Source organism: Protopterus annectens, chromosome 5.part0 (assembly GCF_019279795.1).
Source record: "Protopterus annectens isolate FY-2018-M chromosome 5.part0, PAN1.0, whole genome shotgun sequence".
NCBI classification, from domain to species: Eukaryota; Metazoa; Chordata; order Ceratodontiformes; family Protopteridae; genus Protopterus; species Protopterus annectens.
In genome coordinates, this window is record NC_056735.1 from 1,150,850,104 (window position 1) to 1,150,922,192 (window position 72,089).

Sequence of the window (72,089 nt, forward strand, 5' to 3'; positions counted from 1 at the left end):
AGTCATGCCTGATGTTGAAATACTTGTGCATCCAGAGCTTTGTCCAGATTTCTTGTGCTAAAAGGTTAAAAGGTATGTAAGATCCGTTCAACTCCACACACACACACACACACACACACTTGTATGCACGTGTGTGTTTATCGTCCATCAGCAAACAAACAGCGCAACCAGCTGTCACTTTGCAATATCCATCATACCAGCTTCTGTTTGCCTTTTTCATGCCAAAGGTGATCTCAATTGTGTAGTCTGTGCCAGTTATCAGATAATCGCTCCCTTCGTCAGCTTCAACAGGAAACCCAAGAAGCACTACATCACACTTACTGCTGCTGGACGCGTGAAACGTCGGATGGATGCAGTTGATTCGACCTCTTTAAAAATGCTACACCTGAAGTCTACAAATAAACAATTACTATAAAAATAAATGAACACATTAACTGTCGGCGGGAGGCTGCCTGCTGCACACCTGGCTGCTCAATTAGGAAGTGCCATTGAATAGCCTGTGTGAGAGCTTCTGCCTACCGCAGAGTCAACAAGCAAACAGGTAAGTGGAAGGACATAGTTTCAAGTGCAGTAAATCTTACACAACTAGGCTGAGGTTAAAGATAAATTGCAGTAGCTAGAACTGTGTGTTTTCCTTTTGTTTTAAAACTGGGTGCCACCAGGACAGCAGCCATTAACCATTCAATACTTTTAAAGCAACAATTGAAAGGTCCTGAGATATGTTCCTTTCAGCCGCATTTTCCCTTTATTTCAATGGAAAATTAAACAATTTGACTCCAACCTAAAGTGTAGAAATGCTGGTTTCTATCATAAGAGACACAAACGTTTTGTCGTTGTAATTGCTTAACAGACTGCATCGGCTTATTTCTCAATTTCTTAGGGTTAGACGTAACAATCATCTGGTTGCTGGCCCTTAAACGAGTGTAATACTCCGTCGTCTATACACGCACAATATTTTAGTTGTTACAGGTTAACAAAAAGTCAGAAATTTTATAGAGTATGCACACAACAATATCATAAGTCCACACACACACACACACACACACACACACACACACACACACACTGATTTATTCTGCAATCTGCTTCCTTCCTACATCCCGTGCTTTTTTCATTTCATAATTCTTTGTTTTCCAGAGGATCCATGATTTACAAAAATTAGTTTCTAAAGCCTAAGCCTGTGAGGACACAATGATTCCCATTGTTGTATTTCCATTGCACAATTTTAGTTATGTATTACGACATGACTGATTTCATTTGTTAACCAGGCAACGGAACGGAACTTGTCTTTCTTGAACCCTTTAAGTATATCTCTGTGTATCCCACATTTTTTAGAGGAGAGTGCTGGAAAGAAGCCTGGGCACCAGACCCCACCCCACCCCCATCCAAAAAAAAAAAAAAAACTCCTAGTCACGGGGAGAGCTTACAATCGTCACACAGACAGTGACCCAGTAATCGGATGTCAGTTTTAAACTCTGGATTCATTAGTCGGTTAGATTTGTGACAATAGTTAACTCCGTTTGTGCGGTAGATGTCCCTACCTCTCAACTGTCCACATTTTCGCGGAATGTCCAGATTTTTGCCACATATTTTTGGTCTGTTTCTCATAAAATCTGTGATTTTCTGGCAAATCACTAGGATGATCTGAGGATTGAAATCCCAAAATAATGACATTACATTTGAGTTTCAGACTTCATATTCTGCAGAAAAAATGTATGCAAAAACAAATCCTGTTATTCTATCAATTTTCTAAGAGCAAAATTTTAAAATTGTCACTATTTTTGGGCCTTTGTCCCTCCATTAAGTCAGGCTTTGTCCTGATTTCTTGCACTAAGAGGTTAACAGGTGTGCAGATGTTAGGAAGTGGACTCATCCTTCCTCCCTTCCTTCCTTCATTCCTTCCTCCCTCCCTCCCTGCTTGCCTTCCTTCCTTCCCTCCATCCATCGCCTTTTATTTTATTTACAATACTTATGTGTAGCACTGGGTATGTGCCCACCAGATCTGAATCATAGACATTATCATACCCACAGCCATTAGTGCCGCTAACAATAAAGGAAACAGCTGCTTGGATAAGAGCAGTCATTATAAATACAAAAAAGGGGACAACATTCAATGTATTCAGCTCATTGCATTATATCCACCTTTCACCTTATTTGTTTAATTATTAAGTCAATTATTATTCAGTCTGCAACTGTAGGTGGATTGACACAGATTACACATTCTCACCTACAAGCTACAGCAAAACAACAGGTATACATCAGTATATGAGTAATATCATATATTGTCACATACATAACCATCACTTAATCAAAAGTACAAGGCAAACAGGGTAGCAAAACAGCAGCATATAAACACAATACTTTACACTGTGCAGTCAGTGATAACCTGATATCAAATCATATGGCAGCAGGATAGTATTACACAAGTTATACATAAAAAAAGATTCAGGGTTGAGTAGAAGTTGTGACAATAATCAGGTAGCATGCATGGAATAACAAGCCAGTGCATTGACTCCTAAGGTTTTTGTACTCTGTAGAGACAAAACAAGTTAGGACATTGCTCTGTATCAGAAGAGCAGATTCAACAAAGAGTGCTTCATGGGTTCACCTTTGGTGCAGAAGGTTGTGGGTTCTATTACCGCACTGGGTAGTTGGATTAATTTTTCAACATTTACACGGCGATACAGCACAACAGAGGTGCTATACTCTTGAGTTTGCAGTCCCTCAGATGAGGCATTAAACAGAGGTCTCATCGGCCTCATTTGGTGGTAGCTCATGTGGATGTAAAAGATTCCATGGTACTTATGGAAAACACTTGGGGAAGTCCCTGGCACCCTAGCCAAATTTCCCCTAGTCAATATGAATGTCACATAAGGTCTCCCCTGAAAAGAGATCATTGGTTCAGTGGGACTAACTCGGTCAACTAAGTGTAAAATAAATAAAATGGAATCCATGATATTTTAGCAACTAGCCAGAAAACACGGGTATGAAAGGCATTTCTAAGTAATATAGTACTGTAATAAAGTGATTACAAATGCTAGATAAAACCAAGCAGTCCCTCGAGAAACCATGGCAGATAAATTATGTAAAGTGTGGTCCATCTGTGAAAGGAACTCTGAGCAGGTTCCATTTACAAACCTGCTAGAAACTTTAAGTATGACTGGAAGAAGAACGTTATAGTTCAAATAGTTCTACAGGATGTTAGAGTTGAGGGGGCCAACTATACAGATGTGTGATAATGAAGTGTGAGCAGTTACTGTGTCTGTTTTACCATAAGGTCCTCCTAAGAGGAAGTAGACTTCTGGCTAACATCAAAGATTGAAACAATATTAATTTCATGAACTTTAATCATACTTTGACTTAGGGATGGGGTCCATTCCCATCATTGTATTAGAAGCCCAAAAGACTTGGAGAAATTAAAAAAAGGGGAAAGCAATGTTAGCATATATCACTTCTCAATGATCTTTTTTTTAGAACTTTCTGGCAACTGTCCCATTTCTGCCAGAGGTAAGAGCAACAAAATGGAACACATCTTAAGAAATGACCTCATGAAGAATCTAAGTGCAGTTATTATGTCTGTCTGCATTATATCTGTCTGCATTCATAAATACCCATATCAGTGCACCAGATCAAGCCATGTGACTTATCACGTGTCTGATACTATTTCAGACAAATTGGGAGTCTCAGCTGACAATGTTTACTTGAAACCATGCAGCTGGCTTTCAGCTGTTCTTATTTTAACTCCTCTGATTCACTTCAGATCGTCTCCTGTCTATCTTTCAGGGAGTTACCTAGTGACTTGATACATGGCTGCATTCATTCCCTGGATTTGCCTGCACCGACATCTAGATACACATAGCAGAACATTATATTGACCCCAAGCAAATAGTAATCAAAACACAATCAGTCAATAAATAAATAAATGGAAGGAGGATGGGAGGGAGAGGAAGGAAGGAAGGTAAGAATTCTTTTGTCACTTACTGAAAGAGAAAGAAAACTGTCACAGCAGTATTAAAGAGCCTTCACAATGTGTCTTTTTTACATGCAGTATAAGACATCAGCTTCTCTTTCATTAGTGACTCTGTTTATTTGCTTTCAAAAATACAAATCACAGGTCAGTAGATCTATTTTTATCTCCCCCACAACACATATTCTCATGTGTACACACACACACACACACACACACACACACACACACACACACACACACACACACACACACACACACACACACACACACACACACACACACACACACACACACACACACACACACACACACACACACACACTCACACAGTCACCGTTACTGATTATTATTATATGTGTAGTTTTCTGGTTAACATTGTGCTTAAGCATTTAAAAATATACTATACATAAATGGACTGTAATTTCATGAATCTATGTATGTTAAATTATGTGGCATACTTAAAAAAATATATACAAAACAACTTCAATGGTATCATACTAGGTAGCATGCAATGTCATATGCAATAGCATTTTGTTTCAGCTTTCAAGTAACAGTTCCCATTAAAATAAATAAATTCAATTGTAAAGAGCTACTATCCTAGTTACATTACAATATGGCATGCCTTCTAAAAGCTAAATTAACTAGCATCTGCTGAAATTAGGACTCTTAAAATTAAATGAGGGCCATTTCAACTTAATGCACTATGTCAGCATGATAAAAAAGGAGACAAGATAATCACATGACAAGTTGTACTGCTGCCTCTTTTTTCAAAATTAGGTAGCCAGCTTACACATACACACACACACACACACACACACACGCACACACACGCACACACACGCACACACACACGCATGCGCACACATATGTACTCATGCATGCACACATATCCAGGCACATGCACAAGTACACACGGATCGACTTTTATTACTGGAACGGCCATATCACTGAATTCCATTTTTGTGAGATGAAAATTGAGAAAATTAAATACCCAACTGGTGAATTTTTCCCAGGGCAAGTAAACACTTGACCAAACTTCAACGAAACACACACTGGAGTAAATAACCCCACCCCCACTATATATACCAACTCTGGGATCACACCACAGTGTATTAAAGAGTATGATGGGCAAGTGTTTACTTGGCCTTGGGAAAATTTCCCCATTTGGGTATTTTGTTTTTGCAGTTTTTGTCTCGCAAAAATGAAATTCAGTGATATGACCATTTGAGTATCAAAAGGGGATCCATACACACATAGGCACATATGCATATATCATTAAAAATTAGAATTCAAAACATAAAATCACATCCTCCGATTACGTCATCTCACTTCCTTAATGCATTTTCCTAACCTATTGGTTTTCTTTGCTGCACCTGATATGCCTCTGCTCTCCTACAACCTGCACTTTAGCCCCTCTCTGTAGCATCTCCTTCTTCTATCAACAAATTCCTAGCATCATAGCCGGCCTTAGGCATAGGCCAACTAGATGGCCGCCTAGGGTGCCGCTTTAGTAGGGGAACTTTTCCAGTATTTATTTGGTGTAGGTAGACCAGGATGGGGGCACTGGGTGGTGTGGTGGGGGGTGCTGTGGTGCCCTTTTGCCTAGGGCACCAGTTGACCTAAGGCCGCTCCTGCTAGCATGACCTAATTCCCTGCCTAGCAAGCAAAACAAGCATTCTAGTACGATTATTGTGTTCTGTTAGAGTGATTACTAGCTTGCAGCCATTACTCTATGTTTTTGCTTAGTCATCACCCAGCCCTCTATGAACATGCATAAATTCTGAATTAGTAGCTGTACTTAGTTACTTCTGTAATAACTACCTATACACATGACCAGCATCTAGTGATTAAGGAATTCTGTACTGGTAATGGTGCTGTCTTTATAACATAACTCTCAACCTCTTAGTGCAAGAATCAGGGAGAAATCCAAAAAATAATGAAGAAGGAAAAGGTCCCAAATCAAAGCTGGGTTGGTGGTGCTGCGGTAGCATTGTCGCCTCACAGTAAGACGTTGTCCTGTTCGATTCTCAGCTAGAACGTCTTCTGTGTGGAGACATGCGTGAATGGGCATACCTTCGTTGAAGGTTGTGCGTCAGGGCCGGCAACTCGGCACGTAAAAATCTACTGCCAATCATTAGCGGACCGGAGTTCTGCTGTGGCGACCCCTAACTGGGAAAAGCCGAAAGACGCAACAAGTTTCTAAAAAAAAGGTTTGCATTGACATGCATTTACTGAAGGATATAAAGTCTAAAACTGAAATGTCTGTCATTACCTAGTGACAGCAATCCTCTACAGTTTGCCAATAACCATACATTTTATGAGGAACAGAACAAAACTTGAAGAACAAAACAAAAGTACAGGACAGAATCATGGACATTCTGAAAATTAGGGATGTTTAGTTTTGCTTTATACACATATTCAACTTTTGATGTATTTTTTACATCATGAATAACATCAGTTCAGTGTTTGCATAGAAATTATAAACTTAACTTTAAATATAAAATCTTAGTGGGCTGTTTTCCTCTCCTGGAATGTTCTGTGCCTTATACCATCTGCTTGTTAAGGCAGGCTGTGGCTCCCCTGCAGTCCTGAATAGGATAAAATGGTTAGTGAAAAATTAATAAAATAAAGTAATAATTCCATGTTGAAGTATACAATGCAAGTGCCTTTGTTAGTGTGATAAGGCCCTGTATGTGGAATGTTGGAAAACTGGGGCCAAAATGTTAAAAAATGGCAGTTTCAACAGTGAATAAAGCTAATGTCCATCTTCCAATGAATCTACTTTTTTCACAGATTGCAAAGGATGAAATCTTGTGAAATAAGAATCTATCACAGTTACTAGTGCTCATATGCTTATTTATTTTGTTATTAGTTTTGTATGTGCATGCTTCATTTTGTACCACTTTGAAGAGATGCTATTTAATTTTTGTTGAAATGCTCATATAAACTAACCAACTTGCATAACTGTTTTAAACAAGTGCTTATTTCAGTTTGATATCACTTCCCTAGGAATGAACATGGGTCTCCATTTCAGAGAATCTATGGGTCCTGTAACTCCATATGATAAGTACTGGTGGGGGGTTGACAGACAAACAGCATTTAAAAAAAAACATAGACATTTTCCTTTATTCAGAGGATCACATACCAGTGGATACATGCATACAGTTAATACATACATATATATAAATATTTCAGACACAGGCAGTAATGCCCTTCTAGCCTGCCAGTGTACCAAAACAGCTATTCCCATAATAAGTGTTCAAGTCGTTCTTAAAAATATCTGAACTAGTGCTTGCACTAATATAATTTGGTAGTCGATTTCTTGCATCAGCCACATTCTCAGAGAACCAATTAGTGCATCTCTCTTTTCTATATAATTTTCTTCATAGGTTGTCTGATGATTCTTTGCTACTTTGTGATAGCCCCAAGCATTCCCACAGATAGTTTTCTGTAATTGCCATATATAACTGAATAAGGTCTTCTCTTAAATATATATATGAGACATTGTATACATTCACATATTTAAATTTTTCATAATAACTTAAATTTTCACATCCATGGATGCCCTTGATATATTTCTGTTGTACTCTTTCCAATGTATTCATGCTTGTTTTCTTATAAGGTTTCTGTATTGTTATTCCACACTCCAGTTTGGGTCTAATGCAACCTGAAAGCAATGATTCATCATTTCTGATTTCCAAGATTTTACAAATCTTTTTATACAACGTATAGTTCCATAACTATCATTAAAATCTCATATCTGGAACTACCCATATACATGGGTATTTCAAAGAATTTACGGTTTCAATCACTGTGTGCTATATTTAATATTCATCTGTTTATGTCTCCCAAATTTCACATGCTTAGTTTTTGACGTATTTGTTAGTATATTATTCTTCTGTTCTCAAATGGTTGATTAGTCAAGTTGTTTTGTATACATCCCCCTGTCTTTAACACATGTAATCAGTTCAACCATTTCAAGTCATCTGCATACAGTTACAATTTCATTATATTGGGTTTTACAAAAAAAATGTTGTCCGATACTATGGATTCATTGATGATTTAATATTTTTAAGTGATGGGGGTGTTACTGTTAATGATTTTTTAGGTGATTTACATAAAAATCAGTTTGATTTACATTTTGATGGAGTACAAAGAGGTAGGAAAGTTATCTTCTTAGACTTAGAATTGGAAGGTGTTGTAAATGTGGGGGTGAAAACCAGAATGCATAGGAAATTTGAGGATGGCAACTATTTCTTGCATGGTAGGAGCTGTCACCCCCCACTTGATGTGATCCTTGCCTTATGGAGAATTACTCAGTATAAAAAGACTTTGCAATGAACAAAAAGTTCTTGAGGCCGAGTTTAAAAAGACGTGTGATCAATTTAAACAACAGGGCTATGATAGCTCCTGTATTCAGGATGCATATCGTAAAGCCTCTATTAATCACTTAGCTCAGGACGATAGACATGAGAACATATGGCCAGAAATAATAACTGGTATAATAATATTAGAGATGGAGCCGGAAATAAAGGGAATAAAATTATGTTTTTTGTTACAAAGTATACTATTTTTGTTGACATTATTTCTAATATTGTGAAATATTATTTTGATTTTTTTATTTAAAGATAAGAGTTTAGTCGGGTTACTCCCTGACAATTTATGTTTTTCTTATAAGAAGGGCCTCAATGTGAAGGATTTGTTGGTTCATAATTACTATACCACCCAGGTTCTATACAGGAACATGGGTGTGGGAGAAGTTGGTACTATTCTTTACAAGCATTGTTCTGGCTGCATACATGTAACTCAATGTTTTGACAGAATTAATAATGTGATTTATACACCTAAGGAGCTGTATAGTTGTAGTACAGAAGGGGTAGTATATGCCCTGAAGTGCCTATGTAATCTTTTTTACATAGGAGAAACAAAAAGCGCATTTAGAACTAGGCTTCTAGAACATTTGAGAGACATAAGAAACCAAAGGGTGGAAAATTCAGTTGCCATGCACTTTTCTTTGTGCCATAATGGGAATGAAAAACTACTTCATGGTACCATATTAGAAAAGGTAAACATTTTTATGGATAGTGATCTAAAATAGAAGTTACTTTTCAAAGAGAGTTTATTTATTCTGAAATATGGTACTCTGACTCCTAATGGCCTAAATATAGAATGCAATGGGAAAGTGCTTTTATAAAGTATATGGATCTTGAATTTAATTGTTTTATTTGATCTTTTTTAATTAGTTAATTAAATTACTATTTTTATTGGTTGATTTTTAATGTAGTGATGTATTTAATTGTTTCTTGGTGTTGTCTTTTTGACTCCTGAAAGGCCTTTTGGCCGAGGTACTGGAGCTTGCATTGGTTTTTGCATATTTTGTATTAAAGTTTGTGTCTTTTCTACTGGCCTTGGTCATTATTTGATATAATCTAGACTTTTACCTGACCAGTTTCTGTATGGTTCTTGCCATGTCCTATTTGTAAGTCATATAGCTATCCACCTTGTGACGATTACATTAATACTTAATTGTTTTAATTTATTGATTAGTATTTTATGTATGACTCTGTGAAATGTTGAAGTTAAGTCTATATAAATTACAACACATCACATCCCATCACATGACAATTTTTAATTTACAGCTGTTGTTATATTGTTATAGAACATCATGTTACTGGTGTTTATAGATCAATTTTCAACACATACATGCTGAAATGTAGTTTCCAGTCCCAACCTTTCCAACTCTGACAATATTTTTTCCAAAATAATATTCTTCATTATTTTCCCACAATAAGAAAGTAAGCTTATGGGTCTGCACAACTCCTGGTTTGTCCAGTTCCCTTTTCCTTTAAAGATAGGTTTAAGAAGTGCATGTCTCAATAACATATATCATGGTACTGAAAGTTCATGCTGAAGTCTTCTCAGGTCATTATTGCTAATTCCATCTCTTCCCATGCTTTGTTTGGGTCCAGTTTACATAGTTATTTTTCAATATAATCTAATTTAATTTCAGTATTTGAAGTTACTTGGATGTTACTAGGATAATTTATCACTACCTTTGTGGAGCCGTACTTCTTTGCATAAGATTTTGTTAATATATCTACAATCTGTTGTGCTTGAGAATAAATTTTACAATCTACACACAGTTTATCAAGCTGTATGTATGTCTTTACGCCTTCCTCTCATGCACCCATAAAATGGTTTCCTATTACGCTTAATATCTTTATATATAATTTTTTTTTATTTTTTTTTGAACTTGTGTCACACTATGTTTAATTTGTCTGTCTGGCTTGTTTATTTCTGATTTCAAAGTTATGGTTCAACCTTTTTTTCATTTAATATATTTTTTGTCTCTCATTTTAATTAAATATACTGATCTTATGTAAATATATCCTCCTGCCCTTGTTTGCATAGAGCCTGATATTAAACACTTGTTTTTTTGTGTGCATTTAAACAATTTCCCTTTCAAAATGTGTTGCATTCCTTCTGCAGTTTTTTGCTGAACACAACACTCCAATTAATTTTACATAGTGACTGTTTTGCTTCCATATAATCTGTTATTAATCTTCTGAGCACTGGTTTAAATTTCATTTTTGCTGAATTATGTAGCAGTAATTTAACCTTTACAACCCCATGATCATCACATAATAATGGCAAAACTTGATATGAAGTAATGGTCATTTCATTAGGAATACCAACAGTGTCCAGTACATTCCATTCCCTGATAGTTTTTTTACAATCTGAAGCAACTGTTGCTCCTTAACATACATTGTAAAGAATTTGCTTACTAATGAAGTTGAATCAATATTATTCCAGTCTGCTCTGATAAATTTAAGTCCCCTGTCACTGTTATTTTTCCCTTCTTTGTTTCATGCAAGAAATATACTTGTTCTTCTAGGTCATCACCACTTTACTTTGATGGTCTATGTGAAGGCTGCCAGCCTAGCTAGATAGAATTTTGTAAAAAATTCTATGTCATTTGTAAATATTAATGTAATCCACAGTATATTTACAAATGTAAGAAAACTGTTATATGTTCTGAGCTTCAAAAAATGTAACCATAGTGCAGCCTGCTGGAAGAAAGCTGATAAGTGAAGCATTGTATGACTGTTTGATCTCAAGCTCGGAGACATGATGTCTGGACTAAATAATTATTTCTATTGCCTTAGGACAAGAGTTAATTACTAGATTTTACATGTAAAATGTCTTTTATTGCTGTGGCTTCCTGCAGCTTCACTGGTGCTAGTGGTGAGGATTGAGGCTCCTTGATTACCAGGCCAGTGCATGGGCATCACAGTCTGCATACTCCCACAATTATTATATGTTCCAACGTTGCCTTTATTGTCACAGTTACACAGTTTACAGTATTGGTATTATCACTGAGCATGTAATAAAGATCTCTTAACAATCTTTAATCCCTGTCATAATACATGTGAAGGCTGCCAGCCCAGCTAGTTAGAATTTTGTAAATAATCCCATGTCATTTGTAAGTATTAATATGATCCACAGGCTTGCCTTGCAAATGTAAGAGAACTATATGTTATGATTAAACTATATGTTATGTGCTGAACTTCAAAAATGTAACCACAGTGTACTCTGATGGAGATGAGCAAAAATGTATATGGACTATATGCCTGTGCAAATGTATGTTTTCATAGCAGAAGTTGGGATATACAGAGTTAACTTGCAAACTCTGAGAAAATAAATAAAGAATTTTATGAGTGTGTTTACCAGAACTAGAAGACAGAATGTCTACAGCTAGAGTTTCTTTCTGTTGTCTTAAGACAGAAATAATTACTAGGTTTAAAATGTAAACATGTTAATTGTTTTACGGCTTCCAGTTGCAGGCAAGCTTCTAAGAGATAAGTGTCAACTTCTAAGAGAGGAATATTTTTCATAGAGAAATGTTAAATTCTGTTTGTATCTGTTTAGCCTGGGAACTAGAAACAAGTGTGAAATAGTGATGTCATCTAGCTAACCCAGCAGTAATGTGTATTATTAATTTAAGAACTATCTCAGAGAGAAAGTCAGTGCATTTTCTATTTTGTTCTGGACATGTAAACATCTCTTCAGCACTTCACATCTTTATCTGCCTGGCTCTGTAAGCAAGACATTTAGGGCATAGTATCTCTTAGAGAGAGATAGATAGGAATATAGCAAGAGTAGTCTAGAGGTTTTCTGAATTTATGTGAGACTGTTCTGCAATGTTGTTTCAAAATATTTAATGTAATTCTGAACTCTATTGTCACTGTGTTGAGTTAATGAGTATTGTCTTGTGCTTTTATTATTTATTATTAAATATTTTTAAAACTTTTAATTGTGGCTGGTTTGTGTAGAGATATTTAAGCTCTTAGAGTACTTGCATGTATTTGGTAACACTGTACAGTCTACTCTGGAATAGCTGTAAAAGTTCTGGTCACACTTACCATTTGGATAACAGTAACATTGCACAGTAGAATTGGTCACCCTTTGTAAGGGCCATGTGATAGCTGATAAGGGTGGTTGGTGGCAGGTGGTACTACTGTATAGTCTGGGGAGAAGAGATCATAGCTAGAGAACCTGTGCCAGCCTTCCCCAGGAGTGTCTCTGTGTTTATATATAAATCAAATCTCAAAGTGTGTGTGCATGTCAGCTACTTGAGCAGGGACACGAAGCACTGGTTGGACAGAAAGGGTGCTGGAGATTTTGGCTTGACCACTTGGCTGAGATCTGAACCCTATAGCTGTGACAGTGGGGAGTCTTATAGGGGATGTGGAGAGAGGGAGAGAAACCAGCCCCAGACTGACTGTGATCTCTGTGTGCTCTTAAGGGAATTGTACTTTACTGTGTGTGTACTTGTCATCCTCCAAATGTGCACGTCCCTCACTGGTGTTACTGGTGAGGATTGAAGCTCCTTGATTACTGGGCCAGTGCATGGGCATCACAATACCTCCACCTGATTTTTACTTTTTTGCTAGACTGCCTGTTACAATAAAAAAAACATTTATAACTTGATAAGGACTGGTTTCCAGTTATTGTTCTTTAACCACACTTCACAAACAATAACAACATCAGTCTTGTGGGAATGCAGCAATGTAGTGGATTGGGTGAGTGCAGCAGTAACCTGACCTGGGAGACTTAAATGCGGCAGGCTGGACAACTCGATTTCACTGTTATAGGCTGATTTTGTGTACTGGATGTCAATAACAGAAACAGACAAGGAAGATTTTTTTTTAAATAAATGAAATGTAGTTTTTCCTTAGATGCTTTATTGTATTTCATTGGCTGCATACTTGAAGCTTCGATACCCACCAGTGTCTAATACTGAGTGAACTTGTCAATTACTACTGGGTATACAGTTGAGGTTTACAGATCATGCACAGAACTGGACTCAATACATTTCAAAAATACATTATTGAAAAAAAAAAAAAAACGCTGTCATCTGATGAGTCAGTGTTTAGAACTACTGGAGTTGAAGTCAATATTGTTCACTGAAGTCTGCATATGAAATATTTTATCACCCTAATCTCATTTACACTGAGAAGTAAGGCAGTGCATGCCTAAAGCATCCAGCTGAAAATTGGAAACCTATTTTAAGGTTTCGGGATTGTTTTCAGTCTCTGGAGCATTCAGTGTAAATATGCAGTTAATTCATTTGTATACTTACTACAGTTTCAAACATGGCAAACAAAATGCAAGTCATCTTAGTGCATGTAGTTGAGAGTCTGAGATTTCAGAGGTGAATAATGTTCCAGAACTTTCTGTTTGTGAATAATCCATCTTTTATACAAATCTCTGAACTTTGAACTGAAGAATCGGGAACAGATATGTACATAATCAAAGACAGCTACAATAAACCAGGGAAAATTTAAAAATATTGATATTATCCATTTAGAAAGTTGATAATAATGGAATTTGTATTACCAAGATTTTTTTGAAGAACAAGAAATCTATAACAATAATCTCTGACATTAATTACCAAGTGCAACTGCGGTGGTGGTGCTGCGGTAACGTTGTCGCTTCACAGTTAGACGTTGCACGTTCGATTCTCAGTTAGAGCGTCTTCTGTTTGGTGACATGCGTGAATGGGCATTCCTTCGTTGAAGGTTAGGCCCGGCAAGTCAACATGTAAAAACCTACTGCCAATCATTAGCGGATCGGAGTTCCGCTGTGGTGACCCCTAACCGCGAAAAGCCGAAAGACACAAATTAATTACCGAGTGCAATCCTCATTCTTCTGTCATAAAGTTATTACTATTTTACAAGTGAAACAGCAAATTTCTGAGGCATAATCAGGGCTGCCATTGAAAATTAGGAACATGTGGAAGATATGCTTCCAGCTCCCATCTAAACGGTATAATCTAGATAATGGAAGTCATCACAGTCGTATCAAGGTGGGACGCGATACTTCACATGACTACTTGAAGTTTTGAACTGTATCCAGAACTTGCTGTATGCAATAATTTTGCTAGTAATGTTTTGCAATGAATGGGTCTCATACAGCCATTGTGAACGTATTTGCATTTCAGAATAAATCAGTTGGGAAATTCTCTTCACTTTTCCAGAATTTCAGAAATAATAACATTTGTCTGATGACATGCTATCTTTTCCATGATAAATGGTGTTATAAAGACAAATACAAGTGAAATATGTATTAATATGCAAGAAGCTGCGATGCCAGGATCATAGAAAAGATTCAGAACATTTAGTAGGTAGTTCCATGGTTCAACCAGACGAAGCTCTGACTATAACCCAGCCAACCAATGGCCATGGTACTAGAAGGGTCATCTGGGAGGGAGATGAGTGGTAATATGCCTGCTCACTTCTCCAAACTTGAAGGCTGAGGGACACATTGCAAGAAGCATCTCCTCCTGGAGTGTAGTCATTTTTCTCCAAGGGACTACTCATAAAGATCTATGTAATTAAATTGCTGTCATCAAGTGTCCCTTTGATGGAGTATTCAGATTTGTTGATCAAGTTTCATTAATCATTGTCATGGAGTAGGTAAAACAGTACTTTGTACAGAAATCAGATTGTTCCACTTTCTCCCTAATAGTGCAGTCTCAAAGTAGTGTGTAACTAGTAGAGGTAACCAGGATGCAGTACCCCATGGGGGGTATTTAGGGTGACTTGCAGCCTGTTGGTGTTTAGCTATCAAGTCAAGGTGTGGTATCTTGATTTGCTGGCTTCTGGTCCACAGTTTGCCTACCAGCAAAATGGACCAGACTCATCCTACTAAAGTATTCCTGACCAGAAATCTAACAAGAACCATCCAGTACAAGAAGGTAAGGTTGCCAGAGGTGGTAATGTGTAGCAGATGGCCCCACTCTGGCTCTGTTGTATGTCCAGCCATGGAGAATGTACATACCACTTAAGGAACACTGGGATTGCATGGGAAAAAATCCCCATTATGGCTGCTTACCTGATGGCTGTGTTACAATCTAATCTCACCTGGAAGAAAACAACTGAGAATGAGTCATGGCAATTGGCCAAATGGTAGCAACTGTGAGATGGTATAAAAAGATCAAACATTCTAACACCTTATCTCATCTGTACTGTGGCATACCAGTCTAGAAAGATAACCTTTATGTGAGTGTTGTACTTCATACAATGTTCTTTTCAGAAACCTACACACGTTTTGGAGCCTTACACACACACCAACAGTTTTATTATCTGTGTAACCCTACACATTGTGCAGTATGTGCATACAAATGCATGAACATAGTAAATGTGACCATACTGTTTTAGAATGTATTTAATAGAGGCATGCTCCATTTCTGGAACATTATATGCTTGATTATTTTATGATTTAGATCTTAACAGTCATTTGCAATGTGGCAATGAAGACACAAGTCAGCAGAATATTGCAGGTTCATGATTACTGAGACTGAAGTAATGTATGACATTTGAGAACTTTCTGTGCATTAATATTTCATCAGACATTTTTGCTAATGACATATAATAAAATAATGAGAATGAATTGTGTGGTACTGGTCATAAGGTAAAAGGTTCGATGCCTCCTGAAATCCTTATACATGTGGTGCCTAGGAAATAATGCATAAGACAGACTGCTTAACATTTCAAACTAGTGTTATACAGAAAATCAATATGGTTACAGAAAGAAGACTGAATATCATATATCTCAATCAACTGCTGCAAGATGCCTTCAGATGCTTCCGAGACTCACACTTATCAAACCATGTCTGCTTGCACCTGTGATATAATGCTTATGCCATGCATTCCATGCATAAGTACACAGGTTGTGCAATGCTAATACTACTCAACACCTGCATGTATCATGCACAGATGATATGAGGCTTATGTCACTTAGCCCATGCATGCATTCACCTGTGATGTGCTACTGATACCACTTATTCCATACATGCAGAGATGGTACAAGGCTCATGTCACTTAGCCCATGCATGCATTCACCTGTGATGTGATACTGATACCACTTATTCCATACATGGACAGATGTACAAGGCTCATGTCACTTAGCCCATGCATGCATTCACCTGTTATGTGATACTGATACCACTTATTCTATATATGCAGAGATGATATGAAGCTCATGTCACTTAGCCCATGCATGCATTCACCTGTGATATGATACTGATACCACTTATTCCATACATGCACAGATGGTACAAGGCTGTCACTTAGCCCATGTGTGCATTCACCTGTGATGTGATACTGACACCACTTATTCCATACATGCACAGATGGCATGAGGCTTATGTCACTTACACATGTATGCAGGCACCTTTGATGTGATACTAATACCACTTATTCCATACATGCAGAGATGATATGAGGCTCATGCCACTTGCCCATGTATGCAGGCACCTGTGATATGGTACTGATACCATTTATTCCATACATACAATAGAGGTGGGATGGTCATTTGTCAAAGTTCATGAGTGCAAATATTGTATGAGATTCATGCTGGCACCTGTGACGTGATACTCATAAGGTGTAAGACTCATCCCATTCAACCCAATCATGGATACACAGGTGGAGCTAACCTTGTGTCATTCTGTCTATGACTGCACAGGTGGTATGGGATTTATATATTTTACTCATGGAAGCAAGCTCAGGAGGTGTGAAGCTGATGCTGCTCAGCCAATGCACACATGCACAACTGATGTGAGACTCAAACAACTCAGCCAGCGCATACACATATGATATGAGGTTCATGGCACTCAACCCAGGCATGTATACATGCACAGGTGGTTTGAGGGTCATTCCACTAAGACAATGCACATATTTACAACTAATGTGAGACTCACACATCACTCAGTGTGTATGCAAAAATGATATGATATGAGGTTCATAACACTTATCCAGGTATGCATACATGCACAGGTGGTGTGAGGGTCAGTCCACTAAGACAATGTACACATTTACAGCTGACGTGAAGCTCACACCACACAGCTAATGCATGCACAAGTGGTGTGAGGCTTACACCATTCAACACATGCATACATACATACATAAATACATAAGTGCACATGTAGTGTGATGATCATTTCACGGTCCATGAATGCAAGCACAGGCGGTTTGAAACCCATGATACTCATTCCCATGTATGATGTATGCACACATGTACAGGTAGTATGAGGCTGATGTCAATAAGGCCATGCATGCATGCACAGGTAGTGTGAAGTTGATGCCAATCAACCCATGCATGAACCCATACATGCACAGAGGATGTGTGGCACATGTCATTCAGCTAACACATGTATATACTGATGTTACAAGGCTCTTAGCACACAGACAGATAAATTATGCTTGTGCAGGTAATGTGAGTGTCATGTCACTTAGCTTGGGCATAAACAGGTGGTGAGATACTCATGCCCCTCAGCCCCATACATGCACATGTGATTCAAAGCCAAAGGATTTTACAGGCAAGCCACTGTGCTAAGGAAGATGAAATGCTATGGTTGCTGCTGCCAAAATAATCCTTTCTGCTTCAGGACTTGCCTGTCTGCATGACAGATGTAGCATGATTCCCATTGTGTACTTTTTACTAAACCTTACAACAATTCTTCGTGTTCATGAAATGCAGATAAACTACCTTTGGAAGGGCTGAATATTCCTGACCTAGTCTGAGCCTTTGAGGTCTGTTGAGGTAGGGACATGAAATTAGGCTCTTGTACAGAACTATGTGGTTGTGTGAACTTTAATGTTTAATTTTTCATCTTGGTGGTATAAAATTAATCCTAACTGAATGCCCAACACATTAGGTGGTCCCAGTAGAGCTGACCAACTCCTATTACATTATTAAGGCCAAAAGAGAGATAAAAAAAGAAAAGAAACGAGAGAATGGCCACCAGTTTCTGTAATTTGTCTAAAAAGCTCCCTTGATGGGGAGTCTTGAAAGAAGTGTGTTGCCTGGATATTGCATCTATAGCAGAAACATTGGTGCACAGAAAAGTAGGAGTAACATATCTGGGTTTAGACTGTACAGCAGAGATACAGAAGGTAAAACTGGAAGAGTGTCCACTCTGTACTTTGGAAAAGCAGTCAACAATAGATGTAAGAAGCACAAGGGGTAGGAATAAGGCACCATGGGCTACCCTAGGGGCTACAGTTTGAACAGAGAGATAATTACACACCCTTTCTTGTGGAGATGAGTAACAAGATAGTGAGGAAAAGAGTACTATACACAGAATTGCAGAAAAAAAGTTGAGATAGTACAGCTGGTGGGATCTGAACATGCACATGTTCACTGGAACACCTGCAGTACAGCTGTACATGGGACCTGGGGCATACTTGGCACACTTCAAAGAATAGTGGCTTAGATGTTTTGTGTTTGAGTCCCCCTGGCAGGGAACCATCTTGTATATGGAAATTTGTAGTGGGATGGAAAGGGTATATTGAATACTGAAGTCATGTGTGCGCGCGCACATGTGTTTGTGTGTGTGTGTGTGTGTGTGTGTGTGTGTGTGTGTGTGTGTGTGTGTGTGTGTGTGTGTGTGATTGTCCTTTCTAATCAGCAATGTCTCAGCATTTCCCCCTACCCTCATTTGATGGCTACAGACCTCTCTGCTATTATGCTTAATATGCTGTCACTATCCAAACACTGTGCCATATCAATGGCAGCATTGGGTATGTCACCACTGCTCACCATCCATCTACACAGTGCTGACAGCACATGCTGTGACATAGGTTCAGGAAGCTTCATATCCCTGTAGCATGTCTTATGCTCTGTATGCATGTCATACATTGTTGCATACACTAGACAGCAGGACAGTACCCAGTTCTGATCTCCCTTTTCCCTGTTATGGCCATCCTATACCAGTCCTGAACTTGAACTCTAATCCCTGTTAGGGTAAGATGTCCTACACCAAGACTGTAACCTATCCTGACCTTGTACGCTCTTCCTTGTCTGAGGGTCCTTGATGTACACTGTACATATGCATGGTCACTGTAAAGCTTCTACCATTCTATGGCCTGACTAATGATACTTTGCATTGTGCAACCATGCTGACCAGTGCCACATGGTGTCCACTACATGTGCCCATGTACACTGGGCTGCCATTTTCTTCTTAGTCTAACCTGAAGAGTGGACATGGCCCCCTCAGGCACTAATATCAGGAGAGTTTCTGTCTGATGCAGCCATTAAACTAAAATATTCCTCCATACATGAGATATAGAGAGCACCTGTTAGGGCAGTATTATGATCTCCTCTAAAAATTATGGCTGGCTCTAACTGGCCAAGGTGTTAAGTAATGCCACTGTTACCACCTGCTCTAATGAAAAATTCAGGAACAAGTATAATGACCTGTGGAGATACCACCCTGATCTGTTCCACTACCGAGAGGCAAAGATTAGGGAGAGTAAGCCAGCATTAAACTGCAAGCATTGTGTGCATGGTCTGGCAATGTACATTCTTCCTGCTACCTGTTGCTGTAATTTCCTTCTGTTGGCAGTGATCTGAAGTACTGATTCCAATCTTGTTTATGTTTTCACAGCAGCAGAGGAGATTAAATTCAATCACATAATCTAAGGAGACACGATAGCTTTACGTGTGACAAGGGACATGTAATTTACAGCTGTTTGTATTATAATATTTGAAAACAAATGGCATGAATCTGTTTTAATTGTCTTTTATTTTCTTTCTCTTTCTACATGATCAGCTGTGGTACAGGCTGAAGTGAGGTGGTGGTCACCTAGCTCTTCACTGGACACTGTGCTTGCTGCTGGGTCCCCAGCAGTTCCCAGGTCTGCATCTCTACAGGGTGATGAAGGTCACCCAGTGGAAGGTGACTCAGAGAGCTCACTGGTAGCTTCCATGGACACCTCATGGGAGAGAGAGAGAGAGGGGAAAAGTCTTCTCCTCTTTGAGGGGTATTGAGGATTTACACTGTGGTATCAGGCAGCAGTTGTGGCAGCTGTTGATAACCTGGGGGATAGCAGCTGGACACCCACATTGGCACTCTGGAGCATCATCTTGAGAAGCAAATGTAGTTGCATGGCTGGTCCAGTCCTTCAGACCCACAGAGGCTGCACCCATTGATGTCAGCCATGAAAGTTACTGATATCTGTGTGAGTTCCCTTCTGGGCTGGTCAGCTAGGCCATCCATACCTCTCCTTATCCATTATCTTGGTCTTCCCCTTCTTATGTGTTACTTCCCATCCCCTAATTGTGGTCCAGTCCTTTCCATCTCCAGACGTCTACTTGTCCACCCTGTGTCAGTCTGCATCTCTCCAGTGTCACCACCTATACCAATACCTCCCCGTGGCTTTTACTTTTGTCATGTGACTGCACAGCCACTCCAGTGATGTGACAACTATCATTATTGATGCTACAGTTGTTTTAATGTGCAGACCCATCCCTGGCATAAAGGCATAATGCCAGAGTATCTGCATATGCAATCAGTACCCGAGCAGCCACCTCTAATCCCCCCTTTTGATTTAGTACAGCTCATTGTATTACATCATCATTTTGTCATATATTTATGAAATATAAATTAAAAAAAATACAAAGTACGCTGTACCAGCAGGAATAGCAGAATTCTTTCAGTAATGAGCAGTTTGTAATTAAGTATAGAGCTTCTCCATCAAGTCATTGAAAATGTACTAAATTGTATGTTTATTTGGATTATACGCAGTCTAATAATAATTGCTGAACAATTACCTGCACAACATTACTTGTGTGCTAATCCTAACCCCACTAAAGCCCTTAACTCCAACCCAACATATTGTCTTAACAACAGCCCTTTCCCTAACAGTATCACAACTCAAACTACATGCATAGACATTGCACATACACCATTACACACACACAAAATCCTAAAACCAACATCTTACCTAGTCTTTACTCTTAACGCGAACCCGCAAACCCACACATGCATGCTCCTATCTCTAATGTTGAAACTTTCGGTACATCTGAAAGCTTTGCATTAGGGTAAAACCCCACTTATCTGCATGCAAACACAGCTCACACATGCCATAAACAGTCAATGAGCCAGTGTTCAATATCTCATGCAATGGACAAGCAAGAATTTAGACCAAAAGTGAAAGCAATGAACTGTCAATAAAATGTGCATTCAACAGAGCATATTGCAATTGTCTAACCTTTAGTTGAAAACCCTATTTCATTGAACATATAAACCAGTTAAAAAAGGAAAACACTTTCCTTTTCCAACCGATTAAAGTAAAAAAAAACACTAAGTAGCAGATATAATTTATCTGAATAGTGATACTGTTAGGCAAATGGTATTTAGTGCTGTAAAGTGTGAGGTTTGCATTAAGGTCAGAGATAGGGCTAGGGTTAGCACACATGAGTTAGGTGGACAGGGGGACTTGGGGGGGACAAAGTCCTCCATACAAAGCAATATCTGATGCATTTTTGTATGTGTGTGTGTGTGTGTGTGTGTGTGTGTGTGTGTGCAAGTTGTGTGGTTTTTGGTTGTGTTATTAGTGCTGTATTGTATGCAAGTGTACTGTTTTACCTGAGTTTAGATTTTAGTTCACAGTTCTGAATGTAAATTCATACTTGATTGTTTGCAATCAGTAACGATCCTGCCTGGGTTTGGAATTTTCAGTGGGTTGGGCAGTCTGAAGGTTTCCACATTAGGGGGTGGGAGTGTTTGTGTGAATGTAGACTGGTTTGGGTTTGGGGTAAAGGCTAAGTAAAGAGATAGCTCTAATGTAGTAAATGTGTGTTGTGCATGTGTGTGTGTGTGTGTGTGTGTGTGTGTGTGTGTGTGTGTGTGTGTGTGTGTGCGCACGTGTGTGTGTGTGTGTGTATGTGTGTGTGTGTGTGCACACGCGTGTGTGTGTGTGTGTATGTGCGTGTGTGTGTGTGCATGTGCAAGCGTGTATGTGTGTGTGCACGCGCGCGCACGTGTGTGGGTGTGTGTGTGTGTGTGTGTGTGTGTGTGTGTGTGTGTGTGTGTGTGTGTGTGTGTGTGTGTGTGTGTGCACGCACACGTCTGAGCTGTCTTATGCAGTGGCGGTGTTATGGAAAGGGTTTTTCTTAAGGTAAGGTGTCGGATAAGCATTAGAGGCAGCCCCCTGCTCATCTTACTTATGCCTGCTAAACCTAATCTTAACCCTGACCCTAACCCTGCACCTTATATAAAAAAAACCTTTCCAAAACACTACTATTCAGACAAATTATATCTGAATGTGTGGTGAGGGCTGAGTGATTGGATTGCAAAAAGAAGACAGTTTCCTTTTGCAAACATTTTGTTCAATATAGTGATTTTTTTTGTTATGTTGATTTTCTAAATGCATTAGTCACGTGAGTGTTTATGCTTATGCTTGCTTATAGATATAGATATATAGATATAGATATAGATATTTATATATTTATATATATAGTTTTGTGTACAGGAAGGCACGTGTACAGTCAGTGGGAACCTTAATATGATTTTCACACATCAGTGATTTTGTTACAAATTTTAAAACATTGTTTAATTTCCAAAAAAAAAATAATGAAGATTAATCATAGTTCTAAAATTGTTTTTAGAATAACACAATATAATTTATTTAATTACATTTGTTTCTTTTTAACCTGCTAGACAGTGAGGACTGTTTCTCTCAGGTAATTTGTTTAGTCTGTCACTGCAGATAAAATCAACATTGCAACCTTCAGAAGTATGTTTCACAGATTACCCATTTGTGCAAAAATTGCTTATATAATTGAAATCCTGCTTGTATGCAAAGGCATTTAGAAATCTGTTGCACTTGGCTTTAGCTTAACATTTTCTGTTAACACAAGACTGTTTAAATAAATAAACCAGCAAATTAATTTTCTGTATAGATAGGTTTATAAATGGTCATGCAATAACACTGAATGTAAAGTTGCTAGGATACAGTTATTCTTCATGCAAAATTAGGCTTATATTATTGGTGTCTCTGGTGCTGACTTTTCTGATAGTACAATACTATTCATCTGTTTTTTTCATGGTGGACGAAGAATATATTTGTTGGCTTTGTCTACGTGAGAGTCATATTATTGGTCAAAATGTGATTAATTGAATTGATTGATTAACTTAAGTTTAGGAGACTAAATATTTGACAACACATTGAATATTGATTAGAGAGTACAGGGACACAGTAGTTAGCGTGGCAGTATTACTGTCTTAGTGCTTGGTTCCTCAGTTCAGTTACCAATATGGGTGTACTTTGTGCACAGTCGGCACATTCTCTTGTACCTGCCTGAGCTTTTACCAGGTGCTCCAGTTTTCCACATCCCAAAGACATACTTTAGGTAAGCTTATGATTCTTCAAACTGCCTGCATGTGGGTGTGCGATTGTGCATGTGTGTGTGTGTGTGTGTGTGTGTGTGTGTGCATGTGTGTGTGCTCATGTGTGGTGTGTGTGTGTGTGTGTGTGTGTGTGTGTGTGTGTGTGTGTGTGCGTGTGTGTGCACGTGTGTGTCTTCACATGTGGTGTGTGTGTGTGTGTGTGTGTGTGTGTGTGTGTGTGTGTGTGTGTGTGTGTATGTGTGTGTGTGTGTGTGTGTGTGTGTGTGTGTGTGTGTGTGTGTGTGTCTTCACATGTGGTGTGTGTGTGTGTGTGTGTGTGTGTGTGTGCATGTGTGTGTGTGTGTGTGTGTGTGTGTGTGTGTGTGTGTGTGTGTGTGTGCATGTGTGTGTGCTCATGTGTGGTGTGTGTGTGTGTGTGTGTGTGTGTGTGTGTGTGTGTGTGTGTGTGTGTGTGTGTGTGTGTGTGTGTGTGTGTGTGTGTGTGTGTGTGTGTGTGTGTGCATGTGTGTGTGCTCATGTGTGTGTGTGTGTGTGTGTGTGTGTGTGTGTGTGTGTGTGTGTGTGTGTGTGTGTGTGTGTGTGTGCATATGTGTGTCTTACAAAGGATTGCCATCTCATCCAAAATTACTTCTTTTGCCTTGTGCTGGCTAAGTGGCATGGGAGGGTTCAGCAACACTGAACTGAATAAAGCTAGTATCAGAGAAAGAATGAATGAATGAAGGCTGAGGTTTGAAAGCTTTAACTCTCATTTCATTGGGTACAGAGTACTGGAAACTGAAACCACCCGCTGCTTAAATACATGATTATCCTCTGTCTGAATTTTCAGGAAAGAACTTATTTCACATTATTTTTTTAATATTTAGTTTAGTTAGCTGTAAGCTGTAGTACATGTTGGCAGCAGCTGTTAGAAGACTGGAGGTGTGCAGTTTAAGTCAGTTCTTCCCCCAAAGCTTTGGTTAGCTGACCAATGAATGGAATATTTTGCCTTTGTCCTGAGCAGCGACTGTGTTTTGTGGGCTGGGGTTTTATACAGTTCAGATGTGGAATAGTGTAAAGAAATTTTTCTTGCCTTTCACAATAAGTATGGCAACTTGGAAAAGGGATAGTTATGTCAGTGGATCATAAGAAACAGGTTTTGGCATGGAAGGTCTGGATGCAGGGCCCGACCAAACTACATGTGTCTTTGGAACTTTGATACATTTTAGGTAGTTCAGGGTATTTGGTGAGTTTCTGTTACTCAGGAAATGTTTGTCTATGGGCTAGTGCCAAGCAATGGTTAGATAACTCACTGCTTCTTTCTACACTTATAATGAGACATAGCTTGATTTCAGGGAAACCCATGCACCAGGTGACACTCTTGTGTCAAGGATACTAGATGTATCACTGAGATCTTTCACCTGCTGGCATGCTTCTTTATATGTCCAGGGGCTTTTGCTCTACAGTACAATATACACACACACACACACACACACACACACACACACACACACACACACACACACACACACACACACACACACACACACACTTTTTCTTAAATTCACAACATTTAAACATTGACATGGGCAGACATATATACACATGATTTTTTTTTTTTACTATAATCAGTTTACTGGCCCCTTCTGGTGGTAGAAGTGTTCCAGGCTAGTTGTTTTGTATTGAACTTTAAATAATCATTAGCAAGTCCACCCAAACATTAGCCTAAAACCAAACTCTAAGCAGTTATAGTTACCCCTGCTCTGATGCTCTCAGACCTATTCCTGTAATATCATGAACCAGTACTTCCCGCATTGTCTCTAGACAGCCTGACTGAGATTTGTGTCTTGGGACAGTGCAAGATTTGTCTCATGCTGTCTGACGATCATCAATTACTGAAACAACATAACACAGTGTGTGAGAGATGTACATATCTAATATCCCTGGAAGCAAAAATCTGACATACAGCAAACTCGGACACCAAAATCATCAGCAGTACACCACACATTACAACTCTTCAAGGCCATTGCAATACATATAATCCATCATATTCTGAAGTTCTATAGGTTAACTTGACTAAACCTCAAAGATCTCCAAAACGCAACACAGACACAAAGCATACTCAGCAAGTTAAGCCTATCTCTTCACATAACACAAGGAGTCCCAAAGTCACAGATGCTGAGCCCATAAAGCAGGCATTGACCCAACCAAACATTTTTGTTATAGATGACCCCAATGAAAGACATACATATATGCATCTTACCAGGTTGAGCAATGAAAGAGTAACAGTTGCTTGTCAGTATCCTTCAGATCACAAATGCACTCAAGTCCTTGCAAAAGTTCCAGTATAACTCTATTGTAACTCATGTTGGTGTCAATGATTTGAAGTGTAACCTCACTGGGCTATATGAAGAGAGACATGATGGAGCTCTCAGACTACGAGTCCAAGGCAGGTATGAACCTAGCATAGAGCAGCATTCTACCTTCTCCAAGGATAATGCTGCACTATGAGTGAAAAAATAATTGACTTCAATAATTGGTTTAGTTTTTGGTGTCATTCAAAGGAGGTCCAATATTTGTCAACTTGAGAGAATGTAATCAACAGACCACATTTCTTCACTGGGGATGGCCTGCATCTGTCCTCTCTCAGATTTCAATTATTGCCAAAGACATTGTCCACCCTCATAGTGCCTTTTTAGGCAATGCCAGTCTGATAAACATACCAACATAATGAAGCAAGCAAAGGAAAATATGAAGGTGTTACTGATCAGTGCTAGGAACCTAAATAGAAAACTCCATTCCCTACAAGCCCTTCTCAGCTGGAGGATGTTGGCATTGGTTTAGTGACTGAGACATGGTTTCAAACAATGGAGAACACTCTGGCTTTGCAGGGCTATAACACTTTCTACATGTTTGGACCAGTTAGTGTGCAGGAGGGGAAAAAGGTGTACGTGTCACAATCTAAATCCAGAAGAGACTTACATCAAGGCTAGTAAAACAGTAGGATGCACTAGAGCATCATCGTGTCCAAATAACCATCAGGAAGGTTCTGTACCATATATTATCTAGCTATAGAACTCCCTCTATGACATAAGAAAGAGTCAACACCTATCTACAGGAACTAGAATAACTTAGTATTAAACCCAATACCATTCTCATAGGTCATCTAAACTATCCAACTATAGACTGGGAAGCCTATACCACCATTAGTGCACAAGCGCAGATATTCACAGACTGAATACAAATGCCATGGAACAATTAGTCAGAGTACTCACAAGGGAGAATAACATCTCAGATCTTATCTTTACTAATATGGGAGCATCCGTCACTGTCCCATGCAAATCTTCATCACTTGTTAGGTCTGAGCATAAAACAGTGAACTTTCATGTAAAATTGAAACCAGAGATCCCTTCCTCTCAAGGTACCTTTAGAAAATTCTCTAAAACAAGCTACCTAGTCCTAAAGGATACATTGGCAAGCTTCAAATCCCCACTAAACCCTGTTAACTCCACTGAATATGCAAAAAGGTACCTCACCACACTATACTATTATATAAACATATGCATAGATGCAGCTGTACTCTGTAAGAACAAGCACAGAACAAAACCCAGAAACATGGTGGAACCATAACATAACAAACTTTATAATAAAAGGGAAAGAAGTTTGACCAGAAGTAAGAAGATTTGTGGCCTGCACTGTGGTGGCAGAACAGGTAGCTTACATCCTTCTAAGTTGGGAACTGCTGATTGAGGGCTCAGTGTCTGTTATTCTAAAAGTGTATTAGTTCTGGTTTAAGCACTTGGGCTTCAGGCCAGTTATTTTACATTAAGAAGGTTTGTGGTCTGCACTCTTGTGGGAGGAGAGGCTGGACTCTGCCCTTCTGAGCTGGGAATTTCTGGTTAAAGGCTTATAGTGCCTGTATATTTGAACTGTTTCTTACTAAATTGGTACACCTTGTTTGCTGTAGCATAGACTAGATCCAGGCCTGCTGAATCTAGCTTTGTTTGTATAACTTGAGCACTAATCCAGGCATTCTTTAAAGTATTCAATTGTATTTATTACTGCTTGGTAGTAACTTGATTAAAGTGTAGCTATCATTCTAAGTCTTTTGGATTAAGCACTTGGGCTCAGACCAGTTGTTTTACATTAGGAAGGTTTGTGGCCTGCACTGTGGTGGCAGGACAGGTAGCTTACATCCTTCTAAGTTGGGAACTGCTGATTGAGGGCTCAGTGTCTGTTATTCTAAAAGTGTATTAGTTCTGGTTTAAGCACTTGGGCTTCAGGCCAGTTATTTTACATTAAGAAGGTTCGTGGTCTGCACTCTTGTGGGAGGAGAGGCTGGACTCTGCCCTTCTGAGCTGGGAATTTCTGGTTAAAGGCTTATAGTGCCTGCATATTTGAACTGTTTCTTACTGAAATTGGAACACCTTGTTTGCTGTAGCATAGACTAGATCCAGGCCTGCTGAATCTAGCTTTGTTTCTATGCTTGTTTGCTTGTTATTTCCCTGAAATGCTAATTCCACCTAAAACGCGGCTTTTCAGCGCTTCTGTGGATCCCTACTGACTTTTGCATTGCTTACTGTACTTATTTCTTTGTTTCACTTGAAAGAAAGTTACTGTTTGTCATTTTTGCATTTAAGTTACCTGTAACACATTGCATTTAAGTTACCTGGCACTTGCTCACTAAAGCAATTATATAAGTCAGCACTAAAAATTAAAAGCACTACACCCTCACAAACTCCCCTTGAGTACCTTGTTCCCCGTTGGCCCTTTTTTTCAATTATAAAGGAATTCCCAATACTATTCTAGCATTTCCAAAGGTCAGTTGTCAATCTCCTCTCTGGTCCAGCTGCTGAATCTGGGAATCATGAGGCAATGTTACAACTGCCTCATGTACACAGACAACCCTCTCCTCCTCCCAACAAATTCCAACACATGTGAGAGATGCAACCATATAGCCAAACTGGAGGCTAAGCTCTCTCAACTCAGTACTAGCGAAACCTGTCAGGAGGAGAAGGAAATCACACTCACTACAATTCCAGTCTCACATAGACCTACCACGACAGCAAACCAAACACATAAACACACAAAAACATACTCGGAGGCTCTAAATAAAAATCTGCCTAAGCAGCAGAGACCTCCAAAGCAGACACCCAAGCAACCGCTACCCCAAAACAAAACACGTGCAACACATAGCTCACAAAGCCAGTGTGCTGAAAAGTCACAGCCCTTAAGGCTAAAAAACACACCTGATACACTTGTAATAGGTGACTCTATCATCAGGCACATTGATGTCCCACTCACCAGGCTGAACAAGGAGAAGGTCACGGTGGGCTGCCTGTCGGGCGCTAGGATCCTCCACATAACACAAGCACGCAGGTCACTCCAAGGCAAGTACAAATATGACTCCGTCATTGTCCATGCTGGTGTGAATGACCTGAGACGTACCTCCCTGGACTACATGAAAAGAGACATAGAGGAGCTCTCTGATCATGTGGCCCAGGCCGGTATGACCCTGTCCTTGAGTAGCATCTTACCCTCACCAAGAATGATGCCACAATATGAAGACAAGATGATCAATTTCAACAATTGGCTTAAGTATTGGTGTCATTCAAAGGGGATCCAATGCCTGTCAGCCTGGGATGACATGCTCGACAAGCCACGATGCTTCGCTAGGGACGGTTTGCACCTGTCACCCCTGGGCTTTCGGATATTGGCAAAGGCTCTTGCTACCCCCATAGTGCCTTTTTTAGGCAAGGCTCAAAAGACAAACCCACCTCCATAGGTGTCACAAGGGATAAGAAACTAGGAGTAATGCTACTCAACGCCAGAAGTCTAAACCTCAAGATGCATGCACTCGAAACTCTCCTTAGCATGGAGAACATCGATATCTGTGCAGTAACAGAAACCTGGTTCAAGGCTCCCAAGAGCACCCCAGCACTGCCAGGTTATACCTCATACCATGCTTTTCGACCCCAAAACTTGGACCGAACCAGAAAAGGAGGGGGGAGTATCAATATTCGTCAAAGATACCCAAACCTCCAGGTTGGTGGCACAGCACGAAGCATAAGAGACTATCCATGTGCAACTAACAGTGGGTAAAACTGCCTTCCAGTTTATAGCCTGCTACAGACCACCCTCCCAAACCCAGAAACCCCACTCGGCCTTCCTGAGAACACTGGAAAATATGAAGGTCTCTCCAAACACCATTATATTGGGCGACTTCAACTACCCAAACATAGACTGGGAGCATTACTCTAGCTCCAACACCCTAGCTCAAAGGTTCCTAGAATTTATAAACTCAAACGCTATGGAACAACTTGTTACCACTCCCACAAGAGGGGAAAACATACTAGACCTGATCATCACCAACATGGGGACTCTATGCTCCAGACCAGAAGTGTATCCCTCACTGGTAAGATCAGACCATAAACTAATCTCACTGGATATTCACAATCTGACCCCACCCCCTGCCCAGAAAACCACAGTGAAAAACTTCTCTAAAGCAAAATTCACACTCCTCAAAACTGAGGTGGAATCCTTCAAAGCCCCCGGGCCTGTGGAAAATACGGCCCAGACTGCAGAATCCTTTATAAACGCATTCTATGAACACCTTCAGGAATGCATGGATCATGCAATCCCAAATAAAACCAAGACCCAATCCTCCAAAGGCAGACGTCCTGTCTGGTGGACCCCAGCCATAAACAAACTATACAATAGAAGGAGGAAGCTACTACATGATAGAGCAAAATCCCAAAAAGGGAAGGCATCTCTGATCAGTGTTAACAAAAAACTACGGGCACAAATAAAATCGTCTAAGGCCAGCTTCGAGAGAAAAATTGTACAGGACACTAAGGATAATCACAAGGCTTTCTTTAGTTATGTTAGGAACCTGGGTGGGAATTCCCAGATATGCTCAGAATTGGTCCAAAATGACAAAAAATACACCGAACCCACAGACATTGCCAACATCCTAGCTGACAGGTTCAGTGCAAACTCCCCCTCCCCCTCCTCACCAAAAGGGCAAATATCTATCCCAGCAGAGTGCTGCTCCCCTGACATCTCAGATGCTCAGGTAAGAGCCGCCCTCTCCAAAGCAAAAAACACAGCATCAATGGGACCAGACGGTGTCCCGGGCTGCGTCCTACATGAACTCCAAGAAGAGCTAAACCAAACATAACACTACTGTTCAATCTCAGCCTTACCACAGGATATGTACCCAAAGAGTGGCGTACAGCAACAGTGGTCCCTCTCCACAAAGGTGGTGCCTCAACGGATCATGGAAACTATCACCCCATAAGCCTGACTAGCTTGGTCTGCAAAGCTATGGAAAGGATCATCATGGACCTCATAAAAAAAGATATTGGGGACCTACAAACACTGGATCCTACCCAGTTCGGCTTTGTTAAGGGCAGATCCTGCCTCTTAAACCTGGTCGATTTCTTTGAAACAGTTACCAAGGCCATTGACGAGGGGAGAAGGTGGTCCACACAGCCTACCTGGACCTCGCAAAAGCCTTCGATACAATACCCCACTCGGGCATTATAGATAAGCTCACCAGCTTAAATATAAACCCCTATGTCACTAGATGGGTTGCAAACTGGCTCAAGGACAGAACCCACATGGTTAGAATTGCTGGAGCCATGTCAGACTCCAAACCAGTTACAAGTGGCGTCCCACAAGGCTCAGTCCTGGGACCTCTCCTGTTCAGTATATATTTCTCGGAGGTACAGGCCAACACGGAAGGACTGTGGCTGACCAAGTTCGCAGATGACTGCAAACTGGGCACTATAATCGACTCTCCAGCCGACACAACCATCCTCCAAAAGGACCTCATAGAAACAGACAACTGGTGCCAGAGCCATGGCCTCAAGCTAAATGCCAAGAAGTGTATAGTCATCCCCTTTGGCAAAAACAAAGTGCCCACAAATTACCACATAGGTGGTAATCCATTAAGTATGGAAGAAGTAATTAGGGACCTGGGGACCCAAGTTGATAGCAATCTCTCATTTGACAACCACGTGGCCAAAGTGGTTAGAAAAACATTTTATATAGCCCACCTAATCATGAAGGGATTCACATCTAGATCAGGGGAGGTCATCGTGCCTCTTTACTCATCCCTCATCAGGCCCATAATTGAGTACAATGCCCCTTTTGGGATGTACCTTACCAGACACCTGCAGCAACTGGAAAGACCCCAAAAGTACTTCACCAAGAGGATCAAAGGGCTCAAACAGATGCCATATGCTGTCCGGTTAAAGAAACTCCAGCTCTACTCAGTGGCATACCACCTGCTCAGAGGCGATCTGTGCCTGACGTATAAAGCCATGTCCAACCCGGAATTAATGGACATGCTGCACCTCAGAAAATCCAAATCCCATCGAGCTACGTGCTCGAGAGACTTGAACCTCAGCACTGAAATAAATAGGACATGCTGGAGGAACAGATTCATAACCCAGAGGCTCCCTTCACTCTGGAATAAAATCCCAATCCAGGTTAGGCAGAGTCCCTCATTGACTCTCTTCAAGAGGAATCTTGATGAGTGGATGGGAGATAGTAGGTTTACCCCGGGTATCACTTCTGTGTCACTGTTAGACAGAGGCACAGTATACTAACCTCGAAAAAGGGCATAGCAAAATTAATTTAAAATGGGTGGCGAAAGCCAAACACACTCTGGCTAGGCTTATAAATGCCCTAGGGCAGATAGCCTAGTATGAACCTATGAACCTATTAATCCCCAGAATGTTAAAACCCATGTCACTGAAATAAACACACAGCTCAAGAGCTTAATAAAATCCACCAAAGCCAAGTCTGAGACTAAAATAGCTACCCAAGCCAAAGAGAATCATAAGGCACTTTTTAGTTATGTTCATAATCTCAAATGTACAATGCAGCATTGTTTACAATGTTAACTATGCTGAAGCTGAAGACATAGCAAACATACTGCCTGATAAATTTTTGTTCTAACTTAACGCTTCTCTCCCCCGGTCTGTCTCTCAAGATATACTTGAAACTGACTTGCCTCCAGCTGTCACACAAGACCAAATCCTAAAAGTGCTTTCAAAACCTAAAAATACTGCATTGTTGGGTCCTGACAATGTCCTTGTATGCATCTTTAATAACATGAAACAACACCCCTAACAACACTGTTCAATCTCAGCCTCAACACTGCTTTTGTACCAAGTGAATGAATAGCAGCTACAATCATTCACCTGCGTAAGGGATGACCTGCCACAGACCCAGGTAATTACAGACCATAAGTCTGATCAGCCTCGTATGCAAAGCCATGGAAAGACTTATCATGGAACTAATCACCTGGGACATAGGGAACCTCCAAACACTGGCCCTGTCTCTGTCTGAACTCATCAAGGACAAGGCATGCTTGCTTAACCTGGTGTCTTTTTGTTTTGAAAAGGTCACCAAAGCAATGGGTGAAGGCATAACTCAACTTGACCAAAGCTTTTGACGCAATTTCCTCACTCAGGAAAAATAGGAAAGATAAATAAGTTGTGAATAAACCTCTATGTTACCTGCTGGATTGCCAATTGGCTCACAGATAAGATGCAGGAAAACAAAATAGAGGAAGGTACCTCCACAAAGAGACCAGTCACCAGTGGAGTCCCCCAGGGTTCTCTGCTGGGACCTCTCCTGTTTGGCATCTACTTTTCTGGAGTAAAAGCTAGTACCAAAGGGCTGTGACTGACTCAGTTTACAGATGGCTGCAAGCTAGAACAGTCATTGAATCCCCAAATGGCTTTGCCATCCTACAAGAAACCTTGTCCCAAATAAATAACAGGTGTAAAAAATCATGGACTGAAACTAAATGCCAAAGAGGCACTATTGTATTCTTTTGGATGTCATCTATCCCAGACAACTACCACACACTAACAATATACAATATGAGAGTTGACCCAGTTTTTTGGGGATTTGGGAACTTATGTAGACAGAGACCTATATTTTGACCAATATGTGTCCATTGTTGTAAGAAAGTCCTTCTATATTGCACAGCAAGGGATTGTGTCCAGATCTAGGGATGTCATTGGCCCCCTTTACTCAGCTGTCATTAAGCCAGTCATTAAATATTATGCCCCCTTTGGTATGAATCTGTCCAGACACATGCAGCAACTGGAACACCCTCAGAGATACCTTATTAAAAGGATACAAGGCCTAAACAACATGTCTTACATGTAAAAGCCCTGCCACTATACTCGATAACTTACAAACTGCTAAGAGGTGACGTGTCTGGCATATAAGGCATTCTCTGACATAATACTGATAGATTTATTGCACATAAGCAAGTCAAATGACATTAGAAATACTTGGTCTAGGGATCTAAACCCCTTCTGCAGCATCAAAAGAATGGCTTGTAGGGACAGGTATATTTGACAGAGAATACTGTTGTTCTGGAACAGACTCTGCTTTAGCCATTTCAGGCACCTCAGACCACTCATTTCTTTTTCTCAGTTCCTCAGGTGTTGCTCCTCGTGAAGCCCCTAAGGATAAAGAGACAAGCAGATCCTCTATGGCTGATCTGCTGCCCTCTTTGAGCAGAAGAGAACAGCACTTGTTGATATGGGGAGGAGGGAGCAGACAATGCTAGGGAGCAGACAATGCTAGGGAACAGACAATGCTAGGGAGCAGACAATGCTAGGGAGCAGACAATGGTAAGGAGCAGACAATGCTAGGGAGCAGATAATGCTAGGGAGCAGACAATGCTAGGGAACAGACAATGCTAAGGAGCAGACAATGCTCTATTTCAAAGCTGCCCTGAATAGCTTGATTCTTCAGGAAGGGAGGGACCTATCTTTGAGTAGGTCTTTTTCTGGGGGGGGCGGTTCTCCCAGAAAAAAAATCATAACATGGCCCACCTCAAAAGTAAGGGTATTTCATCCAGGAACAAGGAGGTCATAGCATCTCTGTACTCCTCCCTTAAAAGACCCATTATCGAGTACAATTCCCCCTTTGGCATGTACCTTGCCAAGCACATGCAGCAGTTGGAGAGACCACAGAGGTTCCTGACCAGGAAAATCCAGGGTCCCAAGCACCTATCTTATACAGATAGGGTAAAAGCCCTGTCCCTCTACTCAGTCTCATACAGACTGCTCAGAGGTGACCTGTGGCATACAAGGCCATCTCAGACTCAGCTTTGATGGAGTTGCTGCATATCCATAAGTCAAACTCCACTTGCGCAATCTGCAAGCAAGGCCTCAAACTGGTCTGTGACATTAACAGAACTTGTTGGCAGGATAGATTTGTATCCCAATGACTCCCCCATCTGTGGAATAGACTTCCTCTCCATGTCAAGTAGAGTACCTCACTGGCCCTCTTTAAGAGGAACCCGGACGGCTGGATGGGAAACAGAAAATATACCCCTGGGATCCCACCTTTGTCCCTGCTGGACAGGGAAAATAGGTGCTGACTTTGTGGGAACATGGGTGAAATTCTTGGCTGGGCTTATAAGGGCCTCTGAGCCAATAGTCTAGTATCATCCTATGACCCTATGAACCTATAAAATTATGTATTTTTCTTCTGTAGTATCTCATATGCTAAACTGGAAAAAAATGCTCAGGTCTGGCAAAGGGTTTATTTCAAGGCTTTCAGTCTTTACATTCTGAGTCTTCCTTGAGAAAATCTGTTTTTCTCATCCTCAAATTTTGATTCTCAGTCTGAGCGACAAGCATTAGATTTAGATTGTATTTCTCAAGTTCCTACTCCATAGGAGTGGAAAGCTGACTCTGAGGAAAGTTTTTCTTCATATTCCCCTCATGAAGAGTTATTCTTTTCTGACACTATTGGCAAAATTGAGTTATTTCAGTGGAAACAAAAAGAAATACCAGAATCTCAGCAAATATTTTATGACTTTGTACAGGTGGATTTTCTTTAACCTGCAGCTGTTCCTCCTGTTTTGCCAGCAGATGTTTTCTTTGCAGCCAGAGGTTTGTCTGACAGTCAACTACCTGTCCCTAAGAAGTCTGATAAGTTATACAAGGTTCCTCAGACCCACACATTTCTTTTTTTCAAGCCCTAGATCATACCCTGCAGTGATCTCAATGTCAAAATCATATTCTGCCAAATATCTTTTGGCAGGTAACACTATTCCTTCTGACAAAGACGGGAAAGCCTTCGATAGGTTTGGGAAAAGTTTGGGAAGAAAAGTTATACATCTTCCACCCTAGCTTTCAAAGTAGTGAATTTTTTTTTCACATGGCTGTTTCTGCTGGTTTCCTTTGACAACATGAGGCAGTTAACTGCTGAACTTCCTTCGTCAGAGATTTAGGCATCTCTGAATTATTTAGTATAATTTGTGTCTCAGGTAACCAAACACTCTGTAAAGTGTTCTTATGACACTGCTTTCTGGAGCTGCTACCACTGGGTCAGTGATGAAAAAAATCTCCCTGGCTACATTCCCAGAATTTACAAGAGGATGTCAACGTTGAGCTCCTGAGTGTTCCTCTCCCCCAATAAAGAGGTTGTTTTTTTCCTCGGCTGAGACCCTTAAAAGATATGATGAAAAGGGAATGTTAATTCAGGGAGTTACCCACATTTTCATATTCTTCATGCAAAAATACAATAGAAACATTTCTTCCAGTTCAGATTCCTTTCATATAAAACAAAATAAACAATTTCAGCGAAGAACAGGTAAACAAAATTGCAGTAAGCAAATGCAAGGAGGCCCAAAAAAAAGAAAGGAAGATTCTCCCAGAAATAACAGCAATCCGAAAAAGCAGACTCACTGTATGGTCCTTCATGCTTTTCCCTTCCCCACCCACCCAGTCCAGTAAAGGTGTCCCAAGGTCTAGGTCTTTACTTCCCTCTGTAGCAACATATAACCTTTGACACTTAGGATCTGAGAATCAATCAAAAACATAACTGGCAGTGGTATTCCCATCCTCATTTTCTAGGGTTTCCTCTGCATATGTCCAGTCAGAACTCCCTGTTTCCTCCTATCCTAGATCAAATGTTGTCTCAGTGGGTTATAGAACCTGTTTCCCCAGATCAAACAGTGAAAGGGTTCTAGTCAAGAGTATTCCTGGCACCAAAGAAAGAGGGGATTTGGAAACCTGTCCTAGACTCTTCTAAACTTTTACATCGATATTCCAAAATTCACAATGCTTTCTCTACAGTTTCTATCACCTCTCACTCTACCTCTGAGTTTCCTAGTAATTCTGGATTTAAAAGATGCTTATCACATTCCAGTACTCAAATATTTGAGACAGTTTATACAATTTTCTGTGTCTGGGTTATATTTTCAATTTTCTGCTTTATTCTCTTGCTTGTCCACAGCTTCAAGAGTGTTTACATCTGCCTTATGTTTGCAGATTATTTTACAAGTTGTCAAGAATCTCTGGATTGGAACAAAAGAACCTTTATCTCACTGGTGGATTTCAGGCGAACATAGAGAAATCTTTTCTTATTCATTCTCACAAGATGGTGTTTTGGGGATATTTCATGGATATATCCCACATGATTGTTTTTTCTTTCTCAGGACAAAGTGGAATTTTGCAAGGAACAACTTCTGATTATCCCCAAACAATCTTTGATATTTGCCTGGGAATATCTCGCGATTCTAAGTTTCGTGGCCTTTACAATTCTTACGATTCCCTTGGCCAGATTTTTCATGTAGAAAATTCAGTGGTTCCTCAAATCAGTTTAGACCAAATGCCAGCATCTCCTATAATTTCCCTTTCCATAACTTGGATTTGTAGAAAGGGAGTTACTCTGGTAGGTGGATCAGCTATCTTTCTACCTATGTCTCCCCTTTCACCTTCCAACCCCTACTCAGTTGGTAACCATAGATACCTCAGATCATACATGAGGAATTGTATCCAAGGGGATGAAAGGTCAGTGCCTGTGGAACAAGCAGGACAGATTTAAACACATATATGTCAAAGAAATTATGGCTCTAATAAAAGTTTACCTTCGTGTGTGTGTATTGCACAAGGGCAAACAGCAATTGTCTGAAAGGCAGTTTGCAAAGTTTGCAAACGCCAAACGGAAAAAGGTTTGAATGTGCAATGAACGAATGCACAGTGACAGTCGCTCATTGCACATTTGCCAATTTGGCGCAGATCGCACTATAGTGGGGATCAGAAAATGGTCCCTTTCCCCACTGTGGTCTGATCTCGGAGTTAGAATATTAAGGTAGGGGGGTGTGGGGGGCACAGCCCCCCACATGGGGGTTGCAGTGGGGCTTGCCCCCTGTTTTATACTTCATTAAATTGTTTTGTCGACATTTATGCTTTTCGATTTGCTGATTTTCGAACATTTAGCACTGTCGCTGTTTTCATTTTCATGGTTCCGATTCGCTCATATGAGCAATCGCACCTCTGTGATTTGCTGTTATAAAGGTAAACCTCTAATAAATGCTTTCATATGTCTCCATAAACCCTTTATTAGTGAACTCTACATTGGCCCTTTATTAATGATCTCTATATAGGCCCTTTACTTGTAATCACAGACAATACCATGGTAATGAGGCACATAAACAAACTAGGAAAACCAGATCCTACCCATTTTACAGAAAAGCTGTGGTAACCCAGTAACTAGCAACTCAGCACAATTTATCTCTACAGGCTACTTACATTCTGACAGAGCAGAATACTGCTGCAGACAAGCTGAGCAGGACCAGGACAGACCACCACAAATGGAAGTTGAACCAGAGGGGTCTTCCAGAAATTGATCCAACTGTGGGGAACTCCTCAAATAGGTTCATAGGTTCATAGGTGTGTACTAGGCTAACGGCCCTGGAGCCTTTACATGCCTAGCCCATAGGATAACCCTGCCATCATGCCACCCGACCTTAGTTCCCAGCCCCTCTGTCAAGTAGAGCCACTGGAGTGATCCCCAGGTAAAGTTTGTATTTCCCATCCACTCATCAAGATTTCTCTTGAAGAGGGCCAGTGAGGTGCTCTGTTTGACATGTATGGGAAGTCTAGTCCATAGCATGGGCAGTCTCTGGGTTATGAACCTGTCCCTCCAGCATGTTCTGTTGATTGTGGTAATGAGGTTTAGGTCTCTGGACCGTGCGGTGTGCAGAGATTGGGATTTCTTTAGATGTAGCATTTCTAAAAGAGCTGGGTCAGCCTTGGCTTTGTAAGTCAAGCAGAGATTGCCTCTAAGTAGGTGATATGAGACAGAGAATAGTTGGAGTTTTTTTAATTTGTCCATACAGGACAAGTGTTTAAGGCATAGGATCCTCTTTGTGAGGTACTTTTGTGGCCTCTCCAGTTGTTGCAGGTGTCCAGTGAGGTACATGCCAAATGGAGCATTGTACTCAATGATTGGCCTAATGAGGGAAGAGTAGAGGGAGACAATGACCTCTTTCTTCCTGGATGCAAAACCCTTTGTAATGAGATGTGCCACATAGAAGAACTTTCTGACCACAGTGGCAATGTGGTGGTCAAAAGAGAGGTTGCTGTCAATCTGTGTTCCAAGATCTCTTAGAATGCCTTCTGTGTTCAGTGGACTACCATCAATGTGGTAATTCACGGGAACCAGGTTTTTCCCAAAGGGGATGATGACACATTTTTTGGCATTGAGCTTAAGGCCATGGTTCTGACACCAGTTGTTGATCTCAGTGAGGCCTTTCTGTAGGATGTCAACATCACTTGGGGAGTTAATAATAGCTCCCAACCTGCAATCATCTGCGAACTTTGTTAGCCAGAGTCCCTTCATGTTGGCTTGGACTTCAGAGAAGTAGATACCAAACAGGAGAGGACCCAGGACCAAACCCTGTGGGACTCCACTCATGACTGGTCAGCAGTCTGACTCGGAGTCAGCTACTTTCACACTGTGGGTTCTATCTGTGAGCCAATTTGCTACCCACCTAGTGATATAGGGGTTGATGCCTAGCTTACTGAGTTTTTCTATGATTCCTGAGTGTGGAATGGTATCAAAGGCCTTGTCCAGCTCAAGGTAGGCTGTATGAACCACCTTACCTTCATCCACAGCTCTGGTGACTGACTCAAAGATCTTTTTTTGCTTCCATTCACAGCAGACAGTTAATGAAATTCTTCTCCAGGACTCCTTTCATAAAGGCCTGTAAAGTGGATGCCCTTTCATTCCTATGGCCAGGAATGTATCTGTGTGCCTTTCCACCCATTCATCTGATAACCAGACTTCTAAAGATTCAGAAGGACTCTCCTCAAATAATTGTGTCGACCTTCCTTTGGCCCAGGCAGCAGTGATTTTCCCTTCTTTTGAAAACGACCATGGGCAATTACCACAAGTTTCCTCAGACCTACTCACACAGAACAAGAATTGTTTGATACACTCCAACCTGCCTAGATAATAGAATTTAAATATCATTTAGGTACCCGTTTTCTAAGCATATGCAGCAGGCAGTAAACTAGGCTAAGTTACCTGGTACTAAAAAAAAATCACATTTAACTATTGGAAAATATTTTCTTGTTGATGCTAAAATAAGAACCAGGACCCTTTTAAGGTCTATGCACCTCTAGTTCTACAATATTTATGTGAGTCATTATTATCCAGCCTTTCTTACTCTTCTACCAAAATTCACCTTTCAGTCATCTGTACTTGTCTGCTATGAATCTACCCCTTTCGTCCTGTCTCAAATGAAGTAGTTCTTGAAAGGGTTTTTATATATTCACCCCCCCCCCAAGACAGGTTAAACAGACAGGTGATTCCTTCTTAAGGTCTTAATTTTGTACTGTAGAGAGTTATTTTTTTCTTTTGACCCTACTCATGAGGTTGATTTGAAATGTATATCTTGGAAAACAGTGTTGTTCATTGATGTGACTCCTACAAGAAGAGTATCTGAAGTACAAGCGCTTATGGTGAATCAGCACTATCTAACCTTTCACAAGGATAGAATAACCGTTAGAACAGCTCCTTCCTTTATGCTTAAAGTGTTTTCTATCCAGAACAAAAAATAAGGGAGAAAGAATTTTACACACTCTAGATGTCCACAGGCAACTGAAATTACATTGACAGAACAGAAACCTTCAGGAATTCTGATCAACTGTTTATTTCCTATGAAGGTAAGAAAAATGAACAATCATTGTCAAAGCAAACAATCTCTAAATGGTTGTCACTTGCTTTTACCTTTTGCTACTCTCACCATAACAAGACTCGTCCAGGCTGGGTCAAGGCCCACTCCACCACGGCTTTGGTTATTTCTGTGGCTTTTCAGAAAGGAGCAGATGCTAGAAATATGCCAAAAGTAGTAGCATGGTCATCTGTGCATGCTTTCACCAAGCACTACAAATTAGACTCCTCCCCTAGGTCCAGAACAGGCTTTGCTGGGACTATTCTCCAAGGGCTCCTGGACTCTGATCTTACTGCCTACTTTCGTTCATTCTAATCTCTAGTATTTGTCTCATATAACATAGGCTACTGCAACAGTGATCTAACGATGAATATAGCTCAGTTGTGTAAGTAAAATTACCATAACAGTAGATGTTCGAATAGATCACTGTTGCAGTAGGAACACCCTCCCTCCTCCTCCTTTCTTTTCCTATGTTTTATGCCAGGGCATGGACATTTTCCCTTTTCCCTGCTTGTAGCACATATTTAGCTTTTACTTAGCTGTCAGGGATGTAGCCTCTTTTACTCTAAGGCAAGAAAGCTCTGAAAGTTTGACGCCATAACCTCTGACTTTATCCTGTAACCTCTGACTTTATACCGTTATCCTCAAGCTGTAATCAGTTATGGTGCACAGAGGGTGTTCCTAAGTTTTAGAAGCTGTCCAGTTGTCATATCCGTGGCAGGTTATGACCCATAAGGCTTAGGTTACTACAGCAGTGACCTATATTAATATCTGCTGTTATGTTTAAGTTTACTTACACAACTTTTCTTGGAGGACTTTGGTATGTAGGAAGAAGCAAAGAGATGAGATGAGACTTATTTTATAGGTCAAAGATGCTTCAATTATATTTGTACTGATCATGTAACCAAACATATAAGTCCTGCAGCGTTCGAAAGACATGCGTGCGTAAATGGGTGTGCCTTCGATGAAGGTTGAGCGTCAAGCTGGCACCTAGGCGTTTCGTAAAAATCTACTGCCAATCATTAGCAGACCAGAGTTCTGCTGTGGCGACCCCTTACTGGGAAAAAGATGAAAGACAAACAACAACAACAACATTCTTTCATGGACAATTTACCAACTACTGATTTGCAAACTACCTTTCTAAGTAAATAAACCAGCTCTAACATAAACCCCAAATTAATTTAGACTGCTTATTTGTTGTTATTTATTATTACTATGAAAACAGTTATATTTATCTGATAATGCAACAGTCAATGAAAGATTGATTATGCAAGTGATTTAACATTCATATTTCAAACCACCTTTTATCCTGGAAGATTGATTACAATTTAGTAGCATCTAGGTTTCTTGGAGCATAGAGGAATGAGTTCCATCATAAATTCAAAGTGGGTAGGTCCTGTCAAACTAATCTTATCTAGTTCAGTGACTGACTAACCTGGAAGTAATGCAAGTTCTAAAGTAATCTGCCTGCATTTCAGTAAAGCCAGATATAGATATATGTAGCAGGGGTGGAGGACACAAATCAGGAGTGCAGGGGAAACAGTTTAATTTTGTTGCAGTAAGCTTCAGTATTGCTTTCTTCTAAAGTTACACATAACTGTTCACACTTTCTGAATGCCAAAAGTGTATGTTTTGCCCTTTAGTCATGAACCAGTGCTGACTAATATGAGGACTTCCTGTTCCTTCCCAGAAATTGTTACTTGCTCTCCAGAATAAGAACACACATTGCTATATTTAGTATAACACTAAACAGTCAGGACCACTAACAAGTCTAAATTCTGAGATTTCATAAATGTTTTTTTTTTTCTTCTTCTTTTTTACTTTTTCCAAATGTTTTGGGCTTTCAATACCATGATGGAAATGGAACCCATTTCTAAATCTGGGTACGATTCAAGTTCATGAAATTAGCATTACTTAAGTCTTTAAGTGCTCTTCTCAGCAGCCTAAGTGTATCCATAATCGCCTCCTTCTGCAGTTCATATGGCGTTACATGTAGTACAACTGTAAATTCTTTTTTATTACTCCTCTTGCTCCAGCTGCAGTTGGAACTGTCTGGTTATCTTCCTTCCGCACAGCTCTTGTTCTTGCTTATAAATCCTGGTACTTTATGGGTTTGTGTCTTTCTGTACATAAAATACTATAGTCACTAGTGGGTATAGCAATTTGAATAACCAATATTACTTTGGTCTTTTTTTCTCGGATTACCATATCTGTTTTTTGCATCCATTTTGTAAACTGTCGGTAATGTGTGAGCCCATGTGATATGGGATTCATCATTATTGATAATGCTTTGTGGCTGATATTTTTAATGCTTTTCAGCTACTTCTGTATTGTAATGTCAGTCCTCATTGCAACAATATTACCACATTATTGTGATTTTCGGTATACAGGTGCTCTCTTCCATGAGTGTATCACACACAATTCACAACAAGCAACGAGATGTGCAACTGTTTCTGGTTCTGTGTTACAAAACCTGCATTTGTCTGTTTCTCCCACTTTTTCAGTGGTCTTTATAAATGTAGCCCACTATCTTTGGATGACATTATTAGCCCGTCATCTTTTTATTTCACGAAAAAAGGGGTAAAACAAACTAAATCAATGTAATCAGCAACCAGGACACGAGCCAAAATAAAATAAATATCTACTTTTAATACTGTATTTGTAACAAAACAAAATCAATAAAAATCAATACAAATGTTGTTACAAATACAGTATTAAAAGTAGATATTCATTTTATTTTGGCTCGTGTCTTGGCCGCTGATTACATTGATCTTTTTGTTTCAGTTCACTTCTCCTTAACCATTCTTTCATCAAATCTTAGCCAGCATGAGGTTGTTCTAGGAGTTCTCTCCATTTGCCTTTATACCTGTGGACTTTCCATTTCTCAGTCCATTCTATCTGGTCATTTTATTTATATTCTTTCTTTCATTTTTTGGCACTTTCATTTGCTGTCTGATTCATATCTACTTCTGCTTTAATTTTCATTCCCAACATGCTTCTGCTCAACAAAGTAAATACATCATCTTAGACATCTTTTATTCATGCTTTAAAGTTTAGAGCTTTCACTGTGTTTGGATCTGATGAGGTCAGCAAATATATATATATATATATATATATATATATATATATAGGTTCATAGGTAGGTACTAGGCTATCGGCCCAAGGTCCTAAGTAAGCCTAGCCAACAAAGTTCCCTGGCTTACGCCAACCCAAGAAAGTTAATTTCCTGTGCCCTATCTAGCAGAGCCACAGAAGTGATCCCCGTTCTTGAATATATATATATATATATATATATATATATATATATATATATATATATATATACAGTCCCACAACTTCAGACCTATACATGTAATCATTTTCAAGGAGGGCCATACCTTCATTAGAGTGAAGGATGTATAATCTTGGCATGCACCAGTTTTTATATATAATTTGATAAGCATTAAGTATTTTCATGTTTTCTTGTCCATCTGATTCAGTGCTGTTTAGGGCCACTCAATCACAACAGATATGTAAGAAGAGAGAGAGCAAATTGATTTATAGCTTAGAATTTATTCTTAGATGTCAATGCAATTTTTAAGATTAACTTTAGTCTTCATAAGTATGTCATATTGAGCTTTGTTCTCATTTGTCCATGTTTTTTGCCAGGCGTCATCTATTCCCAAATAATTATACACTCCATCCTGATCAAGTTCCTTTGTATTACATTCCTGTCCCAGGTTGGTATTTTCTTGCTGTTGTAGCTTTCTTTTCATAAATGCTGTGTTTGCACATTTATCAAGACCAAATGTAATTCTTATATCATCTGAGGTTTTAACCATTTGTAGTTATACTTTCAGGTCCTCGGCTGATGAACTATCCAATTTTAAATCATTCACAAAAAGTAAATGAAATGGCTTTGAACAGGATTAGTTTCTGGTAGCCAAGTTGTAACTATAACCTAGTTATTAAGTAAGCCGCTTAATGGGTTAAGGGCAAGATGAACTAGTAGCAATAATAACGAATCACCAGGGAATATCTGCCTTTGAATTTTAATCCCTGGGCTAATAAGTTGCCCTTTATTATGGCTCATTTGCAAGCTGACTTGTCACTGTTTCATAGCCATTGCTATGTAAATGGGCAACCTTAAGACATATCTTATACATCTGTAAGCACTCCATAATCCGTAACACACTAGACAATTATGTCAGACAACTATTGTTTATCATGGATACAAAAACAACAGCTAAGGAAGTGGATGAATTCTATCACACAATGAATAAATTCATGACTAAATTAATTCCAGTATAACACACCTACCTGGGAAATTCAAAAACAAAGTTCTTGGGTGGAACCAGGAAACCAGCAAAGTTTAGAATAAAAGAAGACATTACATAGCCTAAAAATGCCCTCCCACAGACACACGCACACACACACACACACACACACACACACACACACACACACACACACACACACACACGCACAATCAAATGTTAATATTAGATTTGACAAAACACAACCAGTCTAAGTACAATTATTAAAATAACAAAAATAAACTATGATACAAACTTATTTACCAGAGCCAAAGATCAGAATCAGAATCACATTTATTGGCCAAGTATACACACATATAAGGAATTTGACTCCGGTTTTGATGACTCTTCAAATATAAATTACAAAATCATCATACATACAGCAGTTAATCACACACCTGAGATAAAAAAGACAGAGAATGTAACTATACATATTCATAAAATGTGCAAAGTGCAACTCAGTGCAAGAAATGCTGAAATAAACACTGAAAAACAAGTATTAACAATATGTAAACAGTATTACAAAACCATAGGAGCCCTAGGGGATAGGGTACCCTGCCTGATTAAGCTGAATTGCCCATTTATGAGCTTGATGACCTGTGGAAAATAACTGTTCTTATATCTGCTTGTTTTGGCATACATTAATCTATAATGCCTGGCCAATGGAAGAAGTTTAAAAAGGTTGTGGGCTGGATGTGAGGGGTCGGTGATGATTTTCCCTGCCAGTTTCATGACTCTGGAATACTACAGATCCTGTAAGGTGGGCAGACTAGCACCAATGATATTTTCGGCAGACCTGACTATTCAATGTAACCTATTTTTGTCATAATTAGACAGAGATCCAAGCCACACTGTTATGGATGTGGTGAGAACAGACTCAGTGACTGCTGCGTAGAACTGAATCAATAGCTCCTGGGGAAGGTTGAACTTCCTCAGCTGTCGCAGAAAGTACATTCATTATTTTGCCTTTTTTATGACGGACCCTACATTGGTCTCCCATTTCCAGTTCCAGGAGATTATGGATCCTAGAAACATGAAGGTTTCCACAACTGACACAGCAGTCTGGAGAGGGTGGATAATATTGTGGAACCTCTGCTAAAGTTCACCATCATCTCCACAGTTTTGAGAGTGTTTAGATCCAGATTGTTCTGACTACACCAAAGGAACAGATGCTCAAAGTCCCATTTGTATGTACACTCATCACCATTCTTGATGAGCCAAATAATGGTTGTGATGTCCACATATTTGATAAGTTTGACAGAGGTTTTGGCAGAAGTTTGCATATTCAGACTAATGGTGCAGACACCTTTATAAACAATAGTTTTACTTTTGATCAGAATGTCTTCGCAGTGGTTAGAAAGGTGTTTGAGATACCCTTTCTGACAGTAACATCAATATTAAGACAATCCAGAGAAATGCTGTTCCACTGTACAGAACACTGATTTGGCCATTTATATGACATTGCAAAGGCTTTTCATACAGTAAATAGTGGCACTACAAAATATGAGCTGTACAGGGAGGTTAAGACAGCTCATAATGTTGTCAGTGTCATAAAGGCTTCTAAGATGTGATCTGCATCAGGTGTTCAAAGCATTGTCATATCTGTTTCCTTATCACTTGTGACATAGACAAACTTACATTTATATAAAAGAAAACAAATTATATTAACATGTTCACAGTTACGACATTATAAATCACATATGTTATTCTGTGCAATAAAATCAGTCCAACATTACATAAATTGGACAATTTCTGTCTTCCCTTATACCTCATTCCTCCTCCATGCATTGTCCTCACAATTTTCATTTTTTCTATGTAATTTGTTGCTACCCTTTCCTAAAGACCCCACTTCCAGTTCTTTTATTTCTGTTATAATATTCCCAACTTCAAATGTAGTTGTTTAGACTTTGATTTTCATTTTCTAGTAATTGCTTTTTGGCACGTATCAAAATTAAACATAACAAGACCTTAACATGTCTAAGCAATTCACATCGTGTTTCCCAGATCAAAAAATGTTCCTTAGTTGCACCCATTGGCTCGCACAATATCTCTGACAAAGTACTCTGCGGCGAATTTTTAAAGTCTACCAGCTCATTATCCTCTCAAAACATGTGGCCTCAGGTGCCTCTTTCTTCCCCATCACACCTGAAGCATTTGCAATCTGCCTGTGGAAAAATCTTTGGAGTCTGCTTGGGTATTAAAAATACCTATGCAAAGACTTTCAAGCAAAAATCTTAAATGTTCTAGACTTTGTTGCATATTTGGGAGCAATTCATACGTCCTCCAATTGTGTCTTTGTGAATTGCTTATACAATCTCTCTTCCCAATCTTTTCGAATCTCCTCTGATTCCCACAGTTCTTGTGCAATATATTATATGCCCTACTAACTACCCATTTTAACAGCATTTTCTGTTCTGGATTCGACTAAAAACTTTAGCAGACTAGGTCTTTCACTTACAATTCCCCTATCTCTTTCTCTTTGCCTATACTCTGATATCAATCCCTGATAGAGAAGGCAGTCTCTAGTCTGCAGATCAAACGTATTCTTGGCCTCTTCCCATTCTATTTCCTTTGTTATATCTGTTTCCTTATGAAATAATACATCTGGAAGACATAGCCCTTGGAACTAACCTTGGTCAGGCAACTTAACAAAACATAAGCAATATGGGAAAAAAGATAATTTTGTGACATACAGTCTTTCTAGATTATGCAACAAACTAAAGTTCCTGGTTAGGCAATAAAAATGCAGATATAAGGTCACATCAGTCAAAATTCTGGAAGATCAACAGTTTCAAGGTTGATATTCATATCTATGAAATGATGAATCTATGAACCTATCTGGTTGTACATCACAGGCAAATTTCAAACTGACGAAGACAGAAGCAGGCAGCAATCTGAGTTAAATAACTTAAGAAATGTCTGGCTAACAGACAACAGAAGATTAAGTCTGGGAAGAATTAACAGAGAGTAAGGAATGACTAGTGGGGGTCCATATAGATAAGTTTCTAGGCGACTATAATTTGATGTGTTTCTTGTGACCTTACAGAATGAGTGGGAAACTGAATTAACCTCTTTGTAGATGAACATGACGACTGTGGATGAAGATTGTACAATACGCATTATGACGGACATTGACAGGAGGCTTCATCTAAAATGGCAGATGCAATCTATATTATATAAATAATAATTCAAGAGGAGAATATATCTTTAGTAGAAGGAGTTATGGACATGGGACAGTAGGTCACTAATATGAGGAACAATCTCATTGGATCCCATTTCATTGAGATAAATAGATTCAGTCAGCAGGCACTGAAAAAAATCCATACAGGAAGAACAAAGCTGCCCTCATACCCCAAAGAAATGACAATGCCTCTGTATCCTCCCACCTATTATGACTGATCCCAGGGTCACCAAACGTTAGACATAAGTTATGATGTTTTCACCAACTGCCCATATGGCCTACTGGTCTTATCTATGCAGACTTTGTGATTGCAAGTAAAATTCAGTTCTAAGAAATGCAGTCCTCAAATAATTGCACAAATATCAGAAGTTACTATGACATTTTCTGTACACCCCTGTATAATGCAAAAAGAGAAAGTCGGAACAAAAGCAAATCAAGTGCTAGAATGAATTTCATGGGGAGGGGGGAATCTAGGGCTAGGAAGGTGACTATGCCAGTTTGTTAAACACTAGTTAGGTATTCTTGCAAGCCATACAGAGAAAAGGTGCTTAGAATAATACAAATAATACAGCATAAAGTGACAATGATAGTGCAAGAGCAGAAGGTATATAATATGATAAGAAACTCAAAAATCTTGATCTTTCACCACTTGAAGAGAAACGAGATTAGGATGATGAAAGTATCCAAGGTAACTTATACAAGATCTAAGAAGATTACACTACAAAATAAGAATAGGAGAGACAGTATAGGGAATATTAAACAAGCTGGATATGAGGAAACTTGTTTTTAAGAAAGAGTAGTAGAGAGATAGACTCACCTACCAAAATGGGTAGGAGAAGGTAGAATACTTCAATGATTTAAATCTCCTGGACAGTCTTACAGGAGTGGGATAAAGGATGAAAGAACATCTGATATATTGGGGTTAACTGTGACACAGGCAAGATACTATTCAGACTTTATTCTCCTTCTGTTGCCTTTTTATATAAGTAAGCATGTAATAGCAGCGGGTGAATAATCCTCCATTTTTTCAGTATTTAGTGGAACTACTGTGATGTAATGTTCATGTTATTCCTTGTAAATATGCTTCTATATTTGTCCCCTATATAGATATAGGGAAACTAGAACATGAAATGTCATAATAGCTCTCAACTATCCAGATTTTTGCAGAATGTCCAGATTTTTGACTCATAATTTTGGTCCATTCCTCATAAAATTACAGTCTTCTGGCAAATCATTGGGAAATCATTGAGGAAGTCAGAAAATAATGGCAAGCATTTTGATTTTCAGACTTCATATCCTTCAGAAAATACATGCTAATGCAAAACCTGTTATTCTATTAATTTTCTAAGTTTGTAAGAGCAGTATTTAAAAAGTGTCCCTATTTTTGGGCCTTTGCCCAACCATTATTTGTGGCTCTGTCTGCATTTCTTTCTCTAAGAGGTTGAGAGGTATGAATGTCATTGTTGTATTATAAATAGCCTAACTTCTATGCAACAAAACTGTTTCATGATTCTGTAGTCATGGTTCTTATGAAACTAGTTTTGCATATCTAGTCTGAATTTTGAACTGTTCATAATTTGTTCATTCTTCCTCTGTGTCTGAATTGTAAGTAGATTGAGTAGACAGATAAACAAGCAGACAGATATCAAGTGAGTGAGTGAATGAACATATTGTTCCTCCACAGAGTAAATTGTAAACAGTAGAACAGCGGATAAATTGCAAGGGTGTTCCTTTTTATTTTTATGCCTGGATCATGTACCATTTCTAGTGTCGATACAGAAAGACATGACATGCTTCTCTGCTTGATGTATTTCCCAGTGCGGACACTAATTTCATATACCAGCAACTCTCCCAAGGCTTCAACGGGAGTTGCAGTAGTTACTGAATGGTCCATTATCCAGAACAAAAAAGACTAAATGGCTATTGACTGTTCTATTTCTTTCTCTCCTTTACCAGTTTTCTAAGACCTAAGCTAGAAAACTAACACAACAGTGGTGTCATCAAGCACACAGCCTCTCTGCTGCAAGTCATTTGCAGGGCCAGACTTGTACATGACATAACTACTTATCAGACATTCTACTGTAATTATCCCTACAGATGATATTTTGGCTAGTGGCCAAAGGATAACAACAGTTGAGCAATACTTCCAATAAAATGCATTCAGAACCTACTAGTCAGTTGTGATTACAACCAAAATTCAGTTCTGAGAATTGCAAATAATGTTTTGGTATATTTTACTTGATATGGCCTGCTAATTACAGACATCAAAGAGGACGTTACAGTCAAAGAAAACCTTTAAATACTTGGAAAAATTGCAGAGAAAAAGATGAGAAGATTTAATAGTAATATTTTTTTATACATGCAAACCTGTTTGCTTGAAAATAATACATTTAATCAGTTTGTTAACAATAGACGTTAGGAAGCTTTCTGCATTTTTTTTTCTTTTACCATTAGGGGTTTATGATAAATAGTGAAAGATGAGTCTTGGAGCTGACTTCAACTGATAGACAAAGAATAATATTTTCCAGTGGAAGGAATAATTTGTACACATTAAAAATCAAGTATGTTCCTGTGTTGGGCTGTGCTTTAGCAGCTGCGTCTTGAAGAAAGGGCAAGCATCTTCTTAAAGAGACCTTGAATGAAAATGTGTCTTTCTACTGGTAACAGTATTATCCGTTCTACAGAATTCAGCTCAAGTCAAGAAGGATTTAAATCTTCTGCCAGCTCTCAGACTATATGCTATGTATACTTGATTGATTCTTATTTTATTGTTTATTCTGCTGTGGTGTAGCATGATTAGGGCAACTAAAGATACTATACATGAAAAGTCTGAGATTTATTGTTGGCTGCCATTTTTACACATCATGGTTTACTTTATCAGCGTGCTGGATTCTTACATTTCAGAAATACATTACACTATAAAGTATGCATATCTGGCCATAGAATATGCAAATCTATGTGTTTTTTTAATGGCACTGGTGAGGTAGAGGAACAAAGCCCTGACTGTGGACTGGTCAACCTTAGTTTGGCTGTTGGCTTTGGAACTTGACACAGTTTGGGCAGATGGACAACATCCATCCTTGGGGAGAGGGAAGATAGAGGAAGATGCACGATGCTGCACTCTGTGGGAAGATGAGTAACATAATTTTTTGTTTTGGAGTTAGATGTCAGGTTATCAAGCACCCACCTGGTGGCAGCCTGCAAAATAAGCATACAATAATGTGCATTTGCAAGAGTAAAGCATGGGTGGTGAAGTGGGTAGCACGCTCATAGGTTCATAGGTGTTCACTAGGCTGACGACCATAAGTGCCTTTTTAAGACTAGCCATGCATCCCAAATCTCTGACAAGTTTCAGTAGCCTTGATACTACTTACAGTAGCCTGTAAGCAGGGGCTTGGGAGATAAAACACTGACAAGCAAAAGTTGGGAGATGAACCATTTACAGGCTGCCTATGTCCGTTAGAGACATAGGTGCCAAACCAAGGATGAATTTCCTGTTCCCCATGCAATACCAGAGTTAGGGCATGCATAACCTCATAGCTGGATTACTGGTAATGACACAAAGGACAGTTATGGCTGCCCAAATGAGGCCCCCCTCTATACAACTCTCACCCAGCACAGAGCATGCACTCCCATCGGACTGGAGAATGAATGGGCATTTCCAATTATAGTGAAGCTGATGGTTGGCAGGCGTATGGGAAAATGATTTAGAATGCAATCTATGTTTTCTACACTTAATTTGAGTTTTTTTCCATGTTTTCAATTAGAAACACTCTAATACACTTTATGCCCTTTTATTGTTCCCTGCAGCAATCTAAGCACCACTCACAGGTTTATAGTATTTATAATGATTCAGATTTTTCAAGTTTCCATTTAGTGGTTAGATGGATTGCTCTCTCGCTAAGTTTAAAAATTGACTGTTTTTATGTTTAGGGAGATGTCAAAAATATGAATGATTTAATTAAATGTTTGTGTGTTTTGTACTGATTTGATTGTATGCGTAAAAGATTTGCTGCTAGTATGCGACAAAGATAAATAAATTCATGAAGTGAAAAATGAAGAGGTTAACTAGGAATAAGAGATTATCGGTGGCAGGGCAGACTGAAATGTTACATGAGGCTAGCAACATGATTTACAGAGCTAAGATGTTGATATTGGCTGGGATAAAAAAGCTCTCTTGAGTGTTGTTGGGAGAAAAAATAGCATCCCAATGGGTGCAGAAGAGTAATACGGTCGTGTGCCTGGGAAACATCTGCAGATAGTCTGTTTCAATATAAGGCAAATTATGCCTTTCTGATATTAGGCAGAGGATTGCTCGTATGACTATTACAAGAAAAGAAAAAGATCTCCTATCAAGTAAATCTACACAAATAACATTTTTGCCACTAAATCATCTATCAGTAATTTGTTGTTTTTAACTAGGCTAAGTCCCAAGATGTACACTTGTCAGTGTTGATCTGTGAATATTTGCTCTGCTGACTTCTTCAGAATTAGGCAGCAGGGATGAGAAGACTAAATTTATTTATTTATTATTTATTTGTATTTTTTTTTGATAGCCCACTGGGCTTAGGAGTGTCCATTTTCAGTGAAGGCTCGGGAAGAAATGCTCTACATATTACATATACATTGATGAGATAAAGTTACATAACGACTGTTAACAGATTCAACTTAGAAGTAAGCAACATTAAACAAAATACAAAAATAACAATGATTTACATCCAGGTACAATATATAGATGTGTATATACAATATATACATAGGTATTTATACTTTTGTTAAGAATTGGGGGTGGGGGATCTCAGGCTGTTGTTATACTCAATGGAATTTGCTATTATAGGTTTGTAGGTGAGTACTAGGGTAACCGCCTTTAAAGGTCATTTAAGCCTAAATGGTATAGTAGTTATGGTAAAACATCAGTGTTGTAATTTGCACACTGTAGACACCAACCAGCATGGGCAGGACTTAGGCCACCGCCAGATGTCAAGGCTACAGATTTAATGTGCAGCTGGCTTTTGACCTGGAGTTCGGAACAAATGTTTCTTAACATTATACAATATGATAGCAAGATCCTTGGTTGTAGTGGTGACTGTTAGTCTGAAGAAAAATGTATAAATATTTTCTTAGTTTACTGTTAGTTTTTATTTATTTAAGTGTATCACTTTTGCATGAACATTAATCCCTGTACACATCAGTGAGGTATTTACTCTGGTCATGTATTACACTAGAACTAGAGATCACAGACACAGTTAGCAGTTTGAGAAGGTGGGAATATCAAATTACTTTAAGCGATGTATCTGTTGTATTTGCAATCTCTTTTTAAAGCTATTTGTACTTTTATTAAGAATTGGGGGGGAGCTCAGGCTGTTGTTATACTCAATGGAATTTGCTATTATAGGTTTGTAGGTGAGTACTAGCTTAACTGCATTTAAAGGTAATTTAAGCCTAGCCAATAACCTAAGGTTAGAATTAAACCCTGTACCTTGTGTTCTTTGATGTGAAAAGTTTAATCATTATGCTAAACCCACCCTTAAGAAGTCCATTGCTGTATCATTTATATTCTGTCTGTGTATATAACAGTGAATAATAAGTGAATAAACTCTGATGTGCAGTACATCCAGGCCTCGGGAGACATCAATAACTATTGTTTACATACTTCACATTAGCAAACGCTGTAGATGTATGATAAATACTTTCTTGATAAACTTAGCAAAAAACAAACTTCTTTGTAAAACAGGTAAAAGCCATATGGTAATACTTTAAAGGTGACGTTAATGAGTTTATTCCAGGCACATGCCAAAGTAGTTGAAAATGGAAGGTTTGCACTGAGATGGAAAGTAAGCAATGGCTCAAGTGATACAGAAATGTTTTCAGATGCTATTTATTGTATTTCATTTTTATTTATGCATTGAGTGTTGATGCCATGTTTTAGTTAGAAAATCATATATGAGACAGACAGCAACAATCAGAAAGAAACACAGAAAGAGACAAATGCTATTTGTGTTTTCCCCAATTTTTTATCAGTGCTCTGCTGGGTCCTGCTTTCATAATTTTAAAGGTTCATAAGATTTCTATTTTATGTGTGTGGCAACAGCCCTTGAGAATGGAAAAGGACTGTCATTATTTTATAGAAAGAATTGCATTTTGGGTAAACTGTAAAGTTGCCTTAAAATTCTATATTCTGAAATGCAGCTTCTTCCTTTTGGTGCTATTTGGTTAGCCGCAGTGGTACAGCGGTAGTGTTGTTGCCTTACAGCAAGAGGTTCTCCTGTTTGATTCTCAGTTGGAGTACCTTCTGTGTGGAGTCTGCATGTCCTCCCTGCAGTCGAGTGGCCTCTGAAAGACATGCGTGAATGGGTGTTCCTTTGCTGAAGGTTGGGCATCAGGCTGGCAACTTAGCACCATAAAAAATCAACTGCCAATCATTAGCGGACCGGAGTTTCACTGTGGCGACCCCTAACTGGAAAAAGCCGAAAAGACAAACAACATTATAGGTATCTGTTTTGCTCATTTACTTTTCTAAGCTCCCTATAATAGCTGCCTGATAATGTACATTTACAGAGCACAGAGTTCTTTTGTAGCTATATAGTGTCAGTGGTGCACAGCTCGCATGCTCACCTTTAGTGCAGATGACTGTGGGTTCTATTCCCGCATGAGGTAGGTGGATTGTTGACAGTAAAAGAAAGCTAACAGGTTGTGCTATACTTCCAAGTGTGCTCTTCCTCAAATGAGATGTTAAACCAAGGCCTTATCTTTCTGGGTTAACGGTAGCTTAGGTGGATGCAAAAGATCCTCCACCACCTCTTGAAAATAGAAAGAGTCCTTTAGTTAGCATAAAATCATTATTTACATATTTACAGGCACATGTATACACATTTCTATTTCTTACTATTTTTCATTTTATTCTTCCATAACTGACCCCCACTCCTTCTTCCACAACTATAATCTGATTTTTCACAATATAGCTGCCAAAATTCATTTCACATTAAACAAAATTTCATTTAATATTTCATTCCAAATAATCCATATTACATTTAAATTCTTATCTATCTTTCTCACATATTCTTTCTTATTACTATTATAATGCATCCATCCATTCACAAACCCTTTTTCCCATTTTTGTACATGGAGTTGGGGTGTCGCCTCGACAGTGACAATTATCTAGAGCCACGGTTCATGTCGCCAGGTGGCTTGCCCTGCCGCAGCACGTAATCATATTCATATCCCATTGTTAATGTCATTATAATTCTAAAAAACAATTCTGCAGACAACTTTTTCTAGAGTTTCACCACTCTTTTGTTTCAAAAAAACACGGTCTGTTGTCTCTAGGTCCCATAAAATAAAAGCACTCTGTCAACTTTCTTTTAATATGGCATATCCCTCTTTACTGGCAATTTATTTATGACTTGTCTCCATAGGAATCTCCCCATGGATTTACATGGTAACACTGCGTAATCAAATTATTATACCGCATCCTTCTGTCTTTTTCTATATCACCATTTTTATTGTCCATGTTAATATTTTTCTTAATAATTGTTGGTTTCTTCATTCACATATTTTCTCTTTTACTTATTCTCATCATTTCTCATAACCTTTGTACTTATATTTAAAGGACAACAATGGGGTTCTGTTATTAAATGCTCAACTTGTCTGTCCTTTTTCTCCCTGTTTATTGTTCATGCTATAAATAAACAAAAATACAGCATTTAAAATATTTTAAATTGACTGTTTCTCTCTACTAGAACAGTACCTTACTGTACTGTGGTGGTTTCACTTTCAAAAAACGTTTAGCCCGCCCTTGCTGCAGTCTCCAATTCATTGTCATCAAGGCCAGTGAATACAAGTAGTTTTCTGGCCAGTTGCCTCCCAAAACTGACATCACCACGACTGACCTTAAAACCTACCCATGCGCTGATGTCACATCTCCCTGGTCCTTCTGGTCTGCAGAAAGTAAAAGCTAGAACAAGGAAACAGTACATCAATCAAGTCTCCTGCTGTTAGCTGTCAATCACAGCAGGTAACAGCTCAGATTACCCTTAGCACTTTGACAGCCAGGGCAGTTAGGTGTGAAGGGGGATGGGAGATGAAGCAAAGTAGTACAATTCAGGCTTCACAAAAAAAAAATGCAGTTTAGCCATTCTAAAAAGCAGCATCAGTAAAAAGTATTTTGAAAGTCTGTTCTGTGGCATTTGCACTGTTTGTGTTTTAACTTAGTAGTCACTGAAGGGCATGAAATGTTATTTAAAACTAACTGACTGAAAGACAGCAGTGTACGCATGTAAAATCAATGGAGTGACAGGAGCTTTAGGAAGAAAGAGGTCTGCATGATGTAACTTTTTACAGACGAGCACTGCATTTTGGGATACCTAGAGGCAGACTAAACAATCAGAATTATTTCAAGATGCCAGACCCCATGTGGTAGACTCAGAAATTACGTCTAAAAATATTTAAAAACTTGTAAATAGTTCAAGAGTGGTATTAAAATGTAGGAAACACCAAACCATGATGAGATAATCTGTGGGTGCGGTTCTCCTTTAAACATTCTCACTATTAAATTTTCATTCTTTTCCTTCACCCACTTTAATAATCTATACAAGTTTAAAGAAGCAGAATACACCACTAGATTTAGTAACCCCAATCTCCCTTCATCTTCATTCGTATACAAAATAGCTCTTTTCACCTTTTAATCTTGAACCCCATATGAAAGAAAACACCAGTTGCACAATTTCCTTTTCATATTTTACTGGTATCATATAAACATGTGACATATATGCTATTTTCCCATTAACCCCAAATTCACCAGATAAACCGTTTTCCTGAATGTTAATCTATATGTTCTCCACAGACATATTTATTTCACTTTTTTATCAGCTGGCCCCATTGCATCATAGCTATTCCTAAATTTTATTCCTAGAAAAGACACTTCATTCATTGAAAAATATACCCCCCTCCAGTTTTTACCACATCACCAAAACCCTTACTTTTATCTTTATTTAAGGTAATTCTCATTTCTTTCAAACATCCATTCAGACAAACCAATACTACCATTATCCATATTTTGTAATTAGCAACTACATTGTCCGTGTATGTAAAAATTACTGGCATCACCACCTCCTTTTGCATCACATATCTAGCATCTTTCATTTTATAAGTACTTTATTCACTAACACATTCATCAGCAATTGAAACAATATTCCACTTATAGGACATCCTTGTCTTATACTATACTTCATGCAGATTTCTTTACACAGCCACCCATTCGCTGAAACTCTCACTTTAGTGTGATGGGTCCCATTGTTTTAATTTCATTCTTCTCATCTTTCTTCCATATAAATTTGAATATCTCACTACATAACTTGTCATAAACAAAACTTTAACCATTTATTCAATACATTTACAAAATACCCTCTTTGCCAGTCCATCAATTTCTTTTATGTTCCATACCCTATATCATCTGGGCCCGACACTGATTAAACATTTACTTTCTTAAGTACTTCATGCAGTTCATGTATAGTAGCAATCTTCCTTAACTTGTTCTGGAAATTTCTTTACTTTACATTCTCTTTTATTTTCCATCCTTATATTCATACATATATTTCCAGATGCTGTACTAGAATACTTATGATTTGCTCTTGTGTTCTTTTTACCTCTCCTTTTACATTGGTTATTTCTCTCATTATACTAATATCCTCCTTTACTATAGCATGAACAATAAACAGGGAGGAAAAAGGACAGACAAGTTGAAAAGTAGATGAAAGAATTTAATCATATCCCAGCAGACCTTTTTTTATATAAAATTATTCTGATGACACAGTACCTTGTGTGTATGCAGATATACACAGTCATGCATGTTGAAAAGTACACAGGGATGGCAGCAGATGGAGACCCAGGAAGTGCCCACTCCTCCAGCAAATGGAATCTGAACCACATCTGTGAAGAGGAACTTGACTCCCTTTGAAAGGGATCTACTTTAAGGGAAGTATTAGCTGCTAGTAGCAAGCCCATATCTGATCCACAGCTATCAAAAGATACCAGACTTCCTTCAGAAAGGGAGCTGAAAAGGATCATCAATAAACAGTTACAACAGGCTCAACTCCTAAATCTTATCTTACAGAACTTGACAGAGGTACATAGCTAATAACTAAACCAGTTGTTTAAGTCAATTATATTTTGTTTATAATGTTGCATCATTACCTGCAAAGGAAGGATAGTACTCAAGTCTAGTTGCAGATCAGCTTTGAAAGCATATTCAGAGAGCTCTACCATGTCTCTTTTTATATAATCTAAAAACATTTAATCTCCGTGGTATCCCCAAAGTCTCAAAACAACCCACTAAAGTGTAGTGGGTCCAAAAACAAAACAGTGTAAGAAACTTCTCTGTGTGGAAGATTTTCAGTCCATATATTTCTAGTTAATCACTGTGTATTAATCAGATCAGACAATAGTAGTAGAGGTAACGAACTTATACTCGTCTTAAGTCAAAACAAAACAAAACTAAAAATAATAATAGAAAATATATAATTGTACAGCATTACTAAGTATTCAAAAGTAATCCAAGCAAGGCAGGCAGTCTGTTTCCAGTTGAAAATCCTTTATTAAGTACACAGACAAGCGATCCAAGTAAAACAAAAATAGAGTAATAATTTCCTTGCAAGCTTTCTAAATATATATATATATATATATACTTTTTATCAGGCATGGGAGTGGTTTGTTGTGCTGTAAAACAAAGTGTTATTGGTATACATGTTAAATTCACATCCCTTCCCCCATCAGTGTGACATTCCAGCTGGTCCTGCCCTACTTAGTAGCTGTCATAATAATATATAACCCTCATATACTTTAAATAAAATTTAAAATGATGTGGTACCTCTTATTTAACCAGATTGTTAAGTAGATTATTAAGTCTGTGATTTTATCCAAGACAATATGCTACATGGCTGGAAATATATCAACTTTAGTTCATTTGGCAATCAAAAAATATATATAAATATACATATACATTTTGCATGTAAAAATCAATTTCTATTTTCATAACCTATTGTTAACAAAGATTACTTTCGTCCTTCTAGACTTCTTCAGGTCTGTGTACAAGAACCCTAACAACAATCTATAACTAGATATTGGTCAACAATAATCCCCTCTCATATAATACGGGAATACTCCCAGACAATATCAGCGACCATCTTCTTACCTACATCACAAATCAAAAAAACAACAATCTCAAGCAAACTATCTTTCGTACTATATGTAACAAAAAAAACTTCAACCTTCCGTCTTTCCTTAATGAACTTCATGTATGTAACTGGTCAGCTCTAAAACACCTTCCACTTGATGAAGCAGTTACCCATTTTAATAATACATTCCTCCAAATTCTTGAACGTCATGCCCCCTCACGCTTAATTAGAACAGGATCCAAAGCTGCCCCTTGGCTTTCTAAAGAAACCAAGAAAACAATGCTATTAAGGAATAAACTATGGGCAAAATGGAGATCCACTAAAAACCCAACTGACCATCAAAACTTCAAACACCTCAGAAATACTACAAAAAAACTCACCCATCTTGGTAAAAACAATTATTACCTTCAATATCGACAAAATCATTACCATAACCCCAACAAATTCTGGTCAGGAATCAATAAACTGCTCCACCCAGGGAATACCAAAACACCTACTCCAGCTAACTTAGCTCAGTTCCCACCCAATACTATAGCCAATGCATTCAACAACTTTTTCTCAGAAACAGTCACCACTCTAGCAAAGACCATGACTCCCCCCCTTCTAAAACCCTCTCTGAAAAATTACACCCCCACTTTAAAATTTAATACAGTCTCCACAACCCATATACGTAAGTTACTCTCAAAACTTAAACCATGCACTCCCTCAGCCGACAAACTACCAGCTGAATATCTACAACTAGCAGCAGCAGAAGTAGCATACCCAGTCTCTATCTTAATTAACAGAACCATAACCGAATCTACAATTCCTTCCCTCTGGAAAGTCTCCCATATCATTCCCCTGCATAAAGGAGGTACCTCAAATGAACTTTTTAATTTCCGTCCTATAGCCTTACTATCACCTCTATCTAAAATTATGGAACGCTGTATACACCAACAACTTTTACACCATCTTTTACAAAATACCCTACTTGCTGATTCCCAACATGGTTTCCGACCTTTCCATAGCACCTCCACTGCACTTCTCTCCTTCACAGATACCATCAACAAAAATTGCAATAACAACCTATTTTCCTATTCTTTATTTCTTGACCTCTCTAAAGCCTTCGATATGGTTAACCATCAACTTTTACTTGACACTTTGACATCATTCTCACTTGACTCTTCAGCTCTTCACTGGTTCAACTCTTATTTGAAAGATAGGAAACAAGCTGTCCTTTGGGACAGCCATCTATCCTCTCAGCTCCCAATCACTATCGGTGTCCCTCAAGGATCCATCTTAGGTCCCCTCCCCTTCTCCATATTTATAAACAACCTGTCTACTTCACTCCCAACATCCACTTGTATTCAGTATGCAGATGATTCAACTATCATCTGTTCTGCTGCATCTCCAGCTGTACTTCATTCTTCAACCCAAAAAATCTTTTTAGCAGCTGAAAAATGGTTCCAAAATATCTGTCTCCTCCTCAACCCCAAAAAAAAAAACAAATTATTACTCTTCTCCCCAACCCCTAAGTCTATCCCTCTTTCCTTTTCTATTATGTCTAACAATGGCACTATCATATCACCTGATTCTTCTACTAAACGTCTAGGCTTTACAATTGATAATCAACTTAACTTTGATTACCACATTGACCTAACCATCAAAACAGTTAATAAAAAGATAGGTGCCCTCTATAGACTCAAGCCCTTTCTTACTCCTACCACCAGTGTCCCTTGCCCAAACACATCTCATCTCTCCGTTATTGTATGCCTCTCCATCTCTTATAAACCTGTCAAAATCTAACCTTCAAAAACTTGCCAAAGCCTATCATAGCATTGCCAGGTTTGTCTCAGGCTCCCCTTTTCGAACCCATCATTGTGTTAATCTCAAAAAGCTCGCTTGGCTAGAGCTACAAAATCTTATTCTCCTACATCAACTAGTTATTACCTTTAAAATACTCCATTACCCTACCAATACACCCATACTTAATAACCTTATTGCCCCTTACAAGAATCTTAGTTCACTTAGATCAGCTAACAAACTACTAGTTGCGACTCTCAAATCTCACAATAAAGCTGGTGACTCCTTGTTCACAAATGTTGTTGGCTCACACTGGAATAAACTTCCCATAGAACTGACCACTCTAGGATCAGCACAACTTTTCAAGAAACGACTAAGGAACTATTTCAAATCTCACTGGCTTTGTCCTTGCTCTAATCCTGACTGACCTCAGCATCTTACTCTCCTTACAGCTCTTTACTCTACTCCTCTACTTGTCACTATCACTAGTGCTACCCCCCCCCTGTAGCTCTCCTTGAATTTCACTTCCATTTTAATTTTCATTAACACCTTCTGCTCTTTCTACTTGACATATTACTACAACCAGTCATATATCCTTTCTATTTAAACCTATATCTTGCTACATATGGAACTACTCTGTTTCTTAAAAATAGTACCCTAGCACTAAAAGTGTTATCATTATTGTAAATACTGTATATATGACTATTAGACTTAGGGGTGAGTCACTATTTTCTCTCCTTCAACATTAGTATGATTGCGTGGTTAAGATTATAGAACTAGGAATCCTCACTGTTTTGACTATATTCTGTTGTATTTGCTTCTATACTATTACTAAGCTATTTTAGCTCTCTTACATGCCTATAATACTGTATCCTATTGTGCTTTTTTTTTTTTTTGATGTACCTTGTTATGTTATGTTAATACTAGTACATAGTGGAGCTTTTCTCCTCGGGCCTCTGCTGAAAATGGACATATATCCAGCCAGACTAGCCCGGTCAACAAATGTAAAATAAAATAAATAAAATAAAAATATATAATTGTATAATTAGTTAGTATTGTTATTACACATCATTTTGAATAAAGTGGAAAAAAATAACCAGAAAAAAATAAAAATAAGAAAAAATGTATGTATGATGATGGAAACAAAATATACACTTAAATTTCAACTGATTTAAAATGGTATTTAAAACCAATTTGTAGAATAAAATAAAATACAATTAGTCATGTAAAGAATGTGGCAATTTTTTAAGTTCCTGTGCACTTTTAATTGAACAGTAGTCGTTTAGTCCAGGCTTCCTAAAAGAGTTCAGCTTTAATTGCCACATGAGTTCATGTTTCTCCAGAATATTCGGGATGTCTCCTTCAAGATCACCCATGTCTATGTGATCCAGGATCTGGAACTTAAAACCTGTGTGTCTTTTATGAAGAGAAAGGTGTTTGGCTAGTGCATTATTTTTACATCCAGAGAGGATTTATGACAGCTAGTGCATTATTTTTACATCCAAAGTGAATTTCTGACAGTGCTAGTTGTGAAACTAATTGTACATTTTGTATATTTATACAGCAAGGTGATAGTTTTTATTGCCCTTATTTAAAGAAGATCATTAAAACCAGTGCAGGGGGTGACTGTAACACTACAAAAGTAATTTACAGGGCACAGTGCAATGAATGTGATGTATTCTATGTGGGCAAGACTGTAAATAAACTCAAGCATAGGATTTCATGTCATCTGTCAGAGATCTGCTCTGGATGTAAAAATAATGCAGCTTGGTGACCCCTCTTAGAAGCTTTCTGTTGGAGGATGCTATATCTGGAGTAGATGAAGTGACTTTGTGTTGCTGATTAATTTGCAAGTCAGGCTTTTGGTGTAGATGCCTTTGAAGCTTAGGGAGAGATTTCATAGGAACCTCGGCATAAGAAGGCTTTTTTTGTAACTGGAATACTGTTGTAAAGTGAGAGGGGGGTGCTGACAACATAACGTGTGTTGACAAACTATTTTGATAAGAGGCTATTCTCCAAATTAAGTAGATATCAACACCTCCCATAACCAGATTTTGTGTGTGGTAAGAGTAAATGGTTGTCAGTAAGCCTGAGGCAGTTTGTGTACTGTCTGAAGGTGCCTAATCATAGTAACCTGGCAACACATAATGTGAGAGTTAACTATGGTAAGAGTAAATGGTTGTCAGTGAGCATGAGGCAGTTTGTGTACTGTCTGAAGGTGAACTCATGTGGCAATTAAAGCTGAACTTTTTAGGAAGCCTGGACTAAACTATTACTGTTCAATTAAAAGTGCACTGGAACTTAAAAAATTGCCACATTGTTTACATGACTAATTGTATTTTATTTTATTTTATTCTACAAATTGGTTTTAAATACCATTTTAAATCAGTTGAAATTTAAGTGTATATTTTGTTTCCATCATCATACATACATTTTTTCTTATTTTTATTTTTTTTCTGGTTATTTTTTCCACTTTATTCAAAATGATGTGTAATAACAATACTAACTAATTATACAATTATATATATATATTATATATTGTTTTTAGGGTTCTTGTACACAGACCTGAAGAAGTCTAGAAGGATGGAAGTGATCTTTGTTAACAATAGGTTATGAAAATAGAAATTAATTTTTACAAGCAAAATGTATATGTATATATTTCTATATATTTTTTGATTGCCAAATGAACTAAGGTTGATATATTTCCAGCCATGTAGTATATTGTCTTGGATAAAATCACAGACTTAATAATCTACTTAATAATCTGGTTAAATAAAAGGTACCACATCATTATACATTTTATTTAAAGTACATGAGTTTTATATATTATTATGACAGCTACTAAGTAGGGCAGGACCAGCTCAAATGTCACACTGATGGGGGGAGGGATGTGAATTTAACATGTGTACCAATAACACTTTGTTTTACAGCACAATAAACCACTCCCATGCCTGATAAAAAGTATATATATATTTAGAAAGCTTGTGAGGAAATTATTACTCTATTTTTGTTTTACTTGGATCGCTTGTCTGTGTACTTAAAGGATTTTCGACTGGAAACAGACTGCCTGCCTTGCTTGGATTACTTTCAAATACTTAGAAGTAGCGAACTTAAACTCGTCTTAAGTCAAAACAAAACAAAACAAAAAATAATAATAGAAAATATATAATTGTACAGCATTACTACTACTATTGTCTGATCTGATTAATATACAGTGATTAACTAGAAATATATGGACTGAAAATATTCCACACAAAGAAGTTTCTTACACTGTTTGTTTTTGTTTTTATATAATCTAAAGACATGCACCCCAATTTATTTACAACTGCATAGACAATTACCATGTTGTAGGTGTACATGGAGAGAAGGAACTTGAGTGCCCAAGTGAGCTGTCATACCTTGGCACCTGAGATGCAGTTCACCAAGAACATTTCCTTGATCAGTATGGTGACTGGAGTGTCTTTGTGTCTCAATATGATATCGCAATGTCTATTTATTTATTTATTTAGCATTTATTTACTGGGAAAGTCTGACTTGGACCAAAGCCAATTTTCAGCTGAGACACAGGGAGAAATGCTCCAGATGCACGTCTTTGAAAGGATCAACTAGGACATTACTGAATATCATGAATGGCCCAAGAATCCTTAAGGACTTATGGACCAGCTTGGTGACCCCTCTTAGAATCTTTCTGTTGGAGGATGCTATATCTGTAGTAGATGGAGTGACTTTGTGTTGCTGATTAATTTGCAAGTCAGGCTTTTGGTGTAGATGCCTTTGAAGCTTAGGAAGAGATTTCATGGGAACCTCAGCATAAGAAGGCTTTTTTTGTAACTGGAATACTGTTGTAAAGTGAGAGGGGGGTGCTGACAACATAGCGTGTGTTGACAAACTATTTTGATAAGAGGCTATTCTCCAAATTAAGTAGATATCAACACCTCCCATAACCAGATTTTGTGTGTGGTAAGAGTAAATGGTTGTCAGTAAGCCTGAGGCAGTTTGTGTACTGTCTGAAAGTGCCTAATCATAGTAACCTGGCAACACATAATATGAGAGTTAACTATGGTAAGAGTAAATGGTTGTCAGTGAGCATGAGGCAGTTTGTGTACTATCTGAAGATGCCCAGTCATAGTAACCTGGCAACACATAATGTGAGAGTTAACTATGTTAAGAGTAAATGGTTGTCAGTGAGCATGAGGCAGTTTGTGTACTGCCTGAAGGTGCCCAATCATAGTGGCCTGGCAACACATAATGTGAGAGTTAACTATGGTAAGAGTAAATGGTTGTCAGTGAGCGTGAGGCAGTTTGTGTACTGTCTGATGGTGCCCAATCATAGAATGGTTGTCAGTTAGCATGAGGCAGTTTGTGTACTGTCTGAAGTTGTCCAATCATAGTAACCTGGCAACACATAATGTGAGAGTTAACTAGGGTTCCATAGTTCCAGGGACTAGTAAACAGTAATAGTATAAAATAACTGGAATGCTAGCAACATAGTTTCCAGTTTTATCCCATCTACAAGATACAAATGAGGCTGATTTATTATATACTGACTATGTGCCTACTAGAGTGTGATTCCAAATTCTTGTTTTACTTGAGACTGACTGTGCCAGCAAGGCTGTGATTGTGCTGCCAGTTTAAATGGGAGCAGAGTGTGCTATACTGTGAGACAGAGAAAGGGAATAACTTAGTGCAGCAAAGCATTACTGCATGCATCTAAGAGCTAAGGTAGCAGCTGAGTGCAGCATGGTGCATGGTGCCTCTGCACTATGCTATGCAAGGACAGAGCAAATTTGTAAGATAAACGTTTAATACATGAGGTGATAGTGTAGGCACCATGGAGGCTATAAATAAAAGTCAAAACAAAACAAAAGTGCTAAATGAAGTGCTAAAATACAGCAAATGTATCTTCTGTCATAAAGTAAACACTTAGTGTCTTCACAACAGAACCCTTCAATAACAGAAAGAAACAATAGCACAGCCAGCAACAGTAACTTATGCAGTTTAAGCAATTAAAAATATAGAAAGCTGCCATCAACCTGGTGTAGTAGAGATTAGTGGTAAGGTCATACCCAGTAAGGGAAGACAGTAAGGTCATACCCAGTAAGGGAAGACAGTAAGGTCATACCCAGTAAGGGAAGACACTACAGGAGAACTGGTGTGCAGCTCATTGCAGCCCAGCCAGGTGGAGCACGATGACCTGCAAAGGACATCAATTAAATGTCAATCAGTTCAGCCAAAAAGACAGTCAGTCATCCACTTCTGCTTTCAATACTCTGGGATGAGTGGAATGTCCAGAATGCCAGCAAATTTATCTCCATCACAAAGTAAAATCTCAGTCTTTCAGTATCAGAAAACTTCACAAGAAACAGAAACAAGTTTTAATAGCACAATCAGCAAGAGTGGCTTTTGCAGTTAAACAATTAAAACATGAAGAGAATTGCCACTTTCCCTGTGTTGGAGGGATCAGTTGTAAGGGCTAGTCTGGTAAATGAATGCACAACAGGAGACCTGCTGTGCAGCTCACCCAAATTGAGCACAATGGTACACAAAGAACTGCAATTTAAAAAACAATCAGAGGGTAGCCATGGACATTGTGAGGCCTCATATTACATCACGCACTACAGATGAGAGGTCTGTCTTGCTTAGGGGTGACATGCTATGAGATACCCTAAAGTTTTGGCTGTAAATTTTAATAAGGAAGAAAAGGTGGCAAATGTTTTTTATAAGTTTTTTGCAGGATACATTTTCCCCAGGAAATACAGATAGAGGTTCTAATTTCATGTCAGTCCTGACAACCTATTTACTGAAACTTTGTGAGGTAAAATATTAAAAGACTTCCTCCTACTGGCCACAGACCAGTTGTGTGACAGAGAGGCTTAACTCTAGGTTTAAGGCCATGTGGACCATGCTGAGAGCATTTACAGACCAGGCCAAGCAGGAAGAGAACAAGTACAAGACATAACTATTCTTTGTATACAGGAAGGCACCCAAAGAATCCACAATTGTTTTCGTTTATTTTTTCCCCTTTTTACAGAGTGAAGGGGACACTTGATTTCATTTATGATAAGTAGGGGAATGAATAAGATTTCCACAAGGACTCTGTTGCATATTATGCCCTAAATTTCAGAACTAGGATTTGGGAGCTCATGGGACTGCTAGTTAATATACAGTTGGGCAGAAAGTGATGGTGCTTATTCTTGTCGAAATAAGCTACAGGTGGCAGCATTGGATTTTTTTTGTTTGTTTTTTTTTTTTTTTGCTATTAAGAGAAAAGTACTCAATATCTATATGGTAGAGGTGGCAGGTAGAGGGCAGAAACACAAACTCTGCCATGTTAACATGATGAAACCCTATCATGATAGGGAGACATTATTACTGTTTCTGCAGTGCAATTATGGAGAAATCAGAGGAGAATATTGTAGTAGACCTTCTCACTGATGCTTAATCTGTCATCTCAGCAGATGTTTAGCTTAGTGAAGTCTAAAGTGCTTCTTGCATGTCCAGACTGCCTGAGAACTAAGAAAACGTAGAAGAAGATTCACATTCTCCCCTGGTCTTTGGGAGAAACCTGGGTTGCTGTCCCCAGCAACAGGTGCTGAATTTCCTTCCTTGAACAAGGCTTTTGGTAAACCAGGATATCCAATCATGATGGTAGGGAGAGTTGAATACGTTTACAAACTATGTGATGATTTCTTTCACCCATATATTTCTGGTGTTCCCTCTTTATGCTATGCCATAGAGGACAAGGCCTGCTTTTTGAATACCTCACCTTGAATTAGTATTATTAGGAAAGTGGCCAGGAGGGTTGGTGGAAGGATTACAGGAAGTTCTTACTGCAAGTTGTAGGACATTGTGCTGACAATAGAACATGTGTGTTGGATATAGTACCTTTATGTGAATACTGTTTCATTGTGGACAAGAATGCTGAGACTAATTCACAGTCGTGTTTACAAAATAGACTGTTCAGTGTCATATTACTGTGCTCTGCATGTCTTTAGTGGTACAGAAAATATACAAATAGATATTAAGAAGATGCGTACATCCAGGAGGCAGCACAATGTCCCACAGCTATGTTTCTGTAAATGGAAACTAAAAATGTAAACTGTTGAAAGACAAAACATTAACAATGTGCAGTATAGAACATTTGTTCAGGGAGAAGAGAAAACAGCTCTGTAAAAATGGAGGAGAGATATACTACAACTCACATCTGCATCCTTTTCATGTGTTTCTGGGGTCCCAAAAGTCACCTGCCACACAAAGCAAGACAACTGAAGGCTGGCCCAATAGTCTTAAAATGATCCTGAGATATGATGTTAGGATGGTCTCCATAAGGACATGACTTGATTTTATCTAGGAAGAAGCATTGCATGGATCATTTGGAAAACATGTCAGTGTGAAACGTACAGCACAAATGATTTTCTGGATACTGTGATATTTGTTTTGCAAGAGAAGACTTGTCTTGCCACATAATCCTGTCATGCCACAATGGAGGTTCACAAGGATGCCACGCTATTGCAGTGGTGGTGGTGCTACTAGTGCCTTTTGCCATGCTGCACAAGGACACTACAGCTTGTCTATATATTTTCCCAGTATGCCACACTATTCTCATGTATTACATCAGTCTCTGTTTGCCTGATGCACTATACGTTGTAGAAGCTGTGTGCATAGTTATCACCATTGTACATACATAGGTACACCCATGCCATATTTGTATCCATTTATGTGCATAACTGTTCCATTTGCAGTGATTGCATTATTATCCTTTGGTAGCTATAAAAACACAATTTTGGAGGTAGCACTTTAGAACACATACAGTAATGTGAATGTTTTATACAAAATTAATACAAAGACAATTTGTGTTGTTGCATTGTACAATACACAAACTTTAAACACATTTTTATACAAAAACAGTTTTGGAGATAGCTAGGTACACAAGTAGTAAGGAGATAACAAGTGGGTGCCCAGGATGGGAGGAAACAGGTTGGAAAGAATGTAGAGAGAGAGAGAGAGAGAGAGAGTGATATATTGTAGTGTAGTGGAAAGGAGACTCTTGCGTGAGGCTATAGAAGAAGATTAGATTGAGACAAGTTACAGGTGAAGTTCTTTGAGTGACAAGTTTGTGAGGAATATATAACAGAAGATATGTGGGAGAGGTATGAGGTGGCCAGAGAGGTGTGTGTTTGAGATAACAAGTAGATGAGCACCTTGAGAAGGTCAGTGATATATCAGGGGAGCTTTCTGATGGTCAGTGATACATCAGGAGATTACTCTGTTCAGAGCAGCGACACTGCCATATGTCAAAGAAGGAAGGATTTTACCTCCTGTTTGAAGATTACATAGGTCCTGTTACTTTGTGAATACTGCTCATGTATGTGCAGTATTGCATATCTTACATTAGTCCTGTTACTCTGTGAATACTGCTCATGTATGTGCAGTACTGCATATCTTACATATGTCCTGTTACTGTGTGAATACTGCTCATTTATGTGTAGTACTGCATAACTTACATTAGTCCTGTTACTGTGTGAATACTGCTCATGTAAATGCAATAATGCATATCTTACAAAAGTCCTGTTACTGTGTGAACACTGCTCTTGTATGTGTAGTACTGCATATCTTAGATTGGTCCCGTTACTGTGTCAATACTGCTCATGTAAGTGCAGTACTACATATCTTACATTGGTCCCGTTACTGTGTGAATACTGCTCATGTAAGTGCAGTACTGCATATCTTACATAGGTCCTGTTACTATGTGAATACTGCTCATGTATGTGCAGTACTGCATATCATACATTGGTCCTGTTACTGTGTGAATACTGCTCATGTATGTGCAGTACTGCATATCATACATTGGTCCTGTTACTGTGTGAATACTTCTCATGTATGTGCAGTACTGCATATCTTACATTAGTGCCATTACTGTGTTAATACTGCTCATGTATGTGCAGTACTGCATATCTTACATTAGTCCTGTTACTATGTGAATACTGCTTATGTAAGTGCAGTACTGCATATCTTACATAGGTCCTGTTACTATGCGAATACTGCTCATGTATGTTTAGTACTGTATATCTCACATTGGACCCGTTACTGTGTGAATACTGCTTGTGTATGTTCAGTACTCCATATCTTACATTGGTCCTGTTACTGCTCATGTATGCTGCCACAGGAGTAAAAGAATTTGAATATGCAGAAAACATGACAGTTACCTGAAAGATGGTACTTCTCTAGGATTTCGTGGAAGTCCGGGAGGGGGGAACTTTATGATTGACAGGTAATATGAAAGAAAAAATGCCTGCAGAAAAGAATAGGGGTTGTAGTTAGTTCAATAAGTAAGGAAATGGGTGGACTAAGCAGTCTAAGAGGTCCTTATCTGTTGTTAAATTCTATATGTCAGTTTTGCAAGCAGTTTTAGTAATAAGCATATACATCACTCTATGCCAGAAAAGCTGCCATTCTCACAATAGAATACCCTACAGCAGCAGCAACTGCCAATCAGTTCTTTCTGTTAGTGCCAGCAGCTCAGAATCCAGGTTCCATAAATGCATTTCGGAGCTATTAATTCTAGACATGGGATAACAGGGCCACAGGATGTTCAGAAGACTGACTCCCAAAGGGAAACATCTTACTTCATGTCCATCCGTATGCAATAGTTTAGGAAGCGTATAATTCATATTTCTAACCATTTCATTAGTTACAAAATAGAATACACATTATGGGATTTTTTTCCAAACTAGATCAGGTAATTAGGTCATGGTATGGAAATCATTGCAGCAAAGAATACTCTTTTTATCTGACCTATTTATGGAGAAAGTCCCTTGATGTGATTGTCAGAAATATAAATAAGCATTACTGTGTCACTGCTTACCACAGGGAAGTTATCCGAATAAAGTTCTTTCTCTGCTGAATTGCTTAACAAATATAGACCATAAATTTAATTCATTAGGTTCATTAATGTTATATAAATCTTTCTTTGAAAAAAAAAACACCCAGAGACGAAGAAGATGTTTAGGAATATAAATTAATATAGCTGCAAAAAATGCTGGCATCATATATTTACGATTCAGTGGGTAAATGTATTTAAACAGATGAGTGTCTGGACTCCTCAGTTCTCCTATTTGGGGATATTCGCAGTGAATGATGCCATACAGAATGAGACTGCACTAAGGAGTTTATATGAGAACATGCTAAGATGTATATACTTAAAGCACGCACTACAGTGTAATGCATCAGTTTAATTTGTTGTGGTGAAAATCAGTGAACATAAACTTGAGTTAAACTTGGCTTTAAAATTATATATTTTTAGCACACAACTCCAGAAAAAATATATGGTGACACTTTTATTTTCCTGTGTCAAATAATTTCCAGCTGTCACTTTTTAAATTCTGAAATATCTTTTTCTGTCTCTGCAGAGGGCAGCTATGAATCTTTCAGCACTCTGGGTTAGGTAACACCTCTAATGATATATGACATACTGCGAGTTGTAGTAAAAATAAAGAATACATTTTAAAAGGGGTTTTAAACTATAAATTATAACTAAGCAATGTAGGTATGTTGTTTCTTTAGTTAAGTACTGGCATTTATGCATACTCTGACCTAAAACACAGAAGAAGATGGGTACTCATTTTAATAAAGGCCGACTTCTGAAACTGTTTAAGAGAAGAGAAGGGAGAGAGAGAGAAAAATAAGTAGAGTCAGAGAGAGTAAGAGAGACATAGAAATAGAAGCAAAGACAAAAATGATCATGAAACAGAAAAAGAAAACACAGAAACGTTAAATACTTACTCATAGATACTTTTTCTATTCGTTTGAAATCTGGTGCTGCAGTCTAGTTTGGCTAAATTTATCAGCGCCAGATAATTGAGTACACAAGGGGATATAATAAGCTGTAAATATCATAAATACCTTGTACAACTAGTCAGATTTTCACAATCTTTATTTTTATTAATTTTATTGCTTATGTTTTTGTTGGGTTATGTATTCATTGTGTTAGTAATATCAGTGATC